Genomic DNA, 62,988 nt, shown 5'->3' with positions numbered 1-62,988 from the left:
GTCAGTCTTGCGTACGAATGATAAGTCTGGATGGGATTTTGAATCGGTCCTGTCGGGTGAAGACCGTCACCGCTACCAAGTACACCAACGGACCACAAAATTACATATTATAAATTTATACTTATCATAATAATAGTGTCCTCGCTTTTGGAATTAATTAATGATTAAGTTACGATAAGGGTAATGCATAGATCAGTAGATGTAGATCTCCAAACTCAACGTTAGGTAGAGAAAGTAAGAATTACCTTCAAAATGATCACTTTAAGTTCCTTTAAATCCTGAAAAAATTGTAGTTTTCTCACGGGGACTCAAACTTATATATTCTACAAAAAGGACATTGCCTCAACGTTAGAGTCGTTCGATGCAGCGAAATAAATTCGAGTAGTTGTCCTACATCCTTACGCTGGAGCTGGCTGGAAAGCTCGCCAAATTATTAGGAAAATGTGATTTCTCCAGCTTGTTACTCCGATGTACCTTCTTATATTTGGCGCAACGGCCTACTAGGTCAAGGATGCGATTTCTGGCCTACTAGGCTTACTTTATCACGTTGCCGGATATTCCTTGCTATGTGGGATTTATATGCGTAGAATTTTGGACACAGGTACGCCGAATTTAACAAATATTAAATATTATCTTTCTTTCCGTGTCAAATACAAACAGTCTTATATGCAACACATCTTGATACATCAATATTTTTTTAAAGATGGCCTAGCCGTATTGCTTGCATCATCAGTATTATTATAAATCAAAACTAAACACGGTGTAAGAAAAAGTCTTGTGCTAGGTATTTAACAACAAAACTTGAGTAATATGTTTAATTTACAAGTTTACTAGACTTCTACATGGTCAAAGCCTATTATTTACTGAAAAAATGGATTGTTAATTGTTAATAATTGTTGTTTTCTTTCCGATATATTCCAACGAGTCACATTATACCACCTATAAACATATCCAAGCTGTTTTCAGGGAAATATCCTAAAGCTTAGCTAGGGAATTAGATGATCGTTGATTATATTAGCCCTGGGAATCCAATTTAAAACATTATTTACATTGCATTTATGATAAATAATTTAATGAAATAGCAACTACTTGTTTCAAACAACCAAATATCGGTAAAAAAAACATTGTATAGTGTTTAAGGCACTCGAAGCACCTTAAACTAACCAGCACTCTTTGGTTGTAAGAAAACGAAAACGGAATACGTTTGAAGAGGGATGATCAATTCCACTCTTGACCAAAACACAAACCAATACCTTTCTCGTTCTGTACAAAATACATTCCAATGGTTTCAGGTATTTGCTAGCATTAGCCTTCTACTGCTTCAGATGACTCAAAAGGACACAGGTTATTGCGTTCCTAGCATCCCCATCCGCACCATTTTCCACTGCCACGTAATAATCCCCAATTTCAGCTCCAAACTCCACACAAACTATTCGTACGCTAGATGGATGACCGCTTCGGGTTTCGGGTCCTTTTTATTCGGGACCCATGAATCTACCCCAACCAACCGTTCCACGAGGCAACAAACTTCGGTTCGAAAGGTATGCAGCAATGGTTTGCCGTGTCTCAATCCGAAACACTCAATCCACCAGTTGCGTTTCAAACGCACGGATGGAGCGCCCGGATCGCTTTGGGTAAAGTTTTTCAGTTCCGTCCGTATGTGCGCACCACATTCCAGCGTTGACCGCAGAATTCGTTCAAACGTTTAAAGTTCGGCAAGAATAAACAGAACGGTTTATGCTTGACTGGGTGGAATTTGTTGGCCTCATGTCAAGACCACTTGCGCTGGTTGGCTTGTTCCTTTGGGAAGCTTTCGAGTGGAGTGGAAACGCAAGAGCGATTAAAAAAAAAAAAACATTCTTCCGCTCGGGGCGGGATTTTGTTGGCAGGGAAGGTGACTTGAACATTGGTACTTAGTGCGGCGGTTTTCGTAGCATCAATCATTGGAACCGTTTGCGGGAACTGCTGCGGGAAGAAGTGTGCAAGGATCAAGATGGTTCGTACCGGGTTAAGGTCGAAGGTGTAGGATGAAAAGTTAATTTCCATTCATCATAAACACATCATCCAGAAGGCCCAAAAGGGGGGGATGCTGACTTGCCAAAGCCGGCCAAGTCGAATGGAAATATGGCCGTTTCGTGCTGGGAATATTGTTGGCCGGGTGGCTCGTCATCCGGTGTGTGGTCATCATTCATCAAAAGCAGCGACTTTCCAACCGTGACTTGCCGTTGTCCTTGCGGGAGATGGGCGCTTCGGTTGGCCGGCATGACCTCGGTTGTAATAGTTGCGTCTAAATCATAATTAATATGTCTATCGGTTTCGCTGCCCAACGAAGACAGTTCTCTTGGAGCTCGTGAAAAGCGGCTGTCGAGCTGTTAAGCTTCCATTCCCTGGTTCACAACACCGTTCCAAACCGGATGGCGATGGAGAGCTTGTCCTATCGAATTTCTTTTCAATCGTACAGAACAAGTGCACACATCGGTGTGAGACCCGCGGCAAGCCCTTCGAGTGCGAGGAGATACTGTAGTGTCTTGTGTATATCGTACGCGCAGGACCGTTCTTCACCCGCCAACACCATCCAACAAGCTTTTCCAGTTTGCGAGTTCCAGTTTTGTTTTCTTTCTGCCTGTTTTCTCCAATTCCGGCACGTTCAGGCTGACGTTCCACCGCGCCGTCGAACCGATTCCGGCGCAGTTGATTTCATCTGCGCTGTGTAGTTCGATTGTGTTAAAGTGCCGTAAATAAACACCGTTGACAACCTGACGACGCTGTAATTCGAATCTCGCACCGGGTTCCCCGAACCACCGCGAACGGGTCGCAGGGTTGGTTCGAACAGTCGTTAACTGCTGAGCTAGGAAGATGGATGGGTTCGATTTCACTAAAAGCAGCACAAAAACCGTACTCACCATCGGGACGAGCAAGGCTTCTGCTCAAGCATCTCAAATGAGCTGAGGAGTGTGTGTAAAAAAAAAAAACAAAAACGCTCACCCCCCCAAAGGGAGTGGGTGATTGAGGTGGTTTAACGTTTGCCATGGTTTTGTGGCTCGTAAAAGAAAAGAACGACGGAAAAAGGGGAAATCTGTGGCGCATCACGCATTCATCGGGATATCGACACGATAAGCGTCAACGGGTGTTGTCCTCGAGCCGCTCGAAGGGTAAGATGGCGCAGTACGCCTCCGACATCCTTGCGGGTAAAGTATCATGTTCCGGGACGCTTATTAGGCCATCCTGGGTCAGATTGCGTACGAGGGCTTTCGGGCGTTTTGGGGTTTTACGTACACCGAAATAGGTTGCCTTTGTGAAGCTTCAGGGTGACACCGCATGCACGTCGTTTACCGATCCTCAAGTTTGACGGCGTTGTAAAGTTACACCATCGCCGGGCAAGAGGATATATTTAATGGACCACTATCTGGTGCCGCCCTAACCGTGGTCTACTTTGCGAGATTGGAAAGATAAAATATTTATGTGCGTACGTAAACCGAGCGAAAGGTGCTAGTTTGCCTTCGTCCAACACCGACACAATCAGCGACAGGATTGTGTGCGGACCTTTTTTTGGGGGGACGATGTTTTATCTATTCAAATATTGAACCTATTCACTCCCGTATTCGTTCTATCGTTGACTTTCGTGCTTATATTGTGGCGAATGGTACCAAAAAATACTCTTCCATTACACCAAGCATGGTATAATTGCCGGATACTGTCAGACCCATTGTGTGCCAGAATGGATCGAAAGCATTTATTGGATGTTCGAATGAAAAATCTCACTCCGGCTCTCTCTCAATGTCTCGTCTTAATTGACCAACCAAATTCGCAATTGGATGAATTCGCAGAATGTTGGGGCAAATGTCTTGGAGTGGAGGATTCCCAAAACGCTTCCCAAATGTAATAACAATGACCTGAAATAAACATATTTTTTGGCCATCCAAAAGCTTACTAAATGCTGCCCAACTAAACAAAAAAGCCCCACCCACGGCCATGGGAAGTTGTGGTCTAATGACGCATCGTTTAAAGACGGTGAGATGAGCTGCGTGAGGAACGCTAAATAGGGTCAATCGAGTACAAAATTGGCAACGGGTGGTTAAAGGTGGTAGAGTGTGCCTTGCTGTGCGCTAAATGGAACATGAGCAAGTCAGCTGCTTTTAACCGGTAGCAGCTGAAGTACGTTTTTGCACGCGAACCGGTTATGGTTTGGAGCGTGTACGGGAATGGGAGGGCCATTTCGGGGAGTTGGCGAAAAATAGGGTGAGCGGGTGACGGACGGAAAGCTCATTGAAAACACGGACGGTAAGCATTGTGCAGCACAAGACACATTTAGACATGATAAAGTGTCGAAAAGGTGTAAGTATGTCCTTCTTCTTCTGACTGCTCAAAAACTTTAAAATAACTTCATTGTAAGCGACGACTGAACGAGTCCTGTCCCTCGACGTTAAGCATGATTTTATCATGAGCTGCACTGCATGAAAGTTTTATTCGGGAACAATCGGGTCGGGGATGTTTTTCGATGATGAATGAAAGATTCTCTTCGATAGGTAGTATCTTTATTTTGAAGATGTGTATCCAAATGGCACGGTGGCATGATGGTAGCGGCGCCGGTCTTCACACGAACGGACCGGACCAAAATCCCATGCGAACCCATCTCCCGTAACAAGGATTGACTCTCCGGCTATGTGGTAAAATAAGTCTAGAAAGCCAAAAATGGCAGACATATTGACCTATTGTGTCGTTACGCTAGGAAGAGAGAGAGAGAGAGTGAATCAAGTTCCGATTTAATGGAATTTATGAAAAAAATTTCTTATTCACTTTTTCGACTAAATTTTACCCGTTCTTTGCACACTACAAAACACAACATAAACTACCAAAAATAACGCACAAATTGGTACTCTCACTAAAGGCACTCTTAAATTATCTTCTGAGACCATTAAAAGAAAGTTGGACACTTTAGTTTAATAGATGCAGCTCTAAAAAAGTGAATTTTGGCTGTTGAGCTTTCATACGTTGAGAGGTAATGGATTAACACAAGAAGTGCTTTAATCTGCTGAGCATAATGTGTTACTGTATAATAGTGTCCATGGTTGATGAATTTCGTATTAGTGGCTACTTTTATAGAACTAGGTTTGTCAAAGGTTTTTGAAGCAACCTGCCGAAGTTCGGAACGGATGACGAAAGAGGGCGCCACCATCAGTGCGGATAAAAAGCGTTGCGTTTCGTGAATCGAGCCCTTTCTCCAGTTGCAGGCAGCGTATAAAGCAGTAATAACTTTTGAACCTCTCTTGCCTTAGCTGCAGTTGTTAAAGATAATACCAAAACATTCCGAACGTTTGCAACAAGTTTGATGGAATTATTATTAATTAGTTTATAGTTGTGTTGTTTTGCCACCAGCTCATGTATATCAAGATCTGATTCCAGAGGTCACTATTGGGGTTTGAATTACAGTTTTACATAACATATTGTGGTTGTATATAGTTATTCTTAAAATATACAGTTTGGTATCCAATACTACACTGAAACTGAATATAAGAAGTCATTTTATGGATTATTAGTAGAACATGCTACTGTTATCCGAAATTATCATTTAAGTATCCAAAGACTTAAAACTATTTTTTGCTGGGTTCAATGTTTTGGTATTTAAGCTTATTCCAAATTAGCCATATATCCTGCCATATATCCTGCCATATATCCTGCCATATATATGCTAGCCATATATTTATCAGCCATATATCCTGGATTCACAAAGGAACTGGAAATTGAGCTGTACGAATACATTCAACTTTTTGGCCAGCAGGAAATATTTCATCACATTCAACAACATCACTTAGGCACAATCTGTCATCTCGACTAAAAACAAACCCGACGGCGATTTACCTTCTTCTACGCAAGCGCCAGAATTACGGCCTGTTTGTGTACAAACAATCCGCTGCGCACGGTTTAAAAATAATAGTCGTACACACGCACTCAAATGCTCACGATGTCAGTTCCGATTTGAGCTCGCAATTTGTCGGATCTGATATTGGTTGGCATAGAATACTGGGGAGTTTCTAGCATTTCCAAAATAACGAATTTGTGTGCATTCTAAGTGAGAGGTGCTAAACGAACGCGATACATCTCGAACTGTTCAATCTGTTTGCTTTGATAAGGGTGAAAAGTATAATACACCCGGCAGCAATAATCCTACGAGCCTTATATAAGCAAAAAGAGTTCGCCGTGCAAAGTAAGGCGCAGTGCGCATGCCTACAAGGTGGCAAATATTTTTGTTGTGAAACATTTGGACCCGCTAACGCCAAGGTGACCAATTTGCCAAACTATTGAGACGCAAAACCACAGCAAAAGAGGAAGCGATTGTTATCCTCGGCATTAATTCAGTTGAACGTTTTTTAGGAGAACCGTGTGAAACCGAGGAAGGTTGGCGTTTGGTGCAAGATGTCCAAAAAGCTGCCCGTTCGCACACTGAGCGAACTGACGTTGGCGGAGCTGGCTGGCACAATAGTGGGCGCGATCGGTACCATGGTGCAGACGAGCCTTGCGTTCGGTATTCCGCCCGACTACACACTCCTGATGGTGGAGATCAACTCGTACATGGACAATCTGGGTGCGACGAGCAACATCTACGAGGACCTGCTGCGCGTGATCCTGTGCTCGGACTCACTCGAAGCTTCGATGCGTTTCTGCTGCCTGCAGATGCTGCTGAACGATGGCGTACAGTGTCTGGTGACGGAGATCTTTCCACTAGCGTATTACGAGCGTATACTACAGGTGATCGCGGCCCAGGGGCGCGGTTTGCGCCAGCTAAACATGAAAGGTGTTTGGGTGAAGGAAGAGTGCATGTGTTACATGTTCGAGATTGTGAAGCATTTGCCGCACTTGACCAAACTAACCATCCCTCACATTGCGAACGATAACCTGCTAAAGCACATCGCGGACTACAGCCGAGGTATCAGACAGTTGGACATTAGTGGCGAAACTGACATTACGGAGATTGGCATCGAGTATCTTTGTTACGGAGAGTGTCGGAACCATCTCACCTATGTGGACATTGGTTCGCTCGGGGAGGAAAACATTTGCCACACAGACGTCGCACTGTTGCTGCAGAACCTTCCCAACTTAGCCACCCTGCAATCGTACTCGTTCGTTGGCCGCAGTTTGCAGCACATTATCGAGAAGAAAGATGCTAACTTCCGGTGCCGGTTGGCGTATGTGCACGACACGGAAACAGACGCGTCCACATTGGATGCGATTGTACGGTCCTGTCCACGGTTGGAGCACATCTACCTGGACTCCCCGGAGGCGGGTATTTTGGAGAAGCTGCGTTCGGTAAAGCTGCGCCGGATGAAGCTGTACAAGTTTAGCTCGTACGAGTTGGTTGGATTGATGGAGCACATCGGCAAAGCGCTTTACCATCTGACCGTGATCAAGGGGTATGGCCCGCTGGAGATCGATCGGCTCGTGCGCTCTTGCCCGAACCTGATTGATCTCGACTTCTACATGATGGATTCGCTGACGTTCACGGGTGATACGAGCTTCGGCAATCTGCAGGGGCTGGAGATTTTGAGCAGTCCTATACAGAAACCGAGCTTGCGACGTTTCATCTGCCACACGACCTCGCTACGCCGGTTGGCAGTCGATGCGGTTACCTTCTCCGACGAAGACATCAGCTCGATGGTGATCGAGCACGACTTCTATCAGCTGGAAGACGTTTGGTTTACATCGGCACCGTACCTTTCCATTGCAGCCGTCGAGGTAAGCTGCTAGGTTGTTGCTGTGTTCCATCAACTCACGGTCGGCTTCCTTCTCGACAGATACTGATGGACCGGTGTCCGGAGCTGCAGAGCGTTGGCCAGCTGAGCGGATGGGCCCTGACGCCAGATGACGTGACGCTACTCCGTGGGATACTGAAAAGCTGCAACTCCTCACTGGTACTATCACCAGCAAGTATATTTCCTTGACAGGTGCTCCCAAAACCCAACACGTCCGACGGCTGGGAGACGCTCGTCTTAGTGTGTCTGTGTGTACTCACCGTTTTTACCAACGCTAACACCATGCTCCCTGTTTGATTCTATTTTGTGTCTCCCCTGTCCATTTTTATCCCGCCTTTACCCGGTTCCCCATTCCGTCCGCCCGGCACAACCCCCCCTGGCAGGTGCTCAAGCCGTTCCAGTCCCGCAGGAAAGCTAGACATGCCGTTTCGTGGATCGTAGTGCGACGCGACTGATCGCTAGCTCAAGCAATAAAGATCCGTCAGTGAACTGATTACGAAAAAAAAAGAACACATGCTCTAGGCTCGTTTCAACCACACGTTCTCATGGGGGTTTTGTTTGTTTTTGTTTCTGATTTTTGCAGATCATACAGTCACTTTGACGACGTACCGTGTGCCTTGGTACGAAAGCTCGCAAAAGGTTGTGATGTCTAAATCGTGAGATTGGAATTAAATTTGGAATGTTTTGTTTTATTTTATTTTCTGGTGGTAAAACACAACGCAAAACGCTGAAGTGAAAATTCACGTCTTAAACAATAAACAACGTACCACACAGCGTGTCCTTTTGTTGTAAATTTTGTCCTGTCTTCTTTGTTCGGGTGCAGTTCTGATGTTGCGCTGCCGCTGTTGCGAATTATCGCTAATTATGTACTTCCCGATCGTACAATCCGGCCCAACTGATCGTTCTGTTCGGAGTGTTTTGAGCTTCCTTCCCTATTTTTTTTACCGGCAGCTGATTGATTCGCAGTGGGGCTTTGTTTCACTAAATCGAGCGAGCATAATCAGGTCGCCCCTGTCCAGTCGGACGGTAGGTGCCTGCGCTGGGCAAGAAACGCATTGAGAAAACAAAGTGCATACGAAGGGCAAACGGAATTGCAGGGCACCAGAACCAAAACGAACAAGAGACAAAGCTTCTCGGTTCGGTTCGGAAAGATACCATGGTTGGTTCGCTTTAAAACGTTTCATTCGGGAAGGAAGATGAAGTAAGCACGATGCGATGTGAACTTGAATCTGAGCAAACGGCCGGGGCTTTCAACAAGTTGAACACCTGCCGCTCGAGAAACAAACACGGTTAAGGAAATGCGATGGGAAGAAACAACCGGCGAAGGAAGAACGCCGATGCAATAACACAAAACGTTTCGTTCCCTTGATCAGTGTGCAAAAGCAAAAATGGTGTTGACGAATGGCAAATGCTTCGAGGTGTGCAGGGTTGGTCAGGCATGAAACTGATAAAGTCGTTGGTTGAAGCAGAGTAAAGAACGCTAAAAAAGTTATTCGATTTTTGTAAGCTTAATGAACTGTTACAGCTGCATTTATATTACTTATTACTTAGTGGTTTTGTTTAAAAAAAACTGGTCTTTTTACCTACTTTTAGTCCTTTAAAATCAACCCTCCTTTTTGTGATTGTTTAAGATTATTACAAAAAAGCATGTCATGTACATATAAATCAGTAAATACATCAGTATTTCAGTAGATTATTTTAATGAGCAAACATAGTAATATATAATTACATGATAAAGTAATCAAAATAAAAGAACAGAAAAGTTTGGAGAGCTCAGTTCCGATTGTTAATGCCTTTTCAGTCAGGTTGAGCTCAGCTAAAGGTTTGGTAAATCAACTAATAATTACTGTGATTGTTCAACGAATCTTATGCAATAGCAAATAAGCACATTTAATCGTTACTGAAACGTTTATAAAGCAGAAATTGCCCTACACTGAATCGCAACTTTACGACAGGTTCAAATATGGCCGGCATCGGTTTCGTTTATCAAGCCATTAAGCGACGTTAGTAAACAGGAATTGCAACCGACTGCAAACAGTAATAAAACCCAGCTGCAACCAGACGCGTTCTAAGTTTGCCAGTTTCGCCATCCCGCCGAGGGTTGCTTCGTTCGCGTTATCACGACCGGCAGGATTCTTCGCCTTTAGCGTCCTCGGTTTTCGTTTGGTGGATAACCCACGTTCCACTTTGCTAGCGTTTGCTGGGTTGCGAGCAAAGTACCGACGGAAACAGTAGTTTCTCACGTCCCGCTAGGTTTTGAGGTGCACTCTGGAAACTTAAGCTTCATCTTATACGCTTCCCCCGTTGGCGGACGGTACGTTGAGAAGGAAAACAACCTAATAATAAATTTTGCACAAAGTTTTCCTTTGTCAGACAGGATTACCTGCACACTCGCTGTGGCAACGGGTTATTGGATAACCGGTGGCCTTGAACTAGTTGTGGAGCAGAAATTGTAGAAAATATCCGCCCAGAACTTGACCAGCTTTTACCGGGAGGGGGAGGAAGAGCTTAACTGAAAGCACTCGCCGCGCAAAGGTCGAGTGTGTGTCTATGCGGGGGATGTTAAGCAATTAAGATGCTTCGAATCGATGCAAACGCTGGGAATGGAGTGCAAGATTTATGGAAGCGAAACCCACTTACCCGACAATTTATTCGCTCGGTTGGTGAAATAGCTAAAGAGCGTTGTATAAATTATAGCAACCAACAAGGGTGCCGAGCGCATTTCGATCTAAAGAAGGTCCAAAGCACTTGGAATGTCTGCAGAATTCATTATGCACCGCGCAGCTGATGCACCTTTCATCTGCCGACGTTTTCAAATGACCCAAATACCTTGTCTGTGTGTGTGTGTCGTCCCACAGTGCCAAGTCAAGTACCGCCGTGGCAGCGCGCTATAATTTATGGTCCGCGCACATGATTGACAATCCATCCATCTGTTCGCTTCTGTAGCGTTCTTCCAAAAATGCCACCTGCACCGGTGGTATACAACTACCGTGCCTACCCGGGAAGTAACTGGCACTGGTTGTACTTTCATGGCCTTACCGACCATCAGGTGAGCCTGCGAAAGGTCACGCAGGTCGGGTTGGCACCATAACGAACCGAAGACCTTCGCGGTGTGATGTGGCTTCGATGTCCAAATATTTGGGCTGACTCTCTAATATGCTGCCGCCGCGATCGTGAAGATGCCTATGAAGGTGGTAATCTAACCACCAGCACTTGCTCCAGTGCATCCACTGCGGTGAACCTTTGGCGATCGCCGACGACGATCATCGCGCTGTTCGATTTCATGAGGCACTGTGGCTGTGTGTGGAAACTGAGAGTGGTGAAACATAATTTGGTAAATTACACCTCGTAGTATCGCCGGCGGGTGAGTATTGTTTTTTTTTTTGTTGTGTTCAATGCAATCGCCTGCTCCGTGGTCAAAACGGTGTGGACCATGCTGTTGCCGTTATACAACGATCGCTTGATGAATCGTAAAAAAAAACCCCGAACCGTAAAAGCGAGCAATAATAAATGAGAAAATCAACCACCATAGAAGCACTGCTGCACTTGGAAGGGATGGGATGCTGGGGGAGTGCCGTGATGCCGTACGATGAAGCAACGTGTTTCTGGCCAGCTCGTGACGTGTCGGGTTTGTGCCGGACCACTGGAGCACGGGTTAAAGATATTGGGTCGCCGTCTATCTGCAGTTCGGTTGTTTCGGCGTTGGAGTGAACTGTATCGTTTTGATTCTTTTTATGGCACACCGATTACGGACCGATCCGGTGCTGGTGAACGGAATTGAGCTGTTGAGCAAGGACACAGCAGAGGGGGGTGCCCATTGCAAAGGGAGATTTCAATTGGAGCTAATCTTGCCATTATGGCAGATTCACATGGAACGCAATCTGAAAATGGTTTGGTGTCGACAAACATCGCTCAGCTGGCTCAAACGTGAATTCTGCTTCGCACGTCGAAGTCTCGCTGACGGTACCTTTTGGGGACCCTGCATAAGCTGCATATCAAGTGGATGTGAGATGTGTTTGCGTCCATTTCGTCGATCAACGGTATCGAAAAACGTTTCACAAAATAAGAAACGGAAAAAACAGGTCTTCTCGGCTGCTTCCCAATGGCCGCCGGGCTGGGCACTGTAAGAGGCTTTTGTATTCAAGCTTTCCACTGCATCCATTCTGCCGTCCAGATCGCTATCTCCATTTCATGACTCACCAATTATCGCGTTCGGTCCGGTACCCGGTTTCAACGCACACAGAACCGGTGCTCCAGCGGGCGGATGATCGAAGAACAAAGCATTAGAATGGTCGGGTAACGTGCCTCCCCCACCTAGAGGGCAGGAATGACGCAGTGGCCGCAACTTGCCCCGTTGAAGAAGTTCCGCAAACGACGAATATCCAACGCAAAAGAAAGTTCAACGATCTTGGGACGGTCGGTTGGCGCGATGCATCCCGATCACCGTGCGCCCGCGATCGGTTTTGATACCGTGGTAGATGCGGATGGTGATCACCTTTGCCACGGTGGTCCACGGTAATTGGGGGGTGCACGGTAATAATCGTTGATTGTGTTCGGGAGTTGATGATTCTTTTGTTGCAGGGCTGGAGCATTAGCCCGGTTGTTGGGTTGTGGGAGATCTAGAACTGGACCGGTAGGGTGTTCCGTGCGGGACGAAAGTTTTGTGATCTTTCTTTCATTGGGATTGGAATTCGGCGACCAATTCTGTTTCCGTTCCATAATTATGATCGATCGTCAACAGAGTTGGGGTCAGCGTTTAAATATGGATCTATTATTATGATGTTGATATTTTGTGTTAAAACTGTAATATATTAACTTTACACACAACATGAAACCATAACATAATGCCTTTACGATTTTTATTCCCATTTTTTCATTTTTTTCAGATAATTTTCAAGCCCGGGAATTTCAAAGAACTTGTTGCATACAGACAATTTACTTTCGCGAACCATAAGAAGAGTTCAGTGGCAAATAAAATATGTGGCTGCCTAACACCCCTGCTTTAAAAGCAAAATTCCCAACCGCTCTCCGAACACGCCGGAAGCGCTTGCTTTCCGAACACGTTTCGGTACTCTGCAGAACTTTAAACTTCCAAATCGTAACGACGCACGACATAGCCATCCCAGCAAAAAATCAAGTTGCTTTACGATAGCGCCAAATTGTGCTCCACAGGTAGCAAAAGGTTCAATATTCTTAAGGAAGGTTGTAAACAATTTGCAGCGAACAAGATTAACTAACCGACTAAAGCCTTTAGCATACCCTTCCAAACGCAACGTGCGTCAAGTTGTGGAAAGAACCGTAGTCGTCAGCTTATTCGACTGTGTGTCGCTCCTGCTACGTTGCGCTTGCTCTTCCCGATCCATTCGCAAATCGGCAGCTTCCTAAACACGTCTACCTGCGAAGATTAGGCAGCTAGAAGGAGGAAAACCTTGATTCTTGCACCATCGTATTGGGAACCCAACTTGCTGCCGTAGGCAAACGGAAAGGCCAAGAAGAGAAGAGAGGGAGATCGGCGAGGTGGTATGAATCAGTTCGCACGGTTTGCTTTACTGTTCGTTTTCGGCATCTACAGGGTTGTTGGCTTTCTGTTTTCGTTAAATTATTTTAGATATTTTAAATGTTTCACATGCCCTTCTCAATAATTGCAATATACATAAAAAACTTTTTGATAGTAGTTTTGAATGGCAAGGGTTTTATAAATAATTGATTAATTATTTTTTTAAATTTTAATTGACATAAATGTAGAGTTTTATATATCTTTAAAACATAACTAATTTTGCCTTACAATTATAATTTTAATGATTTTAATGCTCAAATAATTATAATCTACTCTTTTCTTGAAGGACAACCTGATCTTATTACTCGGTGTATTCGTGTTCATAGCACCACCCACCCAAATTGTGAATACTAAAGATTCGCTAAAAAATGCACTTTTTATTTTTTTAATAGATATTAAGCTCCCTTTTGTGTATTTACCTGTTTCTTAAATTTATATATTCATGCATTATGATATAACAAAAATGTCCATTCAAAAATTTTTAAAATGTTGTATTACTTAGCTTAATTGCTATTTAATAGAAAATTTGAAAAATACTGCTTGTTTGAGTTGAATTATAATTAAAGAAACTGATTTTTAGATTTGCTGTGGAAATAGAGCTATTGGTTTCATTTATTTCGTTACTTAATCGTTTTAAAATACGATTAAATGACTTCTGCATGACGTTTAAGTTTAAAAAGCATGGAATATATTATCAAAAAAAAGTTGGGAGATTTAAAAGAATAACATTTATTAAACAGATTTCATTAATTTAAATTTGATCATTAGTTGTGAGTTGTTAGTCATGAAATTATCCGTTCCTAATGAAAAACAAATAGAATTAGTACTAACTACTACTACTGCTACTGTTACTACTACTAATTTCAAAACAGCTAAAATGAATTAAACTGACTGAATTTATATAACTTTGCTAAATAACTTCCGAAGTCAACATCTAAAACTTCAAGAAAACTAATGTTAAAGAGAAACCCTTTAAGCTGCCCTATCGACACGCACACACAGAACGAAATTCCCTCGTTTACACACAATTCAGTCAAGCGCGAGAGCATGAAAGAAAAGCGAACTTCGTCTGAGCGGGGCCACCTTCCAGCTAAGTAGGCATTGACCGTAGTACACGATCGAGGTGTGCACTGAATGGAATTACGTACGGGTGGGTTTAGTCGAGGGGTTGCCAATGGCGGAATCGCAATGGTTGTGCGACGGGGTTAGATCTCGCACCTCTCGCACTGGCAACCCGGTGAGCGTGCATTCGTGTGCGTGTGTCGTAACGCGCTCAACAGGTCACCACGAAGAGAGAGAGAGGACCAGTGGCGCGAGCAAAGTCGGTCTCGCAGCGCAGGTTTTTTTCTTAGTTTCTCCCCATCGCTCAACGGCGCAAGTCTGCGTGCTCGGTGCGTTTTCCGTGCGTGTTGACAGCTCACGGCAACGGAAGGTGCTTGTTTTCGCGGTTTCGAAGCTCGGTCCTACTTAGCTCTGCAACCCTTTTTTTCTCGCAAAGGTAGATAACAGTGTGGTGCAGTGTTCAGGTTGAAGTGAAACCATCAACAACAGTCAGAAAAATTTCACGTAAGTTCTGAGCTCGTTCCGTGTGGCAGTGCAATTGGCAATCGAAGTTGCATCGTGATTTAATCGTCCGTCCGTATGTGAGTCAGTGCGAGTGAGGTGGTTTGGTACTTTGTACTTCTGTTTTTTTTTGTTGTGAGCTGTTTGCTGTGGCAATGGGCTTGTTTAACCTCCCGCATCGCGGTGCCTGTGTGGTGGTAATGTTGTGCTTTCGGTTTGGGGCTTTGGGGCTGCGAGTGCGGTGTACGAATGGACGGAAGGAAAGCTTCACAGCAGCGCCAGCAGTGTGTGTTTGTTCCATTTTATCGGGCCTTTTCGTTCCATTCCGGTCGCCCCGTTTCCACCGGCCTGGCGGAACGTGTGTGATCTTGTTACCTTTCCTCGTCTCTTGGCTCATCTTGCTGCTGCTGGTGCTGCTGATGATGATGCTGCTGTTTATGTTTTAACTTTACCTTCTTCCTTACTGCCTCCTTTACGATTCATGCTATCATCTGTCCGGTATCTTTGTTCTCTTCTTACTTGTTTGCTGTTATCTTTTGCTGCCCATTGCTATTCTTTTGTTTCTATACCACTTTTCCTTCCGCCAGTTGTTTGTTGCGTTGCGTTCTTCATTTTCCTGCTTACCTTTTCAATATTGAATTCTTTTCGCTACTTCTCGATGCTCATTTTCTAACATGTTCTTGCTGTTTTGTTTTTCGTTTTCTCGTACCGACCGAATGCCAAGGGAAGACTAACAAGTTCCTTCACTGTTTTTTTTTGTTGTTGTTGCATCAATTCTTGGCTTCCAACGTTACTGGTTCCCTTTTTCTACCATTTCGAGATCATTTTCCTGTCCTGTTGCTGCTGCTCGCACGGTTTACTGCTATTTGGGCCAGATTTTCTGTTTTCGTTTTTCCCTTCTATTCCATCTGCTTTGTGCTTTGATTTCACCTTTTTACCTTTTCTTCTTAACACCGTTTCATTACTGTTTTGCTTCTCTCTTCCACTGTTTCGTGCATGATGCATTTAAAATTTATCTCCTTTTTTCTTTCCATCGCTTTGGTTTTGCTTTTGGGATTTTATTTTCTCGACGTTTCGCTCAAGGTGCAAAGTGAATGTGAATGCGAGCAAAGTTTTCGTGGAAAAAAGGACGCCAATATGCATCTGCTTAGGCTTTTTTTTCTGGTGCTGAGCATCAGTGAAGATGCTCAAAATGCAATAATGCTGTTGGCAAAAACAAAAAAAAAACAACACCAAAATCTCGAAACCTTGAAGGGCAAGTGATTGATTGCTAACTTGGAAATAATTCCGATTCATTCATCAATCGAACGAAGCCGAGCTTCCTATTAGCTGTGTGAAAAAAACCCCGATAAGACAGGAAGTGTGGTTCCACCCTCATGCATCTTCAATCGAAAAAGCCCTCGTGCGATCCATTTTGTGCGAAGATCCCCTTTCTGTATAGGAATATTAATTTTGTCTCACGGCATCGGTGTTCAGGGTTTTCCAATGCACTGTCATCCGTCAGCTGTGCAGCGGCAAGGGTCGTTTTTCTTTTATTCAGCTCGATGGGAAACAAGGGAGCAAACCCGAACCTTCCAAGGGTTTTGCATCACCGAACCGTGTTTTATCTTTCCACAGCCTACTGCACAGGGTGGGAAAAGTGTGGCCCCGGAACATAAACAGCCATGCCCAGCAGTAAAGCAATGCGCTGGGAAAGGGAACATAGCTGGACAGTTTTATTCGCTAGGGGTGCTACGTTCATTCCCGCTCATCAAATGCATCGGCACACACTAACGAAAAGAAGGGGTTTGTTTTCAGGTTTTATTTTCGTTTAAAGATACGGCGCATGCACATCATTCAATCGGGCGTCATTATTGCACACACGCTCGAGCAACGGCTGTCGCTGGCCTGGGGATGGGTGTAAAAGGGGTTGTCTGATAAGCGAGTATCGTCTCTCTCTGGTTTACCTGGTTATCAGTTTTGCAACCGTACCGGCAAGCCCTGTACACTAGCGAACACGCAACAAAACATGGCATTCATTGCTGCGGATGACATCGATTGAAACACGACCGGTAAACGATGTATTAGTGCAATGTATTACTGTACACCTGACAGACGCTCGGCAGTGGTTCGAGTACAGGCGCTTTGTTTACACTGTGAGATCACCCTTTTTCGGGGGTAGCTGTTTCGTCGACGTATGGATCGTTGCCACTGTGACAAATAGCGTTCACTTAGATTGTGCGCGTTCTGACAGCCGTCAAATAAATATGAAAGCGATCACGTCGATTCATAACCAACGAAACCAACATGCTTTCTCGCTCTGTCTTACTAACAATCATATCTGCCAAAATGAGAGAGCATGTTGGTTTGGTTCGAGCGGGATTAAAACGATCACGACCACTGTGACTCGCCTAGCATCTACTAAGATCGTCCACGTTCTGACAGCTGTCAAATGAATGTCAAAGCGATCGAACCATTTTAAACCGACCGTTACCTAACCGCGTTGCTTCTTTTCCTTTTCTTCTTTCGCAGGTGTTTTCAATTCTTTTTTCAAACACAAATCCGAAAGCTGTAACCGAAACTTCGAGAAAGTAGCGCACAGTGTTTAAGTGCAGTTCCGGCATTCATTCACGCTCGCCCGTACCATAAGTACACAGGGCTGTAGTTGTTCTGCAGCGAGTGTACGTGTTAGTGAGTGAAATTCGCAAGTAATCAATTAGTCTGCAAACCAAAATCGAGCGATAACGAGCAGTGCAAGGGAGGCAAACAACAGCAGTAAAAAAAAAGTATATATCGACACCAATCACTCAATCATTCAAAGTGTAAAAGCGGAAGTAGAAGCAACGGAGATTGTGGCCCACACGGGCAAATGGATGTAAATCCACAAAGTCAGTCGAGCGGCAAGAAAGAAGCTTTCTAGTGCATTACGCTGTGTTGGTGTGGTGTGGTGAGCGCGCGTGTGTATGGGTGTTCGATGAAAATTAAACCTTTCGCTCGTCGTCGGTGGCAGTGAAAAGTGGGAAGTGGAAAATTCACTGACCGGAACGTCGGAAGTTGCAAACCGGAGCCGCGGAAAGGAAAGAACGTGTGTTTGCAGTAGGTGTGTCTGGGGAAGTGGCATTAAACCGTACGGTTCTTCCGTTCCCGGGTGATGTGTGATTTGAGTGTGGCTCAAAGTGGATTTGTGCAGTGTGTACAATCGGTGCATGTTGCGCTTCATGCATTCAGGTGATTGAGCTTTTAAAATTCACGAATCAGTGAGGTGGTGCTGTGCTGAAGGCTGAAAGTGAGCGTTTTGCTCCCGCAAGGGAAAAGGAAATTTATTTGGCCAAAACACGGCAGGTTGCCCCATTACAACGGTTAGTTTGATAGTGATCGAACAGGGCCAGTGCTGGTTTTTATGGGTTTTGGGAGAAACATTTCTCTGCTGCAAGCGACAAAGTTATAATCGTTTCCCCGCATACATACCGGAACCCGACGCCCGAAGGCTTGGCCCCGTTGTGAGGGTGGTCGATTTAAATGCCACCGCAGATACTGCCGATACTGGGAAGCAGTGGTAGCACCAGCACGAAGATGCAGTCCCGCGATCATCCCTTCAACCGGTCCACCCGGCCGCTGCTGGAACGCCGCGCCCAGCCTCAGGTGGTGAGCACCAAGAAACCGTTCCACTACGGTGCCGGTTCCGGTGCGGCCGGGCAGCCACCAAAGGTGCCAACCCGTGGCTATAACGACTTTAACCTGATCAGTCGTCAGTACGACGCGTGGAACTCGAACCATTCGCACAAGGGCTACCCGTACGGTAGTCCACCGTCGCCGACACACGACGTCGTCGGGCACGACTTCCAGTTCTCGGACATTGAGGGACCGCAGCGGGCCCAACATCATCAGCGCACCGTGCATCAGTACACGGTAAACAGCAACAACAGCGACGACGATGACGACTACGACGAGCTGGTGTACCATCACAATCAGCTTAATGTCGCGTCGAACGGTGCCGTACTGAAGGTGGCCAATCAGCAGCTACGCCGGCGGCTGCTGGATGCCGCTTCGCCGACACCTCCAATACCACCGCAGCGGACGGTGCATAAGACACCGCCACCACCGCCCCGCAGGACGGAATCACCACCGACCGGCGGTGGACCGGTTGCCGATCTCGATGGACCGTTCGTGTTCGGTGTACATCATCCCAACACCTTCACGCCAGCGTACGGCAATAAGGCGACACTGTACGGCACGGGTACGACGGCTATAGGCGGCAAGGATGCAAAGGATGCGCTTCATTCCAGCCCCGACTCGAGCCAGGTAAGTGCGATCGAACTACCTGCCGATATTGTTGTTTGTTCCGCTGAACGATGTCTTGCACGATGGGCAAATAATGACAAGGGGTAGATACTGTTCCAGCGCCCATTAGGACTGTGTGAGCAAGTCTATCCCGATATCGAAACGGTCGCCTAATGGGCGTTCGAGTGTGCTGATCGCAGAACGAACCAGAACGATGTTTGAGTAAGTGGGTTTCCGTGTGGACACAGTCAAAGACAACTTCTGCAAACAAAATAATCACCCAGGCTTTTGGCACAGGGTGTAAATGCGGATCTGTACCTCGTGTGCGGTAACTCCGCCAAAGGGACAAAAGGTTGAGAAAACCCCTCGGCACGGTTTTGGGATGAAAGAGTTTCTACCCTGCAACTACTGTACCAAGTTTGCATAAAACATTCCCTCCGGTGATTTCCGCGCACAGCGCACAGCAGTACGGGATGGAAATTAGGTGCCATCGCTTAAAGACTTTCCAAGCCGACCTATGGAGAATCGTGCGTCTTCACGCAGCGCTGGTTACCGAGGGAACGGGCAAGAACATCCTATTCTTCATTGTAATAATTTATGAGGGTTGGCTGGTGGCTTACAAACTATCGGAAGGTGAAGAAGGAATCGTTGTTCGAAGCAAAATTGTGAAGCATCTTGCACAGCCAACACCAAAAACCGGGGAACGTTCGGTTTCGACTGAATGCACGAAAAAATTGTCCACAACTCGCTTCGAAAAGGGCTTTTTAAGGTGGAATTGTTTGTTTTTCTGTACCTTAAAGCTTTATGATGAAGAAACCCCCTAGCTATACTTCGACCAATGCAAAGTCATCGTACAGGAACGGGACGTCCTCGCCCTCGTTTAACAATCCATAAAATGGTTTCCGAACGACGGACTTCTTCCGTGGGAAAAAAAAACAACGAAAGCAGTTTCCCTATCTGGAATGGGCAGAAGGTGACCCGAATGCAGTGTAATTGAATTTGATTGCAGGCTTTGTATGCAGGCCGTTGCTGAATATCGAATGCACCAACACCAAATGCAGTTTCGTACCGTAATTAGCATCATTAGCACCAAAAGCCTCTCTGCAGGTATTGGCAGCGCGGGATGCACGAATTTAGCAAAGCCGCCGTCTTCCGGTCAGATATTATCGGTCTTATCAGTTGAGTCACAAGAGTCACGGCCATTTCGGTTGCGGGGCGCAAATGGCACCGGGTACGCGATATTATTGCGACATTGGTGCAAAAATGTAAAAATATCTCTATGCGCTCGACGTCCGTTGGGTCGTTATCTTGCCGGGCGTATACCGCACGATGCCTGATTGTGACGTTTTATTGTACCGCGCTGTTTATCAGTTGCAGTTGAACAGATTCAGCGGAAGGTTTTCTGTTCCCTTTTTTCCTTTGGGAATTCGTTCGGCATTGGCCACATTTGGTGTATTTCCCACCGGCCGCCAATATCGCTAGAAAGTGCAATTTAAAGATTAGCTTCTGTTGGGTTGATTGTAAAATTAGCCAGATCGTTGGAAGCCATGGACAATGGGCAATGGGTTGGTATTGCGGCCGGACTATGTTGTCAAGTGCCGCCAATAAAGCGATAGACATCTTCCTTCATTGGGTTCCGAGAGCAAGTTTCGAATGTGATTCACACCGTCACTGGAGGAGAATAGTTCCATCCGACGATGACTCACTTTTGATTATATTCTTTATTGAACTTCTATTAGCATCTAGCATGTTGTATTTGCATGGTTTTTAAAAATATATTATTATTGAGAATATGGAGTATATTATATAGTATATAGTATATATAGAAAGAATATTATCTTTACTTCAATAAGAAAAACACCACCCCCTGGGTGTCATGTCCTGCCTGGCAGCGTATGTTTACGGGACCGAAAAGCCGACTGGCCAATTCATTCGGTGCAAACAACCATTCCAATTGGCAACACGTCCAACAACATCCCGCGTTTCCCGTGTTTGCCTAGCCTGGAACCGAGTCAGGTGCGCTGCGTTGAGCACCATTCAGTGTTTAGCATACAGTGAATGAAATCGGCTTTGCTCCAAAAGCACCACAATGGGGGCCTGAAACACGCAAGGCCTAGCGGTGGTGCCGGGGGTAAGCATATTTGTTCGAAGCATTTTATCACCTTTATCGCCGGTAGCTTTCCCATTGCGCACTGCAAACATGGTGCGTAAATAGCAAGGTGTTGCCACCGCTGCCAAGATCGTTCGCCTATTGCCAAAACGCGAACGATCGTGGTTTGCGCTATCGAGGGTTGTTGTCCAAAGCGCAAAAGCGGTTTGTGTGAAGGTGAGATTTTCGTTACCGTTGATAATTTATCAATTTGGGCTCTATGGGTGTCGCAAATAAAGATCTGGCTGTTACATGTGGTGCAATAAATAATTGTGATGAATAATTTATTTTATTTTAAATTGTCATCATTGTCTGTTTTTTTTAAAGAAGGTACTAAGATAAAAAGATTTCCAGCTCAAGTAAGAAAGTTGGAACCGGATTTTCGGAGTTTTTTAAAGTTATAGTAAAATATGTACAAATAGATGCGGATTTAGCTATTTCTGTGTCTTGGTTATTCGGGCATTCATTATGTCTGATAACTTCGTGCAACAGAAGTGTGTGAGGTGCTTAATTTGCACTCTGTCTAACACGCGCATGGTCCCAAAATAACCATTTCATCTCGAAAAACCTGTGAATCATCACACATGTGAATAAGCTACAAAATAGGGAGCTTGAATTCAAGGGGAGGGTTTTTAGAATTCTTCAGCTCAACGGAATATTCAATGGCAGATATGGAAGCTTTCCATATAAATTTCTGGAATTAAGCACAATGTGGCTTCCAAGTAAAGTGTTCTCAACTCATAAAATGTTAACACTTTCCAACGTAATGGATGTTGGAGAATGTTTCCACAGATTACGTTAGCGGTACGCCACTGCTTTGTATAGAATGCATTCTATTTTGAAGAATGTCCAGAAATTGGGAAGAATTCATCTCATTCCGTTCAAAATAGAAAAAAAATCTAGATTATGGCATCAGCTCCGCCTCTAGAAACCTAAAATCTATTTTTCCAACCTGAAAAAAATATAATTTTAATTCGAATTAAAGCTATTTTTGTATTTGTCGTACGCGAAATGCAACCCTTGACGTACCGACGATTTACCGTTTACCGCCATTAACTGAAGAAGTTTGCAGTCTTGAAAAATTAGATTCATATGAGTATTACCACAATATACGACCAAATTATTGTACGTTCTTCTCCTCTGCCAAGTGGTGTGTTTAAGCACCTTGTTGAATATGCTAATTCACTGCTTAACCAAACTTTATCGCCCTATCAAGGCATTACGAAGCATGCGTTACACAATATCATTTGTCACTGTGTGTGTTTGCTTGTTGACGTATTGTCAAGCAATAGGTAAACCACAGATCCAACCCGAACTTTACAAGCGGTATGCTAAGAAGGCTGCGCGTTGCCAAGGGTTTCTTTGGATAATACATGGAGCCACTTCAACGGTTTGACATAGCAGCAACGACACGAGCCTGGTTGCGTTTGCTGGCTAACGTTTGTGACGCCTGTTTGTAGTACAATTTAATTAAAATCATTCAAAATTCAATGCATGCATGCTTTCGTGGCAGTTTGGGTGTGCGTTTTCGCGGTTAACACCCATGGGATGGGTGGTCGGTAATTATGCTCGCTCACTCATATTCCCCCACTTTGCTCCCGTGGAAGCTCCGGAACCGGAAAAGTTTTGCACATCTCGCTCACACAATTTGTGCGTAATGAAGGTAACAATGAGCAGCCCATTAGCTGGGACGGGGTATTGTGCGTATGTATGTACGTGTGAGTATGTGTGTCTATTAGGTTTCATTTCCGCCGGCACCACTTAATGGGGTGGTTTGTACTGTTTTGAATTGCTCAAGGTTGCGCGGCACCGGTTGCATACCTTCCAGGCGTTGGTACACCACGCATCACTCCCACGAAATCAGCCAAACACATGACCGCATAAACGGAAGCACGGAACAATCCTCGAGAGGACGTCGTTTGGGCGGTTGTTGAGCACGTACGCCTGGCTAGAAGAGTGTTAGGTACGGGCTCAAGAAATGGCCGATCCTGCATGAGAAGTAGGCACGTACGAGACTTTTGCCGGTCTCCTTGTCAAGACCAGGCTGCTGATGGCTTTTTGTGTCCTGCTAGCTATTGTTATAGTAGTGAGGCTTTTTTTTTGTTCCCTCCATTCTGCAAACCCTCGAACGTTGGTCACGGAGCGTGTGGTTTTGCTGGTAGCGGCGAAAGGCTGATGAACAACAACCGAACGGAACCACTTTTGATTTGCATAAGAAATTAAGCGACTGACGTTGACGTCGAAAACCCCAACAACCCCCGAAAAAAAGCCCAAACACCGATACAGCATTGCGCCATAGAAGAAGTCAACAACGGCAGGGTGACTGAGGGTCCTCCCGAGTTGCCCAACGCCCAAACCGAGCAAGATATGAGCCGGTAGCATGCTACTGTCAAGATGGTTTTTGTGGCTTGAGAAGCATTCACAGGGAAAGAGTTCCAGCGCATAGCGCGACACGCGAACCACACAGATATCCCGATGCTGATGGTGTGAGAGTCGGTATTCGAAGGCGTTACTGGTACTGCTGCTGTTGCTTTCCAAACTCGCCCAGTGCCCTTAAACTCTTGACTTTCGGTGGCATAATTCTACATAGCCGGAATGAGGGTTTTCGGGTCTGACAACCTGCGGTAATTAGATGGTTCGTTGTTCGTCAGATGAAACGGACCAGCGGAGATAGATGATTGACGCTGCGAAATCCGATGATGCCCGGCCAAGCTTTGGAGCGTTTCAATTAAAGCGTACATGTGTGCATAGCTGTATTTGTGCCGACGGAACATGGCAGCGGTAAGTGTGCCACTGGGGTGATGAGCTTTCGCCACACCGACACGTGTGCCAGACACGGTCCAATTCGTGGTAATGGTTTTCGACACCGTACAACCGCAAGCACAGTCGCACATCGGTGGCCGCAGTTTTGCAACACTGGCAACCCGGTTGGTTTGGTTGTTTGTATTTTTACCTTTCTGCACGACGATAATTTAACTTCTAGCGAAACGCATCGCCATCCGTAGCTTAATTGAAAATGGCTATTAAATGTTTTGACTGTCCCCGGGGGAGAACATGGTTAACAATTAGCTTATTGTAGAGCCACCACAATCCGCGTGGTGGCCGTTTGCGTTTGACGAGTTTGAATTGTTGACAGTATGTTGTGGTTGTATTTGGAATGTTGTAAACGCAAGATAAAAGTCAATAACAGGGAACGTGGTGGTGTGAGTGTGGGCTTATCTAGGGTTCATACAATGTATAAAATAAGGGGATTATTTTATAAAAAGGTTTTAATTGCAAACAAAACACTTCGAATCGAGTTGAAATAATCCATCGTACAATGTATACAATTGAGGTAATTTTTTTAGAGAATGATAAGTATCATGACTGATGATTGGTATAGCATTTCCAGGAAGTATATGACTTTCTGATTGTAAAGCAATTTTAATGGAAAACAATGTTAATTAAACAGTTTATCGAGATTTGCAACAAACCGCAGAAATTCAGTTTTTTTTAGGATTGGTTACAATTGTAGCCAAAAACGTAGAGGAGCAATTGTAAGAAAAAGGAAAATGAATGACAGTTTTAAATGGTTTTGATGAAACAATTTCGTGATTTGTGCTAGATCGAATAAATGTTCTACTTTTTTAAAATGGTACAATATAATTTAAAGTTGTATAATATAATTTTAAAATACTTAAAGTTTCCTTCTCAACCTTGTTTAACGTAAAGTTAAGTACAAGATACTTAACTTAGCATAAAATATTAAATTTAAATAGTTATGTATTTTAATTACACACATCATTATGAAAACTTGCCCGTTGTCCAGAAAATAAATATAATAATTCAATAATTCAAATTTCTTAGATTTAAAACAGAGATTTCAAAACCAATTATAGTAAAAAATATTCTATTAACAAGGTAAAACTGAGACATCCCTAAATACTTCCAATTTGCTTGTTTTCATTTCGATCATATTAAGAATATTCTAAAATTCCATTTTGCGTATGGTTTTAAATCATTCTCTAATGTTATTGTAATATTTGAGTGTTCCCACCAAGCGTGACTTATTAGCTCTCATTTATTTATGTTTTCTACCTCACGAAAAAAAAGGAACAACCGAATCAGGCTCAACTTTTGAACATTCGCTCGAATTGCTGCAGGCGAATGAAACGATCATTAGTAAAGAACGAGCGAAGTTGGATGGCGGTACAATGCATTAAAGATTGCTGACTTTCTCGCACAAGATCAATTCAATTGTGGCGTTAATGATGATAATCTCATTTGCTTAGAATTTAATTCCATCATAATGAGAGGGTTCGGTTGGAGGCCGTTGGTAATCGAACCCACACCGACGCAGAAATCAGGAGCCGTGTAACCGTGCGTGTAGAACGGCTGAAGAAGAATGCGAAATGATTCGAATTGTTCTCTTTTTGTTATTGTTGTTATGGTTTCAATCGGACCAGCCAGCCGAGTCGGTCGGTTCTTGGCGTGAACGGAAGCATGCTAAGAGTTGAAGGTGGCGGACTTTCGGCTATCTTCCGTGTCCGCTGCTCGGCTGGATGGTTCTTTACCGTAACCGTCCCAAACCGGAGGCGCTCGGGGCCACTACGATATTTTCCATTTTCAATTTTTCGTCCCACGTCAAGGAAGTTTAGTCGTTTCTGGTCTGCCTGGTCGAAGGACCAAGGAGAAATGTGTATTCCCTTGACGCTTACCGGGGCTGTCGATACGATCTGTAGAACGGCGGTATGTGTGGTAGCTTTTACTATTTAAAGGCAACGAGCTTTTATTATTTCACCAAGCCACGAAAAATTCGTTACGGATGATCACCTACTGGCTCTCTCGCTTGCCTCTCCAATCGCCCTAAGGGTAGTTTATGGCATGCGCAAGCTCAGCGTCTGGCAAATGAGTTCATATTTATGTGCGAGCGTTCGTCTCCTGGGGCAATCGGTGGCATCGCTGCGTCAGCAGGAACGGTTAGAAACCGAGCGCTGGTGTGCTGAAGCTAGAAGGCGCGGGCTTGAAGATGGCACTGAACTGGATGGACGAAGTTAATGCTGGAAGGTGATGCGTCCGGAAGCAGCTCACTGGCAAGAAGCGGTAGTTTGTAGGTGCTCGGTTACATGTGAAGGGCTGGCGGAAGAAAGCAGTCGGCAGGGTGAAACTCGTTGTTGCGAAAGTAATTTTTATAATCTGATTAAAGTCCCTTCTGCCGTTCGCTTCTGCCCGCTTCGCCGTATCCCGGCGCAACTAGCGCTGAGACTGTGTGAATCGTTTCGTTGGGCTTATGATGCAGTAAGTGAGAACGGCTGAAGAAACTGCTTTCTTATCCAGATGATAAAACGTCACCCGGTACCGCCGGTACCGTTCGGTGACTTCATCCCGTGGAAGGTTTGTCTCGGTGGGGCATTCCGCCCGCCACCGAGATGCGTCTCTCCATTTGTCTCTTTATCTCTCCCCCCGGGGTTTGTTATTCTTTTACACAGTTTTACCGCTTTTACAGTTTTTGCTGCTACATATTACACTCTATTGCGTGTTGTGTAAGAAACGGTGCGGCACTGGTTGATGGAACGCGACCATTCAATTTCTATTCCACCAAACGCACACTCGCTCGCCAACATCATTCAGGCTTGTGGGCAGGTTGTGGTGGTAATCGTAAAATGGGCGAACCGAGTGATAATAGTTATCGCAGTTTAAGTTGTTTAGACGCTAAGTGGATTAGGGTACAAGTGTTTGTGCCGCGTGTCGGTCGCAAACCCTCGCATGTTTGGCTGAGCATTAGCTTATTTTTCACCGCTAAATTTTTCATTTTTATTTTTTGTTTTTTGGTAATCGCTATAGAAATGATATGAAACGGAACCGAGAGAAGTCATCGGAAGTGGTCACCTTCATTATTTGCTTCTGTGTGGCTAAGGGGTAGCCATCAGCCGGAAGGTGGCTTAGGTTTGGACGAGCACTTTCATCCGGCAATTGAACGGTTTGTGCTTTTAAGAAGATTATTCTCATCACACAAAGAAAATACAAAACATTTTCCATGCATACTTATTCGACTCCATTATTCAAACGCGCAGTACCGGTAACGGTGGAACAGGAAAATAAAATAAAGGTCAAATGTTAATCGCACAAGAAGGTGGCTTGGGAGTCTTTACCAACTCCTTTTTACCTCCGTGCCTTCTTCTGCGCCCTCGGTTTGGGCAATTCTTTGCTGTGCAAATGCTTGTCTGCGTTTTATGATGGCAAAACTGGAGGCACTGGTTTGAAATCTCATTCATGTTTCTCCAATCTCATACCATTTGGGGAGGGAAGGCTACGGCCGGGATCCCGACGTTTGGGGAGGAGCAGGAGGGTTGAGGGTGGTGGTTTTTAGTATGGTATACGTAACCCATGCCACCGCGAACGGTGGTGGTGGTGGAACCGGTTTTATCGAAGCCGCAATGAACCCTACTCGAACGGCCATCTTGCAGGTGGTTCAGGGCTTTTGGTTGGTTGATTAGTGCGAATAGCGGTAGTCACCGAGACGCCATTTCGAGGCAAGTTGGTGGGCTTCGTAAGTCGACGGCGAGCGCTGGTGGGAGCGTTTGGCTTTTGACAAATTTTAATCAAAAGCTAAGCGCGTTTTATTTCCGCATGTCCCAAAAAATGGCTGTAGTTTTGACGTAAACGTTTTTTGTTTCGGATTGTTTGACTGTTGTCCATAAATCAGTACCTTCGTAAGCTTTTTGAGGGTCAGATTGATGGTTTTACATCATCCGTGTCTGAACAAGTATGCTGTAGCATGATTAATATGCATTAATATTCACTTCTTAACATTTGTGTTTAGTCAACTGCTATAGGGGTTTGATGGACTGTGCTTTCATTTCCACGCTGAAGCTTCCATTATCTAGTTTGAAAAGCCTTTCATCTTCATCCCTTCCCAAAGACAATGTTTTATCGTTGTCGGCAGCTACCCGGATTGTAAAACCCCCGGCTTTTCCCTTTGAAATATCAAATAATATCAAATGAGAATCAGAATTCCGCACACCGGCCGGCATCCTTTTGATGGATGCCTATCAAGAATGTGCCCTCCGTCAATTTTGTGAAATAAAATGTGGGACGACTGCGAATCACACAAATCAAAAGCCCGAAAGTGTATCGCTTTTCTTCGTGCAGGGAAAAAGCGGAGAGGCCGTACGCAGCGGAATGGGTCCTATTGTGCCAAACACGTGTCATATCCGACACGCCTGCACGTGAAACATACGGTAAACTGAACAATCGTATCACATACGCATTGAATGTTCGTTCTTAGGCGAAAGTCTTTCAGATGAATGATTTTGCAACGAGTGCTTCCGTTGCATACTACGAATTTGATTAAGAGGTATTACGGGGTGATTACACGGGGCCTTATTGTTGTTGCTATGGGCAGACAAGAGATGTCACATTTCGGGAGTGGAGCTTATGCTTTATTTCTTTGCTGTCTAATAGTTAACATTCGCAAATTTTGTTTGATAGATAGCTGGAGAAAATGCTTAATAAGTAGTGTTTTGAGAAATCCTTTATTCTGCTGCTCAACTCTGTCTCTGTGGCTGTCGATATGTGTGGTTCGTAGTAAATTTGGCCCGTCATACTGGAAGTTTACACTTCCTAGAATACTGGAACATTACACTTCCTGGTGTTATTAGCACTTTCTCATAAAAATCTGTGAGTATATTTTATTGAAATATCATTTTTTGTGTCGATTTATGAAAGTGGCATAGGTACTTATTTTTTCTCGACGCTTTTGAAATTTGCCACACCACCCCCGGATGGAATATTTCGCAAAGAGGTTATTATTTTTGAGCCTCTGAAGCCGAGTGCGCTACGAGCACTTCACTGTGTGCTTTTGAAATAATGAACCGAAAGGAGTTGAAGCAAACACCAGCAGGACATTCACGTTTGAAAAGCAGGGAGCGACAATACTACGGGTTGGCACTGTGTGTGGTGTGAGCTTAATTTGCATGCATAGAAATTTCGTTCTTCAAAATTCTTTTCTGCTTCAGCCTCCTGAGTCGGAAGGCACGACAGGCAATTCTTTTAATGCATAGTTGGGCATGTGTTACGGTTGCGGTGTTTTTTTGTTTCTTTTGTTGAAGAATATATGCGATAGGGGTGCGATGAGGTTACTTTAAGACAGCTGGAACCTTTCTAAATAATTGCCTTGCTCCTTTTTGTCGAATACTAACCCTCTTGCGGGTTTTAGCCGATATGCTTCGTTGGTGATGATATGCTTTCTAACGGTGTTTTTTTTTATGCTCCCAAGGAATCTGTCTTCATGAATTTCTTTCACTGATAAAATAAATGCTTCGTAGCCCGAAAAAGCTTAGCAATCGGTATTCAAATAACGCAATACCTTGGAAGTGCGTTCTCCGTCTTGGAGCAATTAGGTATCGGTGCCACTGCAACGAACCGTATGCAACATAATAGCAAATTTCGTCGACAACATCGGTACTATTTTTAGCACCCAAGCTCATTTCGTAGAGGAAACAAAATGCGGTACAGTGGCTGTCTAGAACACTGAGCAAAATGACTCCCATTGAAATGGTAAGCGCAGCGGGAAGTGCAACAGCATAACCTTGTGTGACACTGGTTGTGGGTGTATATGTATGCATGATTGATCGAGAGTTCGTTCCGGGGACGATAACGGAGCTCAACTTGAAGTTCTCCTAACGAATGGTCAAGTGCCAACAAAGTCAACCATGACCTTGCGATTACATACGCTAGACTGTGGGTGAATTTTGCGGCATACTTTGGATGTGCAAGCGCAATGTTCGACTTAAAGAAGACATATTCCTTTTGTCTTTTAGTTGCCAAAAAGTATTTTAAAAATATGTAACTGCACCTTAGCTCAAAAGTTATGGTTCAGAATGGTATAGAAACAACATAATTAAGGTGTCTTAAAAGAATGATACATCACATAAAGTTTAATATAATAGGCTTGAATCCATAACACATTAGCAATAGTAAACTTAACTGCAAATTGCGAAATATTACTCTCTCGCCTTATTTACTGAAAAATCATTCCGTTCCCAGCAAAACAGCCAAGCCAGCGAAAGGTTAAAAAAAAAGTCAAATCTAGCTCGTACTTTGCTCAAATCACATCACTCGCCAACAGCAGAGAAGCATGAAATGTACTTAACTATGCGAACTGTAAAGCTCGCTCTGAAGGACTACCCAGCGCACGTTGTAGGGACGGAAAAGCTTTACACGGAAAATGTCTCCCCTTCCATCGTGAAGCACAAAGGTTGCACGTGTAAGCCAGCTTCGTGGGCTATGCTGTGTTTTTGTATGAAATATGCTTCACCGATTCCTCTACAATATGCATTGAGGTGAATTCCAAAGCATGTTCTGTGATTCCGTTCTTATTTATTACTGGTCGTGGTATTTATGTTTACCTGGTACAACTCGTCTAAGCAGCAGGCTACAGGCTGTTGACGCACCGGGCGGTTCTAATTGGTGCTATGAAGCACGCACACTCGAAAAGGAATTTCACCAGAAGTAATAGCCTAAGAGAGGTTATGGCAAACAACTAGCAGGACCATCGAGCTTAAGGGACATACAACAGAGTCAGATGCGGGTGGGGTTTATGTTTCGTTATAGCAACCCCATCATGCGACTGGTAAGGCGTTGGGATTGCCATGGAGGAGGCCATTGCACTGGGGAAGCTTTCAATGGTGGAATTGGGGCAATGTGACCGTTGAATGTGGCGACTAATATTGCCACCTTACTATGAGGTGGAGTAGTGTCTGCTAACAGAAACGCTTTTATTACGCTTCTACGAAATCTTCCAAAGTGTTTGCAAAAGTATATCTTTGGAATTATTAGACAAATTTAAAAAGCTTTTGATTCTCCGCACTGTGGTCCACGTTTTTGAACTGCTTAATGCATGTTGATAATGCCCTAAGCAGTGAATAATTAGCATACTTGCGCAGAAGTAGATTGTTTCTATTTATCCTAGCTGATGTTGATACTAATTATACTACCGGGGCGGTTGTTAAGAAGAGAGTGCTTTTATATGCTTCAGAGCCCATCGTAGAAACTAATTAGGCGCTGGAGTAATTCCGAAATGATTTGTTAGTTTAAAGACGGATGCTGCGGCTTAACACTACTCCGTTCGACTACTGTGTGGATCGACAATGAATCAACAAGATGATGATTGCAACAGATGCAACCGTTGAAAGGGTATGGTTGATGTAGTTGGTAAACAAGCTCGTTAAATGGATTACGGTGTGCTTGTTTGCGTTGACGTGGATTAGTTTTGCACCGACACCGGCATGCACCGTCTTATGCACCATTGCATCCATCCGTTTCCCCGGGCAAAGAAAGCTCCCTGGAAGCCCTTGATGAACTTCATTTGCGAGTCTGCCCGACCTTACACGGTACGGATTGTGAGCGAATTAGTTTTGAAGGTTTCCTTCTCGGCTAAGGACTTCCGCAGTACGAACAGCTTCATACGTGCCAAGTGCTGCACCGTGCAGTGCTAGTCTTTCCGCTAGTTATGCTCGAGTTATGATTCGGCATAAAAATGAAGCCAAAGGATTTGTTTGATGTTGCGAGATTGTTTACCTTCGCATTGAATCGTTTTAGCTTGGCTTGTGTTTAATTTTCGCTTGAAGCGAAGTCACTTCTTAGTAAAGATATTATGTAGAACGAATTTGGAAGTTTTTTTCTATAAACTGTAGTGATTCTTAGAAATGCAAACCGTGTTAAGGCATTTCGAGGTTTCGAGTTTCGCTACAATCTCACTCACTGCTGTCTACGTCTGCATCGATGACAACACTTAAATCCTGTCACGTTCCCACTGTCAGCAGCCGCGCCTCAACCTTGAGTTTTATCAGTCTCACCCGTCCTGTGCAAACAAATAAACTCAAACCAAATTCGAAATGAGCTCAGTTATCATTTAATCCCGTCTGTCGCCTACGGACATGGCCACCATTCTGTTTCGATGTTGTGCCAGTGCGCGTTGCGCTCTCTCCCGGCGGTCAGTGACTTTAAACGTGTTTAGCACATCGCAATGGACCACGTTGCAGTACGCTGCATCTGTACCGTCCATCGCGGGGTTCGTCGTTTGCACGCGGGTGGAAAAGCGTAATTTACAGAACCTCGAAAACTAATGATGGATTCGTTCATTTCTACTTGCAGCACAGCAGCGATACCAGCTCGAGCGAGAAATCACGACGCGCACTGGTGAAGGAAAAGAAAAACTCGAAACGATCGAAAATCGGTAAGTAAAGAGCGGGCTTCGGGCATCAGGCAAGGGGTTTTTCGGGTGTGCAATTGTCATGCTCTGGAAAGTTTGGCCACGTTGGATGCAACGGGATAGCGAAATGAATTCGAAAACTTTCTGCTAGTTGTGTAGCGCGGGTTTTGTAGCTGATAACGATTGCGTGGGACAAATTGGAATTTGTGGTCATACTCTTGTCCGGCATTTGGGTGATTGCAACGTGGCGTAGTTCGTTACTTGAAATTGTTGGCCGAAACGAATGACTTTTTGGTTTAATGAAAGTAGGAAAAAGTTCCACAAACGCTAGTTACTTCAAATTTACTCAGTTTTTTAAAGTTGATTTTCAACACCTGTGATACTTTTCACACTATCATTCTGCTTGTTACGAACTTAGTTTTTGTATTTTAGGTAATTTTTTTAGTTAAATATTTACAATTTTTATAATGTTTGGAACAGTTTTACGCATTTTTTAGTTATAAAATAATAGTTATAGAAGTTACAAAATTATTTGTTTGTATAGTAGTGCGTATGCTTCAGTCTTTAATTTATCTTTACGAACACTTCTCCGTTTGAAGATAGAATTTTAAACAAAAGGCTTGGGTTCTAACTTGATAAATAGAAACGATATTTAAAAATGGAGCATCAACATAACTTCTCTTATTCTTCTTAAACGTGCTTAATTATGTTTTATAGTAATTAGTGAATTTCCCAAAATCATTTCCCCGAAATATGATTCCCTGCAATATTTGTATCTCCACTGTGGGTTGCGTTCACTGGGCTCTGCTGGCTTTCAATGTTAGTAATTGGTTGTTAATGGCCATCCAGCACAAGCAAAGGCATTTCTAAGCGGACAAGAACACAAAATCGATGCATTCACTGGTGTTAATGGGGACACGTTGCGTACTAGGGTTCGTTCCGTGCGTCTACCACCATTGCTCACCTGGAGAAAGTAAATAGATTCCTGTTTCATGACAATTCTCCTGTGGAGTGCAATCGTTTGCCTCGGTTCGCCCGTCGGCCGTTCCCGCTGGAGAGGGTTGCGCCATTGCTATTTGTTACCCTGCACCCAGCGTTCCCTTCCCTTCCCCACCACGTTCCTTCTTACCTCCTCCTCCTAACAAAAACTCGTCAACGGTACGAATGATTCGTGTCGAAGAAATGGGTCGCTTTGCTGGTTTTGTTTTGGCGCGGCTTGCTTCAACCGGAGCGTATAAATCAACCAGACATGGACATTCGTGGCCAGCAAGTATGGTTGCCCGGAAGCGAACGAATCTGCGGAACCGGACTGCGCTTCAAATCGAAAGCCTGCACTGTTTATCATTTGCACGTACCGAACCGCAAACTGTTGCATGTGCCGGATCGTGTCGAACGTTTCGTAGATTTCGAAGGTTCAGCGCTCGTACAAATGATTGAGCATTTGCGACCAAACGAGTGAAAATGAACGGTCATCGGTTGGTGTGCTTAGGGGTGTTTGTAAAAAGGAAGCTGTGAACAGCTGCAACCCTTACGCTGGTCCTTCCTTTTGCCCGCACAGGGTCGTGTTGTTTCCCACACCGATTGGTTGGATGCGCGAAGATTTTCCCACAGCCTCAGCTTACCTTCGGCGTGAACGAAACGAAATGATCCGCATAAAGGCGAAACGGTAAGAATTAGCACCGGAAGCGGATGATGCCGCACAAGGAGTAGCGAACGGGAGTGAAAAATATGTGGCAACCACAAATCGCACAAATCACAGTGTACAAATTAATCCATGAAAAAGGACCCCTTGGGCGGTGACCATCTCCTACATAGATCGGGATGCGGTGTAATACTTCCGGCAGTGTTGAGGCAGCAGGTCCCATTGTTAATTAAATAGCTGCCGCTTGCCTTGGTTCAGAACGCAACGAGGTTTGTTCTGGTTTGCTTTCGGTTGTTGTGTTCATTCTTCCTTTTCCGGCACTGGCACCGCACCGGACGGTTGGACGGCTGGGTGGGATTGTGCAGGACATTTCACCCGACCGGAAGTATCGGACTAATGACGATGGTTATTAGATGCGAAAGAAAAGGATCATTTTTATAGCCTCCGTCCATATTCTTTCGCTTTTTATTGTGTGTACACAGCAACATAGGCCCGGAAGGCGAAAGGATCGTACGCACCACAGGAACGAGTCCTTGCGCGTGAAAACAAACCAACCGAATAATCAAAACGCACACACACAGAAACACACCGGAACGCAAGGGAAAGCGAAGGAATACAATTTTTAATAACCTAACCAAAGGTCACTGACGATAATGTCGTTTCTGGGATATTTTGCGTCGCTATTTGCTTTGCGGCATTTTTCGCTTCACGGGCCGGGTTTTGGGATGTTATTTTGCGGAGGGAAAGTCTTGATGATGTTGATCCATATTTTTTGGGTGCTTTTTTAAAGATTTTTTTTTTGTGTTGCGAAAGAACCCTGTGACGCTGGTAGATGTGTGTTTTGGCTTGATCGCGCTATAGGAAAATTTCGTTGCATTTTTTTTTTGCCCCTTTTGCCGTCAACTATTGGTTCATATCCGTCAGGCTGCACGGAATGGTAAAAAGCGAAGAAAGTGTGCAATGAGAAAGGAGTTGTGCGAAGGCTGGGAATAAAGGAGATCGCGTTAAGGCAGACGGTTTTCCGTTCTTCTGCTGGGAGTTGGTTGGCCTTTGATTTTTATGGATTACAGTATCGCCGATGGGTTTCTTTTGTGACGTGTTTGCCAAGGGAAAACATCGACACAGAACCAGCACTAGAACCCGAAACGAACCCGAGTGTTTCGTATCCGCGGTTCATAGACGTATGTATTCCTGGAACGGAAAGTCCCATGGAAAATATTTTCTCTACCCTCACACACGGTCCCAAATTACAGAATAATATTTATTGTCCCATGCGCCGAAAGGACAAACTATACATATATATTTCAATCAGAACGGTCCCCGATTTCGCCGGTGGACGACGACGTAATGGACCCGGGGTATGAGTTGACCCTGAAAAGGCAAGATGTGGTACCAGGTGGTACCAGGTGATTTGGTGACCTACGATGGGCCGAAAAAAGTTCCTTTCGAGCTCGTATGAATCGAAAAATCAAACGACACAATCCGTCTGCCCGGACTCCCAGATCCCGGTTGGTCATTCCACACTGGGATGGTCGCATCGATTGTCGGGATAAAATTATATTTTGAAGAAAAATACATTTTAATTTTGTTCTGTACCACACCACTTGTAAAGGCACTAAAGTAAAAAAGGATAGTAAAGTAATAAAAAAATGGATAAGAAACTAACTACTTCGCTTTCATTGTTGCACTCAGGATGTGTTAATGATCGTTTGATAATTGAAAATGAACGTTTATCGTATGTATTTATTATGTATGCATGTATTTAACTGAGTTTCTGGTCATGAGTTAACAGGACATTTAAACTAATAATAACGATAATTTTTTCATCATTTACATTCAAGCGTTTTATTGGTTTTCATCACTTGAAACATCCAATTTTTGACTGAGACGTCCACTTTTAGTGCCCCAAAGGTTCAACGATTTGGAACATGTTATAGCTTACTCTCGTCAGTCGTTTCTGATATCGTGTCAGTAGCTTCAGCTACCAAAACCCGTGCCATCAATTGACAGCAATGAAACTATGTTAAAACCATATTTTAAACTCATTTTAGATTTTTAGACCTATGGGGACGCCTAGTACCTATTGCATCTGATTTATTAGCTCACGATCATGATAATGATCCAGGAAAAAAAACAGTTGAATAACGTACAAATTTTCAAAATTACAAAAATGCCCAAAAAGTATAGTAAATATGCTACTGTTGAATGTAACATCTCTCTATGTCTTTTCAATACCATGTTAGTTTCATGGACTTTTTGAATGTTTCTTTATCATGAACTATCAATTCAATTAAAAAACTGTTATATACAAATTGCAATGGAGAATTGCTAAGAATTCTTTCTGAATTTGAATAAATTTTTCGAAACAATACCATTATTCCAATATTTTCATTGAGTTGAAGCTTGACAAACAAAAACCTTGACTTGGCAGAAATCCTCATCCTTAGAAATCAGTTAACATTGATACTCAGAATTCTAAAATTTTCCCAGTTAAATCTTTCATATTAAATACACATGTTTAGTTTACTGTCAGGAACGAAGTTGATTTTTGGACTTTCATCCCGTGCAAATCCCCACCGTGACGTTTGCCGGTAAGAAAGCACACGAAGAAAGGGATCGAATACATTATTATGCAAATTCGGTCCCGTTTACGTTTGGGCAATCGATCATCGTCTCCGTGCGCGGGGCAGCTAGTACACCGAGTCCAAGTTCTTGTACGATTGTTTCAATTTTCCGTCCCACTGGGATCAGCTTTTCACTGCACGCGCTGGATGGAAAGGGGGAAAAACAAAACAACAGCAACCAACACACCGCTTGAAGCATGGAAAGAGTTGCACTCTGTTGTCGTTGCTGCATGGAATGTGTGTTCTACGTCGCCAGGAAAACATTGGCCGGTGGAGCGTGATTGGCAGTTGGACGGATACATGTTTCGGGTCGCGCTCCCAGATCCGCATCCCTGTTTCTCCGCCCTATTTCCATCACTCTTTCAAACAATTTCTCGTTTGATTGAGTCCTCCCCGGTTACGGTAGGAGAGTTGATTTGTTGCTTTTTTTTTATTTTGCTTCATTCAGCTCACTTTCGGACGGCGGGAATGAACCGTCCAAGCACAAACAGTTTATCGTGCTTTTCGTCATCGATCCAGTCGCGCAGTCCGTCAGCTTTGGCAAACAGTGTCCATTTGGCAAAGCCATTTCTGGAAGATGGCCAGGAAAATAATGACATAACCGAAGCCGGGCTTGGTCGTTTGCAGCGACTTCAAAACTGACAAAATCGATGTGCATGTTCGTTTCCAGAACCGCAAAAAAAATTCTACACCGAGCGAAAGCGAGATGAAAAAAAAAAAGCTGAAACTATTCCACTGTGGTGACAATGTGCCAAATGTCAGAACTGATTCGGGAAGCTTATTGCATTACGTTTCCGGGATACGATTGGAAAAAAATGGAGGAAAAACTGGGAAAGAACTCGAAACCACTGGTTTGACTAATTAGCCAAACCGAATCCCCAACAGTCGGACACAAACGCTCTTGGGTACGAGCAACGCGCCCAGGAAAGGTCAGAGTGGGTCAGGAGGAAAATTAAATTCCAACCCGCAGCAGGACACGAAACGTGTTAGGGATTTTGTGCTAAATGATTGCCACTCCCCTCACACACACACACACACAGGCTGATGTTTTCCCAGTTGCACACGCCCCGGTGCCTCGGAGTTTGGCGGTCAGCCTGTTTCAGTTCCGCGTCTGGAACAAATTAAAAAGAGTTTAAAAATTAATTTGTTTCTTCTTCGCTCTCCATTACAATGGTCACACCGAAGTTTTGACCTTCTTTTGTCGCAAATGGCACAACCCGAAGCCGGGGTGCTTGCAGACGAAACGCAACACGAGGTCCCATTTTCCAACTCGCTTTTGTCCGTGCGACGACTAGGGCTGAGTGCCGCGAGAACGGGTGCAGTGTGCGGGCAAAAGTTTTCCAATTGGCAAACAGAAATATTGCGCCGTTTTGTTTCTTAGTTTGAAATTGTTTTCTTACTTTTATATTCTTTGTGTGTGTGGGGGGGAGGGGGGAGGTTGTTTCCTAGTGTTTGTTTTGTTTTTGTGCGCGTGGGCGAGTTGCTGAGCGAAAAGTCATTGTGGTCGAGTCAATGAGAAATGGGTTACGGAATATGGTAAGTCCGTCCGTCATTTCTCATCCGAACGACGTTCATCCTTAGCGGCATTTGCCTGCCCAGGGTTGATGGTTTGCAACAATGTTGCTCAACGGGGGAGAGAGGAAAAAAAAGCACACGAAAAATGCAAATCCATTTCAAACGCTTGTAATGTATGCAACCGCGGAAACGGAAGTACGCTAGCATGTTGCACTTTGTCGCTTGACGTCTGGTGAGCGTGTTTTTTTTAGTTAAAACTCACCACACTAAATCGGAAACAATGTATCAAGCATGAAATGTGGAAGCATTTCATTGCTTTCCATTGAAAATCCTGGACTGTAGCATTTCATGTTTATTTAAATAGAAAATACTGTTTACTCCAGCGTATTTTGTTGTTAATTTTCCGCGTACTAATCGAGTGTTTTGAATGGACCACGTGGGAACTTTTAACACGAACTCACAGCAATTCCACAAAACATATTTATCGCTCCAAGACAATATTTTACAAAATAAGCGTTCCCTGAATGTAGCTTTATTTTCAGCTGAAATTGTAATAATGCAATTGCTCTCATTAGTGCAAACACTCGCCCAGTACGTTGATCAAGCATGCGTGTTTCTCTTAATACTGTGATTTGAACAGGGCAAATGTTGGATTGCAATACCTTAAAATATCTGTATAATTGTTTTAATTGACTTTTCTGTACCAAATGGCAATTGCTAGCCTATAATGGCAAAAATCTCTCCTTCTCATGTGGCATTTTCCGTGAAATCTAGAGCCCTCAACAATTATGTGTTAAATAGCATTCAGCGGTTTAGTTGAAATTTCATTTAATTTTAAGCAATGGCTTTCAATTATGGACTAAGATAGTTGATAAAATAGAGAATTTCAGTTGAATCGATATTTTGCTGGGTTTCCCAGTACTGGGATTATTATACAATGTTTTTTTTACGTAAGATACAGGGTTTTCGAGTTCAATCGGTATAGTTGAAACTTTTTCTAGATTATTTTCTACATGAAGTGGAATCTGTTGAGATAGATGTGCAATCATTTACACCATCTGGATCGGGTTCAGAATGATGTTGATTTTGGGCAATGATTTCTCAACTGACGCATCTGTCCTACCCGAAAGCTTCGTAAGTTTGTGAATTGGAAAAGCTTTGATGATCTCTTTGTGATAGCTCGAGAAATATTCTACCTTTACATATTTAACTTCAACTTGAAATCAACCCAGAAATGGTTTGAACTTGGTTATCTTCATGAACGGATTCCCGCATTTTGATCGTTTGAAGATCAATTAATATTCGGAGATTAAAGATTAATTTCAGAGTTGACTTACGATCATTCAATACCACAGCCTAATGTTCATGTACATTCTTATTTCTTTGCAGAAAAAAAGGAAAAATCGAAACAAAAGCATGAAAAACGAACGTCCGAAGCGAACACATCGCCGAACGTGAAGTGTGTCCTCGTGGGAGACGGTGCTGTCGGTAAAACCAACCTAATACTCTCCTACATACAGGACCGCTTCACACACGAATACGTACCGACGGCATTCGATAAGTACAATGGTAAGTTATTTTACATACCTCAGGCGCAGACCCAAAGGGAGGACCTTAAAAAACACGGAATGTTAGCTTCCATGAATAAACAATTATGCATGTAGTTGTCTGCTATGTCCCACAGACTGTCTGGTACAGATTACAGAACAGTACAGCTTACTCACAGATCGGTAGCTCAGGAACTTTTATTACCAAGCTTCGATAATAATTAATCCCTCTTGCAAATGACATCTTACTGTATGGAAGTCACATGCGTCATCCCATCCGGTGAGATGCAATGAAACATTGTCTGATTGATTTATTCAAGCGTGCACCGACGTGTGTTGTGCTGCGGGGCGCATAAGTTCAAATTCCTATATCATCCCCGTCGTCACACTCAAACATCCTGTCCGTGCCTTTCAATTTAACATTCCGCTACACCTTCAACCTGTAGACGTTTAGCTTTTTAACGGATAAACCAAACTTGTGCCGATTGTTCGCTTCAGTCGGGTGTAAATTTACTGCCTGGCACTCCTGTGTGACTGTGATTATCCGGAAACTATTTACACGCCGGACGGAAGCAGACCGAGGCGGACGGCGAAAGTGAACATAATGGCCATCACGGTCCTTCTGCCGGTGTTACGTCCGGAAGTGGACAACAGCAGTACCGGCAGCATCATGAATGGGAATTACTCATTCTGTGCCGCATGTCCGGTGGCCCGGGATTGATACGGGGGGAGGGGAAATTCGGAGCGAAGGAAACCTGTGGGAAACATCACAAAAGCCGCCGGTCCTTAAATCACAAACTCTCGCCAACCGGAGGGAGGTCAACTTTTCTATCTCTTCATTTTGTTTTGTTGGCCACCCCGTTGGCGAGTGCAGGCACGGCAGGCAGAACAGGACATCTTGTTCTGTCGCCGCTGGATGCTGCAACTTCCGACCCGACGCTGTTCCGGAAGTTTGCGATGGATGGAATGGACGAAGTGCTGAAAGGGCGGGAGCGGAAAGAATTCATTGCACTTTATCGTACCATGAAACGAAGTACGGGCATTTCCAAATCTGCTGAACTTGGTGGAAACCGTCCAATCGTGCTAGTCGCCCGAAAGTAAAAAGCAAATACATCCCTACGTCAAACTCTTCGGATTCGGAGACTCTGAAAGGATGAGGGTGGTAGGGTGGGATGGTCGCCGGCCGGAACCATAGATAAGGGAAATAAAACAAATTCCGTATCAAAAATGTTCAACTCGAAAAGGGCCCAACCGAAGTGCAAGTTTGTATTTTCGCAAACGTGATTTCAATTGCTCACCATCCACCCAGCCATTGCTGGAGTTGTTTATGGCAAGAAAAGGAGAAACTCCAACGAGAAAAGAAAAACAATTTATTTTCTGACAGTTTATTACTTCATCCTTTTTACCCTGATTTTTTTTTAACTTAAATCTCCCATTGAAATAATGCCCTCCAGTTTGCGTTTCTAGCAGTGCAACGGCTATAACCGGGCCGGCATGATAAAGCATAAAATTGTGTAAGCTTTTGACATCTGTCACTTTTTGTGCGCAGTCAGTTGCCATTTTACATGGGTTTACATGCCATCGAGAGGGGCTTTTTGCTTTATTTCCCACTGGTGACCTTTTGTAAACGTTTTCAGGTCGCAATTATAATAATAAATGTCGATCATTGCGCACCAATTCCGCATGGGAGCGATGTGTGAGAGTGCTGTTTTTTTTATTAATTCATTTCTCTTATAACGCAAGCTTGCTGGAGGGCGAGTCGGAAAGAAGATGCAAGGAAAGCGGGATTAAAAAGTGCAATTTATTGAATGCTATTGAGATCAATCGGTGCCAACGTCGTGCGTGGCAAGCGAATGGGCGCGACATACGCGTAAATTTTTAATTTCAAAAATGAGTTTTCTCGATTTTCTTTTTTATTTCTGTTTATCCACGCCCGTTATTACGCTTGTTTTATTGTCCCTGCCTACCATTCCCGCTGGAACAAGGGCTCATCACCCCTCGTTGTTTTTTTTAGGTCGTTTTTGTGCCATGTTGCAATTTTGCATCATATTTTTCACACGATGGCAGACATTTCGATCCGGGCGGCACATTGAACCGAGCGCCACAATGTCTCCTTTGGCGGCGGGTTACAAACCCACACGCTCGTCCGTGCACGCACGCACATCTGATGGCGTTCCGTTATGCAGTCGATGCATGGGACAGGTGTGTGCAAGCATGTATGGGTGTGTACGCGGTGGCGTACCAGAGGCTTTCGGATGCATAAATATTCATACTGCATCCATTGCACCCTTTTTTGCCGTGGGTGTGCCGTAGTGGTCGGTTTCCAACATGGAACCCCCTAAGTGGGGGTCCGTGTAACGCGCGGATCTGTTGGTATGTGTTTATGGAATTTTTTTTTCTATATGAACTGAACACTCTCTCCCCCTTTTTTCAAGCCGTTTATTTTATTACATGAACATGCCCCGAACAGCCGGCCAAAGGCATCCGTTGCGCCCTGCCAGCGCCACGTTTAAAGCCAATTTCTGTGGCACCATCGTCATCGTCCCCGCTGCCAGCGGGTGTTGGGCGTTACAATAATCTTCAACCCATCACCACAACCGCATCGTTCCTGCGTTGTGTGTAACGAAGCCGGTTCAGCGATGTAAATTCCACGTTACTCCAGGTCGCTTTTTTATGACGTTGTTTCACGGCGATGTTAGTTTAATTAACGCATCCTTGCTAAGCAAGAAGCCGCCAGGCAGAAACAGTGCGCCGGTGTGGATCGAATGGTTTGTGGTTATTTGCTTGTTTACTCTCGTTTTAATTGGGAATATGTTCGTTGGAATTGGATGTTATTTTTATTCCCGCGGACTAACATTGATTAATGAGTGCTGAATGCTAAATTCTCGAGTACGAACTTTTAATCCGTTTGTTTCGTCTTAGGTTTTTTCATGATTAATTCATTAATGTATAACAAAGGCTACAGGGATTAGAAGTAATATTTTGAGCCAGACGCGATTAGTTTGAACGGAGAAGATATAATTTGTATGTAAGAAAGACGTTGAGTAGATTTCAAAACATAAAAACATTCATTAGGACGAGAGACTTGAAAGCTGTGGCTACTTTTGACGAATACTTATTTATAGATAGATTACCATGTTTGCATTAAACTTTGAAATGATCCACGGCTTAAAGTGGAATTTTATAGTCAATTGACCCATTTCTAAGTTCTTTTCAAGTTAAAGTAATACTGAGGTAGATGTGAAATGTTTTATGTTGAACTTGTTAATATTTAAGTATTTATTGACAAAAAGTATTTGATTCTTTACTAAAAATAGAATCAACATGTCAAATGGATTTCCATGGTATCAAACCGCAAACAAAGAAACATTAAGGATAATTTAAATCTTTGCCTTGTAAATCTTTGCTATTGACCAAGAGCCTAAACAAATACTGTATCATCTGTGTTTGGTTTGGTGTAATAGTTCGCTGGTGTTACAAATTCTGGAGAAGATGTTCCACTCCAACCATCTCCTCATTGATTGCAAGGCATAGCCATGGCATAACCAGAGTGAAATTTTACGAATGGCAAAAAAAAACAACAGGATGGAAAACTCTCAGCGTCTTTTGCTAATACCATAGGTTCTCCTTGAGCCCTATGACAGGGTCGGGCTGTCTGCACCTCATGCTAGCGAACGCTATACGACTCGCTGATGGTAGAGATATCATTGGTTTACGGCTCGTTTTGTGCATACATGATAATCGACTAAAACTGTGGATTGAAGATTAGCGAGTTGTAAAACCAAATTATGGTAGCACCGCATGCGGTTGCGCTTTGAATTGCGCGATGCATCTGTATAGATAGGTAATCACACCTTTGAATTCATCCGACGTTTGCCGAAAGGATCGGGATACAATGTTAACGAAAGTGCTCGTTTCAACAACATGCCCGGGGCAGAGATCTCAAACAAGTTCCCTGTAATCTGTACTTTTTAACTTTGAATAATCAGCCGTTACTAGAAACGCTCAAACACAAAGAATAAAAATCATTGCTAATACTAATTACTCAGTCATATATTCGTACATTGAACTAAAGATATAATAAAGATGTTTTTCTTTCTCTCGGGTGTTAAATTATACCATTTTAAGGTTCCAAACTGCATAAGAATTGTCTGCTAAACCAAATACATAGTAATTTTTATCAAACAGCCAAAATACCAAATAAAAAAAAAAGTCCTCAAACATCCCTGTCCCATCAACAACAACGTACAATCTGAAGCGAATTAATATAGAACATCTATGCGATGGGCTCATATAATACCCTGCGGCACAAGATTCAGTCCTGGGAGCTGTTCGCCGAAGACTTTACACTTTTCCGTTCATTTGCAATACTTTGCCAAGAATGCCGAGATGAAAGTCACAAATAGTTGCCAGCTACTACGCTTCCACGCGCTTTCAGTATGGCTCCGATTTTGATTGCCTTTAGCCACCTCCGGCTGCCGTCGGTATGCGCGGCCAGCTGCTGTCCGGATTGCGTCCGGTATGCCGGGAATGTTTCCTTCTCCATTCGAACCAATAAACGTTGGAAGAAGCTGCCGCCAGCTGCGTAACCGGAAAGGATGTGACTTCGCATTACGCCAGAATTAAGGATAATTGTGCCACCGGTCGTCGAAAATGTTTGCAGTCGGCTTCGATATCAGCCTTTGGATGTTTGGCTTGTAAAGAGGACCGTAACGTAACGAAGATGGCTTACAAGTCGTTTTGGGGGAAAAAGTTTTTCCTAGTGCTGCACGTGTACAAACCAGTACGCTGAAGCGCCCTCGAGGCGTGTAAGGTAGCGGCAAATATTTGATCAGAATATAGTATTCGAAGATTCTGGCGCTGTTTGCACAAATGCTGCGTGTGCTATGATAAGCTTTGCGATGGGTTCGGCGCTGGCGGAGACTATCTTGCGGGATAATGCAGCAACAAAACGAACCCGACACTGCACGCCCGGCTAGCTGGTTGATCTCGTGGTCCTTTCGAGAACTTCCACCAGCGCACACACACACACCCGTACGCATACGCAGGTTGAACTGGACGTGTCGTCAGTCCTTGTTGCTTCTTGACACTTTGGCGCGGCCCGGCACGGGTGTACCGGCGATAAGGCCACCGAAACGTGATATATGCTGGTGGAAAATTCTTCTTCAAACAATTTCCGAGACCGCAGCGAAACGTGATTCCGGGTGGAATGGTGACCGTCGGGCTGCCGTGCTATCGTGCTTGTTCGAAGCGAAGCGTAACGTTGAGCAGCTGTGGTGAATTGGAATTCACAGCTGCCTGGCAACTTCTCGTTGCGTGGGGTGGGAAAATAATCCTGGAAACAGGGCACTCCGTAGAGCGAGTTACAGGAAAACCAATTTTCAAATGGTGAGTTAAACTTTTCACCACAAAAATACGGTTGGTAATAGTGGTTAAACTTTAAGAGCTGAGATATGCACGAGCTCCAGAAGAATGATTGAATCCGATGTTTTGTGCTGTTTTAGATCAGTTCATATATCTATTTAGTCGATATCAATGCTAAAGAATTCTGCATGTAACGTGCAACAAAGTCCAACGCTGGATAGAAATCTTGAAGATTTGGATAAACACTCCCTATTTTGCTGGCTATTAAAATCGGGAAGTGTTAATAGCAATAAAAGTCTGATATATACGTGTTCAGTCTGTCAAATATTGCAACATAGAAAAAACGGTGTAACAAATAATTGGAAAAGTTTATCGCATTTATTGCATGATATACACCTTAATACAATGACATCACAAATTTATGAAACATTATGAGTTACGCAATAAAAATAAATAACATAGTGTCAAAGTTAAAACATTATGCGGTATCAGCGTTCGGCAAACATCTGTTCAGGGCATTAATTCCCCGCGTATGTCCACATGCTCGAAATTCAGCTTCAACTGCGACACACACTGCCAGCAAAGAGTTCATAAACTAAGCCACAACCACATCCTCGGCTAAGATGTGCCAAAGACAAGGCACGATATGGAATGGTTCATTCTTGATAGATTTACTGGTACCTCCACGACATAGCACCCATTGCCGGCTCGTACCCCAGTAACAAAGAGCAGGAGAAGGTCTGATCGTGAGCTCCCACGGAAAGGTAAATTTAATTCACCATCACGTACGCCCGATACGGTGAAGTACGGTGTGCCGATCAAATGAAATGCAAACAGTGTGGAATAAATTGAAAACAAAAATCATCAAAATTTGCCTAAATGGTAAATAAATCAGCGCGCATTACATCATCTTCCGGCGTTCGATGGCGTCACACACCGGGATGTTGTTGTGCTGTGCTTCAGCTATATTACCTTTTGCGGTTCAGCATGCACTAAACCTGGCTAATCGGTTCCTACCCGTTACATCAGCTTCGTGGCTCATCATGTATGTGTGGTTTATGTGGATGAAAATGTTGAAATTATCAAGATTTATTGAGTGTGTTCCGTCGTGCTTTTGCGTGCGTTCTAAATCGATCCGGTTAATGGTTCGCATACAGCAATCGGGTACAGTGTGGCTGGCAATCGGAAAGACACCGTGAGGAGATGAATCAAATGGCGAAATAAAATGAAGCCACCGTACCGAGTGAAACGACACCGGAAACAAACAGCTTCTGCAGAAGGTGCAGAACGAATAAAAAAAAATACCCCAGAAGACAGTCTGCGGCTGGGTCCGTTGCGTGTGACGGATATACTCTTCAGAACGGTGAGTGAATGGTGAGACGTTTCTTGCTCGGTTCGGGTATCATCCCTTTTTTTTTCGACTACGCGCTTATCGCAGATATTATCCGCACGCTGCAACCGTGCTCATTTTCTACCCACGTCACGTCACGGGCTCACCGATATCGATAAGACCAAAGTCTTGGATGCCAGAAAAAGTCTGCAAACAACATGCAGCTTGTGGTAGCAAAAAACAAAATACACAAAACGCGGGCAAGAAAATCCTGCTGCCAACGCAAACGAAACCTCGCTCGAGATAGATATCGATAAGCGACGCCGCAGATTAAGACAGATGGATCACCGGGAATGTTTGGGCACCTTCCGAGAACGGCAGGTGAATCAACAGGATGGGAAGGAGAAGGCGGTGTAATGGCGTTTGGCGGTCAGTGGACAGATTGCAAAACCGGTATCACTGGCCACCCACCCGCTGTGTTTGTTTGTCTGGATGTTACGGCCATGCCGGTGCTGCCCGTAATTGAAACGTTCTTTTATGTTGCGCTTGACTGGTGGTCACCATTTTGTAACGGTCGCCATTCCGTTCCGTGCGGTATAGGTTTTTCGCTAACCTCGAAGCATGTTGTTGTGTTGATGCTGGGCTCGATTATTTGTTGTGGCTGCCCCCGTGGAGTGGAGGTTTATATTTTCAAGATTAAAAAGCATTGCCTTCACTTGCGTATCGTTGGTGCCAATGGGATGAATTCCCTTGTCTCCATGTTGGCCACGTCTACAAACGCTTCTCCATCGCAGCGGATCACGCTTAGGTTTGTTGATGATATGGGGTGCTTTCCATTGGAACCGAGAAACGTCCTGTGAGAATGAAACCAGCTGTACTCCAGGGTAGCACGGTGGTAAACAAACATGTCCCGCTGGTACGGACACACTCCAGGTCGGAGAGTCCCCCATCCGGCAGTTACTGGGCAACTGTTAACAATTCTCGGTGGGTTGTCCCTATCATGGGCTTTTAAGCTGAAAATGATGATACGATCACAAACAGGAAGAGTAAACATGCTTAAACCATACTTTGTTTTACTCCACATATGTTACGTGTGCCACACGAACATAAAACATAAACAGACATAAATTGTGTGAAGACATTTGTGTCACATATCGAACCACACTTACTAAAGATTGAATAGTCGATTAGAAACAGAAACATCAATGCAATATGCTCAATGTTAAGTTGAACCGAGAAATAAGAGCCCATTTGAGAACTTTAGAAGAAGAATAATTAGCAATACTTTTAACAAAAAGATGTGACTCGTAGTAGACTACCATAGAGTAGATTCAATTATTTGGCCTTTAAAAGTATTGCGCTTTGGAAATATAAAATGAATTATGGTTCTGCAAAATGTGAAATATCTCTTTCTCTGAAATATCGACTGTTACACATTATTGCATATATTTAGTAGTTTTCCCAAGAACAAGTTCGTACGTTTTCCCTTAACTTCGAAATTGAATGTATGACCGTTTGACATTTGCGATTATAGGAACTGACTACTCCATTTATGGACATCAATTTGATGAATTCAGAATGTTCACCTGCGGTGGACTATTATGCTCTTCACGAAACGCATAACAGGGCCAAACATTTGGAAGCCTTTAACAGCCCTTCAGTGTGAAATTTGGGATAACGATCGACAGCATAATCTATACATCTAGTACCCACTGGAATATTCAATTTTAAGATCAACTATTACTGTGAACTACTTCACAATGTAACAATTAACGAGGCCACAAAGCTCAACAGTACCTCGAGCGCGATCGAACGGTTATGAATATCGTGTTTCCAGAGCATGGCAACACCCCGAGCCGATATCGCACTTAAAATATCGTTACGCGCGCACGGTCCTTGAAAAGATTTGCTTACATAAACCGTACCGTGCCGTGCAGCTGATGCCGATGCACCATCATTTGCCTGCGTGCAACTTCCGTCACACCGAACGATAATATTCTTCCGTCAATCAACCTGCCCGGTTGCACCCGTTTATGCAAATGAGTGTCGATCGAAATTGCGTCTCACTGTCCCGGGTTTCGCCGGTGTTGCGGTACGCCGGTGGCTGGGTGTATCGTTTTTCCATTTTTCATTCACTTGTATCGATACACCGGCGTCGAGGGCGTCTGAATTTTCATTCCCTTCCCTGAGAATCAACTGGGCAAAAGGGTAGGGGGGAGGAGGGTTTGGGTGTATGGTGCATCTCACCCTCCCCAAAATGCAACCACAGCTCGAGGTAACGAGTCGATGCTCGAGCGAAATAATTCAATATCTATTTCAATGCAATCGCATGACGCTGACCCCGAACGCAAATGCGAAATGCAGGCCACTCGAAACGTCACTCGAGAGCACTCGAGTGCAAGTGTGGTACATTCGCAAGACAGGGCGCTCCGGGCTTGGCTCTTGGTTGGGTTGGTACAGTGGATAGCGGGACGAAACCGCCCCAGAGGCACGAGCGGTAATTGCATTGATATCATCCGCAACCATTGACCATGTTGCTGCTGTTGTGCTGGGTGATGCAACCTGAACGATGCAAAATCGATTCCGAAGTGCATCCTGACGGTTTCTGAACAGGTCCCGTGGTGGTGTGGCACCGTTGCATCGTACTAGCATGGTGCATGAGGGAACGAAAACAAAACGGAGTCGTATCCCCCCCCCCCCCTCCCTCCACGAACAGGGGTCATTCGAGTTCAGATAGTTTCGGGTTGCAAGCAAACTGCCCGCCTGTCCCGAAGGTGAGGAACTCTGTCAACGGATGACCGATTCGATAACCTAGAAAATGTTCATTATTAAGATATCTCGTGTCGCGGATGGGTTTTATTTATGTGGAGATATTGGGACCAAAAAAAAAAACTGGCGAGTTCGAGTTTAGCACGTTTGGAACCGGTTCTGCTTAAAGCTCTTAACGAGCAAGAATGCCCGATGGACTGACTCACCACAGTGCCGGGTGCCGGGCGATCCGTTTGCTTAATCGACCACCTACACGTAGTTCGGTGCATACGGCTGTGGTTGAAAGCGTGCGACCATGACACAGTGGAGAAGCCGAGCTTATCTTGCTCAGCTTTTATGCATGCTGTTTTGTGTGCTCTTCATTTTCACCCCAATAGTTTATGGCCAGTTGTTATGTTGAGTCACATGTGCACTTTACATTTTGCGAAGGTATCGAAAGGTATTTCTAAACGACTCGTCAAGCATTCTTTCATCGGTTCATTATTACTAAAAAGATAATTAATTTTTTTTTTGTAGAAAGTTTTAGAATAAATAAGTACATTTAATAAAAATTAACTAAAGTTATATTATTTAACTTCCAAGCAAATAATATCGTAGTTATTTATTAAACTTATTATTTAAACATAGTTACATTTGGTAACTAACAGTCCCTTTAACGTTCAAAACTGTAATCTTTGCTTGAGTGATTAAAACAATATTTAGTATTACTTTATTTACAAAAAAAAATCAAAAGGAATAAGAAACTTCGTAGATTCCACAAAGCATAGATTTATTTCCTTACCACCAAAATATTTGTCGGTTTTGTGCCCTTTAAACTTTTCTTCCCCAATCAATCCCGAAATTTGATTCTTTTTCACAGCTCGAACCCCATTTCGTTCGTATCGTAAAAAGTTATCAGCGATAAAAAAAAACTCCAGATCCCATCTTCATTGTCACGACTTCATTCCAACTTGAATAACAAAAATCACCCACACACACACACACACAGACAACTCTCTAATCGATTCCCATCTGAGATCGGTTTCATTAAATGCAGCACGTACAGAAGAAAGGAAAACACGGTGATAGTGGGTTGAACAAAGAAAAAAAGGGAAAATTATCGAACGTTCCGAACCCAAAATCCCAAACGATGCGCACCACCTGTGCGACAAATGCGACGAGACCCTTTTGCTCCCTTCCGGGAACTCATCATTGTGGCAAAGGCCATCGGCCATTCCGCCACGCCTCGAGCCGTTGAGGCGAGCTGTTCGAGAATGGTTTTCCGGCTGTCGGACCTCGTTCGATTGCGGGTCATTATTTAGATTAAAATATGGATTTAAAGTTTAGCTTTTTTTTGCCCTGTACCACCCTCAAGCTTTGGATCTTGTTTGAGCTTTGTGTGATAAGACATGTTTAGAATTGAAGTAGGGTTGATGATGCTGAGAATGTGGAGTTTATTTTTCTTGTGTGTGTGTGTGTGTGTGTGTTGAATGGGTCTGTTTCTCTCCATGCCATGCTCGTGCAGGAGAACAAAACCAGTGAGCGGTACAATGTGTCGATCATTTTACGACCATTTCGTTAATTGGAAATAAATTTTAAAACTTGATGTGACAACGGGACAACGATCGACACCGATTGTGGAAGAAGTTTCTCGTGTCAAACCTTCCCGTGTGCTCGTTTTGTGGGGGAAAAGTTAGTAAGTGAGTTTATGTCACTTTTTCCGCTTGGATTGGCATAAGACCCCAGCAGTGGGCCTTTAGTTGAGTTTCGGGAATGGTTCGAGGAGGTTTTTTTTCTTATATCCTAAAGGTAGCATCGTTCGGAATTAAAAGGAGAAAACACTTAGCAGATAGTGTAGTTCTTCTGCGATGGCTACCACTTGAATCCAGACCAACCTTTTCGCTACTAGAGGACAGCTTATTGGACTTTTTTTTTTGTTGAAGAATTCCTCCCACAGGGACAAGGCTTGTACGTAATAACACGCTCATCATGTATATGCGTCTCTTCTCCTGGTACTTGTTAAGCTAGCCGAGCCGAGAATAAGTTCTTGAATTGATGAGCTTGTGCTTTGTGGTGCTCTATCTCATCAGCAATTTTCATCTCTGTTCCTCTTCGTTTCAGTGGACGTCAGCGTGGATGGACGACCGATCGGTGTGACGCTGTGCGATACAGCAGGACAGGACGCGCTCGACACACTGCGGCAACTATGCTATCCCGGTTCCGACGTCATCCTGCTCTGCTTCTCCGTCGTCCAGCCGGTCAGCTTCCGCTCTCTGGCCACCAAATGGCAACCGGAAATCAGCAAGCTGAAGGGCGTCTCGGTGGTGCTGGTCGGGACGCAATCAGATCTACGGAACGATCAGAATACGATCAGCAAGCTACAAGTAATGATTGAGGCGTAGAAAATCGACGATAATAAAAAAAAAAAACACACACACACACATCTGGCTCGGGAAGAGACACTCCTCAATAACCTTTATTTCTTCCACCTCATTTCAGGCTCAGGGCGAGAAACCAATCCTGTTCTCATCTGCATGGGACTTTGCCCGAAAGATAGGCGCTAAATACATTGAAACATCGTCACACAAGAAGGTAATTATAGTGAAACCATTTATAATGTCTGATGTCAGCTGTGCAGCTGTGAGAGACGAATATGATGATCAGAACAAACTTGCTCAACTTTAATTCCTAAAACTAGTCGTTATATGAATGTGGCTTTTGTGAAAATTCCTTGAAAGGCTTGAGCGCTTGTAGTAAAGCTTGACGAAAGTTATTGCTAATCTGAAGTTTGACCCCCCAATTTGACTGGCACATCCATGACGAAACTCCACGCACATTCCAAAACAAGCGAGCAGCGCATAAATCACGCTACACGTTGAAGGACACACCAGGTCCTGCCACGTACACCGTCGTCAGCAGACTTGCCGATATGTTTGCGACACGTGCTACAACTTTTACCACCACCAGGGACTAGCGACATATTAGCTCGCAACTAACCGGTTGGAGCTTTTCTCCCATTCCACTCGTGTGTTGGGGTACCGTTTTCGGAATCGTGTGTTTTACTTCCGCGTCCGCTTGTACAGCCACATTCTGGAGCGTAATGAACTCGACTGCAGGGGCTTTTGTGTTTTTTTATTTTGTTTTGTTTTTGTATTCCGTAAGGTCATCCTTCACGGGCGAATGAGCGATAAGCGGTCTGTTTGTATCGTTTAGGGTTGTTTTTTTGTTGTTGTTGTTCTTCACTTCACTGTGCCGTTCACGGTGTCCACCACCTGTTCAAGGTTCCACGATTTCGGGCCGTCTTCGACCAGTTTGACCCGTGTACCGTGAACTGGCCATGCGGCAATAAAACAAGTTGTCAACGAAAGCAAACCATAGGTCCATTGGACACGGTTACAACGGACAAGCAGACGCTCGGGTTGTCGTAGCCTTTCCGCGCCCATGAACGGGGTTGATTGGGTTGGATGGGTGGAACGGCAAGCACAAGCGACGACCTGCTGACATTCGGAAACAGTTAGGCCAGCTCAGTAGCCGGTGCTGGTTGGAGCGAGAGACCGTTGGGGATTATGGGCCGGCGTGATGGTGCTGTGTGCTTAATGCCGTGGCACGAGCTGGTTCTGCACGAATAGCAAACTGTGAGAGCTGTGGCAGGTGGCCCGGGTGAATGTGTGCTGTGTGTTTGCATGTGATGTCAACTAACTTATCGTTTATTTAGTTATTCTTTCGACAAGAGCAATAGCTAGACGAAACTAGCCGTGTTGGCCAAACACTACAAGGACTTACTTAGTGGCCCAACCAGCGCTGGTGTGTGCTGTTGGACGATGTCTTAATTCCTTTCGAACATTGTTGGGAATATTTTTGGATGATAGCAAAATTGTGAATTAGTCACACCCAGTTTGTTCCGACGCGTTTAGTGTTATAGAAAAAATAAACTGAGTGCACTTATTTAATGGTACGTTTTGTCTTGTTGCAGGAACACATTAAGGAGGTTTTCGATACAGCCATCTGGGACGCACTGCAATCACAGGAGTACAGCAAACGGAAGCGGCCACTGTGGAAGCGATTATGCTGTGTGACCTGCTGACTGAACTGGCTGAGAATACATAAGCAAATCACACAAAATCAAGACTGTCTGTTCCTATGTGCAGTGGTTCGCGAGCTGCGCTCCAGCAAAACACAAGCAGTAGAAACGAGTAGAGCACTATGTGGTAGAGTTTATTGTAGATAAAACAATCCTCACAGCATCACGCAGGTACGCCTCAGATCACGACATTGAATAGCTTTGCACTATAGCCTTAGGAAAATCTATCGTTCGCATTGTATATTATCGCGATTGAAGACATCAAAAGTGAGATAATGTTTAGATAAAAGGACCGAAGGTTGCGTAACGCCGCGTAACGCCCGTACGGTAGTATTAGGACTTGCAGTGCACAATGAATGCAGCGTTGTTTGCGTGCTGTTACGGTGCACAGGGCTGGAAGATATTTAATCTAACTATTGTCGTTCAGCGAAACGGCCGCTAGGAACCATGCTGAGTCCATATGGTAAGGTTATTGGATAGTTTAAGACGTTACTCAAAGATACGGACGCGACACGATGATGCTTATTGAATAGGGAACGCATCTGCCGGTCTGGCAAAACAAACAGATGCTGCTCGATTAGTGCCGGTATTATTAGCATACAGATAAGGAGGGCCGTGTGCGTCCCACGGCGGTATTATGCTGCGTTGAAGGGTCACCAAAATATCGTTGAAACGTACTGAATACATACTGTCATCACACTGATCGCACAGCCGGTTAATGAAACATGAGCAATAATGTTTTTGCGCATACGCGCGTTTGCTTTGTATTCCACTCCGAAAGACGTTGCTGGGTGTTTAATCTCGCGTGGCCGCTTAAAAGCGTTTCTTCCTATGCAAGCTCCTACGGTGCGATGTGTGTTGCATACCCTGCAGGCGCACATTTGAACTCCGGCCCTATCGCATGCTGCTGAGTGACGGGTCGCAAGCTATCGAATCGCTATCATCGCTCGTGGTCTTGAGCTATCGAATACCACGTCCGGAAATGGTGCACGCCAAACAGGAAGGGATGGAAGGTGACACAATCCTGCAAACGAAAGCTTACCATTTGCACAGCCAATACACCGCTCGGCACACCTTCAAACAAAGTGGTGGTAAACAGCGTAGCAATGCGATCCTATTGTATGCATAGCGCTCGGTAACAACTCGTCCTACCAACTGTCATTATGTTCGCATAGCTTCGAAAACCAACCACCTCCAGCACACGGACGGCCGCACCATCAAAACTACCGGATAAGGACCTTTCTGAACCACAATCGGCGCCGGCTGGTATCGCTCCCCGCCTGACACTCGTCGGAAGCCTAATGGAGCGCGTTAGTGTACCACGGGGCACATCGGCACAGCGAGCATCCGCTCGGAGGGGAGCGGATTCGATCTCATTTGCATTTGCATTTCGGTGCCTCTCTTGGTTGCCACCATGGGAAGTACCGTGAAGGGCAAGAAAGGAAAGTGAAGGGACAGGCATATCCCAGCGGTGCTCCAGTGTGGGAGTTGCCACACAAACACACACAAACTCAAAAAGGACACGATTAAACAACAGACGAAACCATTCGAGGCAAACGAAACGGAACTTGGGAACAATTCACCGCTACGACAGCTGTCACTTTTCCGGCTAGGAGGTATCACCGGGGAAGCATTCTCCGTTGATCCGCTCCATCATGCTTCTTATGCGCTTCACCACGGATCTTGTACACGGATTCCAGCACAGCTCCGTGCTCCCCGCAGCTTACGGAATTGGATGTGAATTCGACGAAAAGTCAATAAACTAGAAAGCTGAAAATTGAGTTTGAACACGTTCGAAGACCGCACGTGGGGATTGGAACGGGCACAATGCAAGAAGTAGCCGGAAACCCCCGGACACCTTAAATAAGACACCCGAACGGTGTGGGCTGGTGTGGGTGAAATGGCGAACGACGGGCAGCGAAAAAATAGTGAAGCACGAATGACACCTCGGGATCGGTTAGATTCAAGGATGCAGTTAAAGGAACACGCCAGCACTTCGAAAGCGAAGGACACAATCGTACACGAACGAGCGACCAGCTATAAAAAAGAGCTACTAACAAAAAGAAAGCGATCTAAATCCTAGACTTGTTTTTTTTCAAATGGTCCTCCACATCCTGACAGAGAAGCCGGTTCGAACAGAAAATAAAGTACCGTCAAAACGGTGTCCGGGATTGCAGCAATAGACCGTACAGGATGAAAACGCTAAAAAAGTACGCACAAACATGCAAGCACTCACGCGAGGACACATACGGATTAAAACTTAGTGTCAGCGAAGGACAATTCGCGGAACGATCGTCGTCCTTGCAGCCTTTGTATCGTTGTACCGTGGCGTGGCGCTGCGGTCGAAAGCACGATAAGCCAACCGGAAGTATATCCACTTGGCATTCAGAAAGAATGGGTGGCATGGGTGGGGTAGGGGGTGCACCGTTACGATGGAACCGGGAAGGGATAATTGTAGCTTTGTCGGCTAACGAAGAACGGAAGGTGACAAGTGAAAGCTATTGCAGTTGTAACAATACACCGACGAGTGGTGTTTTCTCTTTTGGGCCCTGCTCGGGGCAGGGTTGTACAATCTTGTTCCATATTCTAAACTGACATACATTCCACAAATTGGTTGAACAAACGTGTTGTTTCTAGCGATTTTGTTTTCTACATCAGTAAGCCATTTAATACGGTGGTTTTGAATTCATTTTGTTCATTTATTTCAACTCTTTTTTGGAACACGTTGTTCATCCCTGAAGAGGCAGCTTTGAATGTTCATGAAACAAAATAAAAAAAAAAAACAGTCAAGCGACACATCAAGACCAAGTCCACATCTCCGTACGGCAGAATAGAATTCGCACGAGTTCAATTGGAACCATTTCTTAATGCATTTTTGCACGTGCCCTACACCCGAACGATCCGGTCCTTTGAATTCAGCTGAATGTAACAGGAACAAACCGATTGATGTTGAGCTAACAAGAAGCTGAGTAAGCGTTGACGGAACGCTGCCACTCGACGTCGACTTTGACAACCGCATGGAATGTCAGTAGCATCCAGCCACGGTAATAGTGATTTCGCGAACAATCGGCCAACCTGTCACCTCAAGGCAAAGCCGAAAAAAACGAAATCCTTTTCCGTCAATCAATGGAGTGAATGGTTCGTTCCAAAGAGTTTCTTTGGAGCTTATTGAAACCGGGTGAGTTTTACGTTCAATTGTTCTTATCTACTGCAGCGGAACACCCTTTTTTCACGGGTGGTGCTTGTTTCCCGACCACTTTCCCTCCGATCATGGAAGAAGTGTTGTCAAAGATCGTGCATTATCCCTTTCTACACCGTGAGTGAAAGTTTTGCCGACGGTAAATTTGGGATGGATCCATTCTTTCCGGTTTTTTTTTGTGGCCCACGGAAGTTTCTTTTGCTGGTCTCCAATTTAGCAAATAAAACCCGATAGCCTGCGGTTAGTTTGTGCGAGTTTTCACCACAGACTTGATAACAATGACGCCAAACAGCATAAAAGAACCAAGATGCAAAACAATGGGAAACTTGATACGGTAAAAAATGTGGCAAATGCGACGAGACAATACACTTTTCGGAGGGAATGATGGTGAGTGTTTTGTCGCAGGGTCGGATCACCTGCCCACGGTAGTGGTAACCCATACCGGCTAGGTGTTCCGTTTTGCAGTGATACCGAGCTGAACTTCAGTCACATTAGTTTGAGTGTTTTATTCTTTGTTTTACACTAAAGAATGAATCAAAGTTTACATACGGAGCGTCTGGTTTGCATTACATTCTGTTGGCCGTTGAAAATGCTTTTGGATGCTAATTTATTTTTTATTTTGTCGGTATGTTTTTAGTAATATTCAGTGTTTTTACTAAGAGCGTTAGAAAATGAAGCTTTATGTACATTATTTGAATGTAATGTGTTTGAATTATGAATACTTATACGTTTATATTGGTTGCTTGCGATGACTTCCTGCGAAGTTCATATTGAATTGTGCACGCCTGAAACTATGCAATACTTGTTACAAGCTGTCAACCACCAATTAGAATTTTGAACCCTACGAAGCAGTCACTTTCGCTTCTCGCTTCTTGAATCGTTCTAATAGAACTAGTCATTGCATTAGGTTTAATGATACCAAAGCACAATCAGAGGAATGATATTAATTACTTATGTGAAAAGTTAGGTTTAGATATCCTAATTTAGATATAAAACCGAAGGCGCTAAAAAGGTTCAATTATGCCCTCCTGGAAGATTGTCTGCAGGTGAAATACGACTGGCCATGACAAACACTTTCACAAAACAAAGTCCATCTTGCCAGGTACTTTGTCACTGTTTTGTTGGTTAATGCAATTTTCAGGAAAAGAATAAAAGAATACAAATAAAACACAAAACATTGCTGCATTCTCATGATGTAGGTGGGTGTAATTCGTATGAAAAATCGCAGAAATTTGTTTAATTTTTTGATGGAATACGTTACATTCCGTGTAAAAATTTCGTGTATCTACACGAGCTTCCCATACAAGGACAATGTTTGAAACTGGGAAAACCCAGTAAAGGACTTGAGTTGATCTCCCTAGATGAGGTAGAGTAATGGTGTTATTTCCTGAGACTGTAGAAATACCGGTTGGCAGCCCGCTCTTTAGCGCGTATTTTAACATCATTGCTGTTGTCGATTTATTACTACCAAGAAGCTCTGTGCCGATGGCGGTTCCATGCCGGTTTAGGCCAAGCACTTCTGCGCCCTATCTTTGACCTGTCATAGGTGAAGTTTTGGACGACGTTAGGTGGTAGCCTTGAAAGTTTTCTATCTACCATCACTATCATGTATTACGTTAGTCATTATCATTGCATATTTCCCTCGTTATCGATACCACTTTGAAAAACCACATTAATATCAATCATTTACAGAAATTGAAACAGTAATTTAAAGTAGAGAATAACAGTTAAAATCCGAATATATAATCCGAGGCATCCGATTCCATGCATTTCGATCTTGTTGTTCGATTGTTCGATTGTTAATTGTTTTAAGGTGCAATATGGGTAGCACATAGTGTAAGATAATTTGCCATTTTATTTGCATATTCGTTGTCTGTAGTTCGTATTCCATATACTATTCTTGTATGTTTTCTAGTATCCAATCCACGTAGCTGGCAATGTTCGTGTAAATGTCTGGAATAGGATCCGTACAGTTGTTTGGTCCCACCGACGCCACGCCATACAACACATATCGACTTTCGCCTTGCACTTTCTGCACAACCTGCAGTGGAGCCCCTGAAAGGGACAGCTTGCAGTCCGAGTTTAGATGGGGCTTGATACATATCTGACGTGCCGTTAACCGCGCGATTAAAAAATTATCTCTAAGCAACTTTTCGCATTCGGTCGTATCGATAGTCTCGCGTAGTGTCCTTTCCAGCAAGTTGCCACCTGTTAAAAGTTCCCATGTGGTCAGTGTAACGTGGGTTGGCTTCAGGCTGCGTAGCTCACTCGTTACCGGCAGACAGATTGGTTTCACATTGCTCCAGCTAGTGTCCGCTCGGTCGCGCAATCGTATGAGTGCAATATCGTCCGCAAAACGTATCGGTCTGTTGAAGCCCGTGTGTGCAATTACTGATTCGATGCGCAGCGTTTGAACGGGAGGCGAACATACCATTTGTCCATCCACATTTAAACAATCCTTCGGCGAGTTTATGTCGTACTCCCCCATCAGTACGGATGATCTGCAATGAAAGAAAAGCGTTAAAATTTGAACGCAACTGTGCAAACACTAAGGTACACGCACATAAAGCAATTTTGTATTTGCCTCCGGCAATGGGCCACAGTGACTAAATACAAGTCACTTATTAAAGTTGCCTCACATACTATACGCTTCTCGAACGTTTCTTTTGCAGTACACTCTACCAAACCCACCCAAGGATATCCGAGCAGAACCGGCTTTGATAATTCTTCCCGGCTTGCATACGGATTGGGACCACAGGTTGACATCGGTAGCAACCCGATTTTATGACCGTTTGCAATCCCTGTCGCAATCGATTGACCATCTTTTCCACCCATCTGTTGCTCGATCCAACTCAAGTATTTCGCCACATCAGTAAAAACGGTGTATTCGTTCGTACCACAATAATTCCCGTATTGACGAGGCTTTGTGAAAGACACGACTCCGCGAATGAACCAGGTGTCACTGTAGTTGAAGAATAAACCTCCTCCGCTGTCGCCGTTGCACGCCCCGATCCCATCACGATTGCCAGCACAAAACATATTCGATGTAAGCTGTGAGCCAAACAGTTCTCGGTTGCTTTCGATGCAGGTGATGTGGTTAACGACGGGAATGCTAGCTTCACGCAGTGTGTCGGAAACCTCATCGGTCTCATCAATACCGAATCCGACCACCGTGCCCCAGGTGCCAACGATCGCGTTCAAATCATCGTCTCGATTCCACAAGCAAACCGGTTGGATGTAGTCGGTGTAGGTGATGTCGGTTTCGAGCACAATCAGAGCGACATCGTGTCGGATACTGTTGACGCTGTATTCCGGATGCACGATCAACTCGAACGCTTTATGGTTTTGTGCGCGGTTATCAGCTGCGCTGATACGATTTAGTCCAACTTGTACTACGAGACGTCTTCGCGCAATAAGACCATGCGTTGTCATCACACAATGAGCCGCTAGGATCGACAAATGGGAAAACATCAATGAAAAAGTCAAGGTTTGTAAACTGGTTTGTGTTCGGCTCACCCGTTAGAACGGTATTCCGGTCCAAAATTGTTCCTCCGCACGCATATTCGTTTGATAAGCCTTTGTTGTGAAAAATTGCCGCGTGCCATGGCCAATGACCATCCTTAGCTGCGGTTCCGTTCACAATCAGTTGATTTACCACCTTCCGTTTGCCACAGCTCTGCGTTGAACTTAAATCTACCACCAGCAAAAGGCACAACAATATAATCGGGAGTGCACAGTACCTTACGCGACCCATCCTACACCACTGGTAATGTGTGTATGCCTGCGTTTGCATTAATGTTTTACATCCGAATATTTCCTATATTGAAGTTGAGTTCCTATCTAAAAACACTAATGGAGAAGCACGCACGTAAGCTTCTACCCAGTGTTGTGTTCAACAGCAGCGATGAAACTAAAACTGGTTGCTGGTGATGATCTTCTTCGAGGTCAGCTAAGCCATGACGAAAGATGGCCCTCTTTCGGACAAATAACTTCGCCATAGTGGAAATCCCCTTTCGCACGGTTTGTATATCTTGAGAAAGAGAGATCCAAGATTGGAACAAAACAGAACAAAACTCAAAAAACCAATGTTTGCGTGCTGGTAGAGAGCACTTTTTACCGTAGACTTCTATAACTGATAATGGATCATCTTAGCGCAATGTACATCTATTGCCTAGGTCCTGAATAAATGGATACGATGCAATAGCTTTATACTGGACAAAGTTGTTCGTTTTTCCCAATGCACATTGAAGCGACGGAACGAACTGTTGCAACAGAGAAGTTAAATTTGTTTAAAGCATATAATTATGTGGCTTATTAAAGGTGCAATTTCCGTACAGCGTTACTGCTGGTATAATCACACAAGATCAGGAGCGTTTTAGTTGGCAGCTAAGTTAACAACGGAATCGGCTGCAGTGCGACACACTCTCTTGTGAATTCCTACTGCGATTAGTTAGGTTTTTCCTCTCTCAAAAAAAATTATTAAATTAGGTTGGTTAAGTTAATTTAGGTCGGTTTTTAGTGTTATAAGACAATGTTTAAATACATTACATAATAATATATTAGTTTGAATAACATCAAAACAGTTTCTGACTACTTTTCACTCTCTCTCTCTCTCTCTCTCTCTCTCTCTCTCTGTATCTCTCTCTATTTTTTTCTTATTATCTCTTTCGTTCTCCCTTTGCCCTGATAGCGCTCCATATGCTCCAAAGCATGCGAACTTTTGTTATGGTCAATCTAACTTCGAAGGTGACCGGTTTCCAACAACCGGTTTTGGTTTCAGATAGGAGACTGAAAAAAAAACCAAATCGATTATATCGGTTAAATACAAAGTGGCTCGCCATGTAAACTATTTTTGCTCCGGTGTGTTTGATTTATACCTCGAAGGCAGTTGCGGTACTTTTTTAGTAGTAGTAATTTCACATTGCCCATTAACGTCGTTGTTAATTTTGACATTTCATAAACGGATGGCTACAAAACACGGAACAGTGTTGGGCTTTCCAGGTATGTCGTATGGAAAATTGCTGTCTGTTTTTAACTCATACGGTTTCACAAGACGATAAAAACGATTTGAGGTGCAGCACCTGTCCGCTTTACGCTGTTGTTTGGGTCCGAACGCTCAAGCGCATATAGAGTTTTCGTGTAAATCCGGTTTCCCTAGACATGTCGTTTATACTTTAAATTGAAGAGTTGAAATAAAAACTTGTGTAACAAATGAAGCTCCGATGATGAAGCGCGTGCATTTCTTCGAGTACTGCTTATCTATTATATACGATATATCGATTTGATAAGCGTTTGTTTTAGTGTGGACCGATGATAGTTGTGGAATATTTCAACATACATATCGATTATTAAACTATTCTTTGATTTCGGTTCTTGGAGAAATTTGATTGTTCATCTTTCAAAGACATAGAGGACAAACTGTGCTGCAAACATCTTTCAGTTTTTCTGAATAATTTATTCTGAATATTCGTCAGAACTGATTATTTGATTAAATTTCATAATTTTAATAACAAAAAGATTGTAAATTTCTCCCGTTTTAAAGTTTTGCTATTTTTTTTCATTGAGATTTTTTCGTCTATTTATGATGAACAGCAACTGCATTGCAACTATCATTGAATGAAACACGTTTGAATTAATAAAACTTTGAAATTTAAATTACCTACATTGTTTATAATTTTATCTCATATTGACAATATTTTTTGTTGCTCCTTTAGATACAGTTGACTATGCACAAAGCGTTACAAAATCTATAAACACTTCACCATATACCCAACCAACCGAACATCATAAAGCCTCAGCAATTCTACAGTGAGTTCGGATATTCTGTCTGACACGCACAATGCCAGTCGGTGAATTACATCGCTTTACAATCGGCTTACGCTTGCCGCTATAAGCTGTGGCAGGCAAAACTGCGAAAGATTAAAGAACGGCAACGCGTTACCTGGACCGTTCGCTGGCGTGAAAGCATTTGGCACAGCTTACCGTTAAAGCTACGCAAACTGAACCCCCCTCCGGAACCACTCCACTGTCTATAGCAGTGCCATCGAACATTTCCAAACGGAGTGTTTTTTCGTTCGCTTTTGGTTAATCCCCCACAAGTACCCGTACATCAAATCGTAGCTTCACCGGTGAGGTGGATTTTCCCTAACGGTGACCATCAGCGGCCGGGTTTTGCGTAGCTATTTGCACACTTTCCCGACACCGGAAGCCAAACATCGAAGCACGATGCATCGCACCGGGGGATGCGCAGCATTTTACATACATCGCTGAAACAAAACCCGATCCGATCTGGTTCTAGTCACACCAGAGAGAGATCCGGTGCTTCCGGTTTCCGTTGTGCCTGCTATAAGCCTCCTGTCCTACGTGAGCTTCCGCCGTCCATGTGCGTGAGTGAGTTTGAGGGTAGCATTTCACCGGGTGAGGTAGAGTCAACGGGAAGAAAATCTCGGTTTGTTGGTAATTTTCTC

General features: G+C 44.1%; 3 protein-coding genes across 3 annotated transcripts; 2 read left to right on the top strand and 1 right to left on the bottom strand.

Moving 5' to 3' along the window:
• The first annotated feature begins 6,414 nt into the window (after nt 1–6,414).
• Nucleotides 6,415–8,203, top strand: LOC128707348 (uncharacterized). The gene is made up of 3 exons (XM_053802299.1): nt 6,415–7,731; nt 7,791–7,907; nt 8,132–8,203. Exons 1-3 carry the CDS (start codon nt 6,415–6,417, stop codon nt 8,201–8,203), a joined length of 1,506 nt encoding a protein of 501 aa, XP_053658274.1.
• Nucleotides 8,204–18,366: 10,163 nt separating this feature from the next.
• Nucleotides 18,367–53,325, top strand: LOC128707195 (uncharacterized). The gene is made up of 6 exons (XM_053802144.1): nt 18,367–19,149; nt 32,414–32,495; nt 39,642–39,821; nt 51,363–51,625; nt 51,741–51,833; nt 53,215–53,325. Exons 1-6 carry the CDS (start codon nt 18,367–18,369, stop codon nt 53,323–53,325), a joined length of 1,512 nt encoding a protein of 503 aa, XP_053658119.1.
• A 5,090-nt stretch (nt 53,326–58,415) lies between these two features.
• LOC128717908 (serine protease 7-like) lies at nt 58,416–59,953 on the bottom strand. Its single transcript, XM_053811584.1, has 2 exons — nt 59,136–59,953; nt 58,416–59,022 (listed from the first exon to the last, which is right to left on the bottom strand). Exons 1-2 carry the CDS (start codon nt 59,951–59,953, stop codon nt 58,416–58,418), a joined length of 1,425 nt encoding a protein of 474 aa, XP_053667559.1.
• Between the last annotated feature and the right edge of the window lie 3,035 nt (nt 59,954–62,988).

This window comes from Anopheles marshallii, chromosome 2, assembly GCF_943734725.1.
Source record: "Anopheles marshallii chromosome 2, idAnoMarsDA_429_01, whole genome shotgun sequence".
NCBI lineage: Eukaryota > Metazoa > Arthropoda > Insecta > Diptera > Culicidae > Anopheles > Anopheles marshallii.
This window is presented reverse-complemented; position numbering and strand designations above follow the sequence as displayed.

Coding starts and splice junctions, on each gene's coding strand:
- LOC128717908 (XM_053811584.1), bottom strand. CDS start 59,953: ATGACAACGCATGGTCTTATTGCGCGAAGACGTCTCGTAGTACAAGTT. Junction 59,023..59,135: donor GCAACTTTAATAAGTGACTT/GTATTTAGTCAC, acceptor CTTTCATTGCAG/ATCATCCGTACTGATGGGGG.
- LOC128707348 (XM_053802299.1), top strand. CDS start 6,415: ATGTCCAAAAAGCTGCCCGTTCGCACACTGAGCGAACTGACGTTGGCG. Junction 7,732..7,790: donor TTTCCATTGCAGCCGTCGAG/GTAAGCTGCTAG, acceptor CCTTCTCGACAG/ATACTGATGGACCGGTGTCC. Junction 7,908..8,131: donor AAAGCTGCAACTCCTCACTG/GTACTATCACCA, acceptor CCCCCCTGGCAG/GTGCTCAAGCCGTTCCAGTC.
- LOC128707195 (XM_053802144.1), top strand. CDS start 18,367: ATGCCACCGCAGATACTGCCGATACTGGGAAGCAGTGGTAGCACCAGC. Junction 39,822..51,362: donor GGCATTCGATAAGTACAATG/GTAAGTTATTTT, acceptor TCTTCGTTTCAG/TGGACGTCAGCGTGGATGGA. Junction 51,626..51,740: donor ATACGATCAGCAAGCTACAA/GTAATGATTGAG, acceptor ACCTCATTTCAG/GCTCAGGGCGAGAAACCAAT.